Below are 72,089 nucleotides of genomic sequence, written 5' to 3'. Positions count from 1 at the left end.
TTAATAGATTAGCAAACGTATTTGATAGCCTCGCCAGTTCTCATCTCATGGTCCCACGGAGCACCATTTTCTTACACCTTACTCCTTTATCTGTACACGGGTATGTCTTTTTTCTTTATAAAAATTTTATATTGGTATTAATCATATTTTATATATATATATATATATATATTACATATATTAATTGTGTATGGTTGCATGTACTGATTTAAGTTTTTTTTATAACATTATGTGTATTATTGTATTAATAAATTGTTTGATTTTCAATTTTAGATTGTTTGATTTTAATTTGAGACCTTATTATTAGAATATCTATAAAGTTTATCTATGTTTCTAACTTTATTTTATATTTTTCAATTTGATTTTAAATTTAGGTTCATGAATGATGTATAAATTAAAAACTATCGACTCATTCTTCAAAAGAAAAGAAGTTGATCTTCCAGAAAATTCTTCTAAACTTCCAATGATTGAACCTAAGGAAAATCCTGATCTTAACTCTCCAATTTTGAAATCTGAAAGAATTCATTTTATATCGTCAACACTTAATTCTAAAGAGATTGATATATCTTCTCTACAACGAGATCTGGGATTACGTCCTCCTATATGGGATCATCCAGTCAATCAATGTGATGAAATAAGAAAAGCTTGTTTAAAAATGAGTCTATATCAATTATGTCTCTCAAAATATCCATTTTCTGGTTCTGAAAAGCATCCTTGTCGCTTTCAAACTTCATGGTTTATACAATTTGGATCTTGGTTAGAGTATTCTCCATCAAAGGATGGTGCATATTGTTTCCCTTATTATCTTTTTATAATGAAAGCATCTCAACGTTCTGGAATGAATGTATTTAGTGTCATAGGATTTAGAAAATTGAAGAAAATTAATAATGGAAAACATTGTGTCTTTTTTAATCATGTTGGGAAGGATCCTTGTTTTGTCATAATAATGCTGTGAAATCTTGTACGGATTTATTAAAACAATCACAGCATATTGATAAAGTAATGAATGCACAAAACTCTGAATAAATTTTCAACAATCGACTCCAAGTAAAAACATCTATTGATGTTGTTCGATGGCTTGCATTTCAAGGATATGCCTTTAGAGGTTATAATGAGACCATTGATTCAAAAAATCGAGATAATTTTTTGGAGATGCTTAAACTCTTGACTTCCTATAATGACAAGGCTGGAAAACTTGTTTTGGAAAATGTTCATAAATCTTCAAAGTATACTTCACCCCAAATTCAAAAAGATATTTTGGAAGTTCTTGCAAATAAAGTAAGAAATAAAATTCGTGAAGATGTTGGGGATTCTCGATTTTGTATTATTGTTGATGAGGCACGAGATAAGTCTAAGAGAGAGCAAATGGCTATAATCTTGAGATTTGTTGATGTTGATGGTTTTATACAAGAATAATTTTTTGATCTTGTACATGTTAAATATACATCGGCATTGATTCTAAAGAATGAAATATCTACAGTTCTTTCTCTTCATTGTCTTGATATTCAAAATATTTGTGGGCAAGGATATGATGGTGCTAGTAATATGCATGGTAATTGGAACGGATTGCAAGCATTATTTCTTAAAAATTACCCATATGCATAGTATGTTCATTATTTTGCTTACCGATTACAGTTAACATTAGTCGTTGCATCTAGAGAGGTGGTTTCTATTCATGAGTTTTTCTCAAATTTAAACTTTATTATCAATGTAGTGGGTGCTTCATGTAAACGTCATGATAAATTGCAAGTTGCTCAGGCAACACATATTGCACATATGATAGTCATTGATGAGCTTGAAAATGGAAAATGAGCTAACCAAATTGGTACTATTAAACAAGCCGGTGATTCTCATTGGAGTTCTCATTTTTATTCTATTTGAAATATATTGCGAATGTTTGAAACTACTTACTCGGTGCTTGAAACCATAATAAAAGAAGGATCCACTTACTCTCAACGCAGGGATGCAAATGCTGCTTATAAAATGATTACTTCATTCCAATTCATATTTATTTTACATTAAATGAAGGAAATCATGGGTATTACTGATGTTCTTTGTCAAGTTTTGCAACAAAAATCTCAAGATATTTTGAATGCCATGAATATGGTTTCTACTACAAAATGACTCATTCAAAAGTTGAGAGATGAAGGTTGGAAAAATCTGCTGGAGAATGTTGTCTCTTTTTCCAAGAAATTTGATATTGACATCCCATAATTGAGCTCTCGTTATGTACAAGGTCGTAGTCGTCATCAACACGATCACATTATGATAGAGCATTATTATCATTTTGAAATATTTAATGCTACTATAGATTTTCAAATGCAAGAGCTTGACAATAGTTTTGATGAAAGAACGACAAAACTTTTAACCCTTAACTCAGCTTTGGATCCAAAAGATGGGTATAAATCCTTTAATATTGATGATATATGTTGTCTTGCGGAAGAGTATTATCCTCTTGATTTTTCTGAGCATAAGAAAATCAATTTAAGGTTTCAATTGAAACATTTTGAAGTTGATGTGCTTAACAATCCAAAGTTTTAAAATTTGAGATACATTGTAGATTTATGTCGAAGATTGGTAGAGACAGAGAAATCAAAGATATACTATCTTATTGATAAATTGATTTGTCTAATTTTGACTCTTCTAGTGTCTACAACAACTAGTGAACGCGCATTTTCAACTATGAAGATTGTTAAAACAAGGCTTCGCAACAAGATTAAAGATAAATTCTTAGCAAATAATTTAGTTATCTATATTGAAAAAGAAATCGTTAAGAATTTTGATTTAGATTCAATACTTGATGATTTTGTTTGTTTAAAAGAATGCATGTTACAATTTTAGACACTATGTATTTGTATGAATGTCTTTATATTATTTCAATGATATATTGTTCATGATATATCAAATACTTTTTTAATACATAAGTTGTATTAAATATATTTTATTTTTATTGTAAATCTTCATATAAGATTATTATATATCGTAAAAAAAATTATATAAAAGTAGAACAAAACATATGTTATATGTAGGGAGGAGTATTGGCCGGTCCGGACCTGCAAAACCTACCGGACCGGCCATTTCGGACCAGACCGAGAGTAGGTCCAGTCAGTCTCCATCCAAGTGTTAGTGGACTGAGTAGTTTCGGTCCGGTCCGGGTACGGGATACTTTTACCCCGGACCGGACAAAATAAATAATATATATCTATATAAAATATATTTTATTATTTATATAATATTCATAATTGTATATAATTAATTATCATTTTTATCTAACCCAATAGTTTAATATTTATAATACTAATATTTATAATTTTATACTAATACTAATATTTATATATAAATATTAGTATTAGTATATACTAAGACTATATTACTAATAGTCTAAATTAATATTAATTTACTATTATATAGTTATACAGTATACTAATCATAAATTTATAATTACTAAATCATTATAAGTCTATAACTATATCTAATAGTATTAGTATTAGTTAACTTAATATCTAATGTGCTAGTATTAATATATTAGTAATAAGATTATAAGACTATAAGAGTATTACTTTTATTTAATAAATGAATATAATATTACATAGAGTATTAGTAAATGTGTTGGGTTTGAAGACAATGAAGAGATATAGTAAATTAGTAATACTAGTTATTAGTTATTTTCTATTAGTACTAGTGTTATTACATATTATTAGTTATTAGTTATAATATTAGTACTAGTGTATATCAATATATTAACATATTATAAGAGTTATGGTATAAATTATACTATATCATATATGTATAAATTTATAATAGTATTAGTATAGTTAACTTAATATGTAATACGTTGTCTCTCTTTGCTTTTAACAAAGGTAACTCGAGTCTTCTCTCGTTTTCCTCTCTAGGAAAAGAGGTGAAGTGGGGTCCACCAAGATTCTAACAGAATTTTGTGGTGGTGGGGTGTGAGGGAACACAACAGAATTTGCTCTCTGAGCTGCAGAATTGAGGCAGAGTGTGGTGGCCCACGGTGGTCAGCACGGCAAGGTTCCTGTGGGATTCTCTCCAAAGGAGACTGAACTGAAGAACAAAATAGCAAGGATGATGAACGAAATAGAGGATCGGTGGAAGAAGTTAAAACTGTCAGAGGAGGAAGCTCTGAATATCGATTTGGATGATGAAGGCCCGGAAGAAATCAAATTCAGAGAGGAGATGTGCTTGATAGGGAAGGTTTGGATTGAGAGGAAAATAAACAAGGGTGTGATTGAATCGGTTATGGCAAAAATCTGGAGGATTAGTAGAAGGGCAAGGTTCCATGTAGTTGGGCCAAACACTTTCGTGGTTGAGTTCGGTAGTATAACAGATAAGCAGAAAATATTGGAGGGCAGACCCTGGCTCTTTGATGATCATCTCTTTGTGCTACGGGATTATGATGGGTGTGTCCCTCCACATAAAATGCAGTTCAATACAGAGAGGTTTTGGATACAAATGTTTGAGTTGCCACTCAAATGTATGAACAAATACAAGGGTGAATTGGTAGGTGGTACAATTGGGAGAGTCATTGAGGTTGAGACAGGAGCTGATGGTTGTGGATGGGGTCTCTATCTGAGAGTACTAATAGAGATAGATATTCTGAAACCACTGGCTAGAGGGAGGACCATCAACCTGAAGGGAAGAAGCCACTGGATCCCTTTGAGGTATGAGAAACTTCCTCACTTCTGCTTTCACTGTGGTTGCATAATGCATGAGGAGGAGGGATGCAAGGGGGAGAAGGTTGGTGAGACTCAGTTTGGGGTATGGTTAAGAGCTGGGAATAGGTCTAAACACAATGAAGGATGGAGGAATAAGGAGCAAATAACGACTGCTTCCACAGAAGGAGTATGCAGTGAGGGAGGGAGTGATAACTCTGAAAAAGGGAATGGGATAGAAAAAGGGAGGGATAGAGGAGTAGAATCTGAAGTGGAGTGTGTCCCTGCCACTCAAGAGCTTGTATTATCCAATGTGATAGTAAGTGAGGAGAAGGGAGAGGTAGAAGGTGAAGGGAAATGCAGATTGAGAGAGCAAGTGGAGCATGGAGAAGCTGAAGGAAGTATAGGCATAGGGGTCAAGAAGGGGTTCCAAAAACAATGTGTAGAGGAGCCTGATGGGGTGGAGGAGAGTTATGCTACGGGTGAAGTGGTTACAAGAGGTAAAGGAAGGGGGGTTTGGAAAAGAAGAGCAAGAGAAATTGGGAAGAGAGGGGAGGTCTCCACAGCTTCTTTTTCACCCTCGAAAAGAATGCTAAGATCAGGGGTAGACAAGGAGGAGGATGAAAGAGTAGAGAAAAAATCTAAGGGGATGGTTGGTGGTGTAACTGAACTGCAGGTGGGAGTTTCAACTGAATTGGTGGAGGCTGTGGTGCAGCCCCACCTGTCCCCATGAAAACACTAAGTTGGAACTGTCGAGGGCTTGGGAACCCTCGGACAGTTCAGGACCTTTGCCATATGGTGGAGGACAAGAAGCCCAGTGTTGTGTTTTTGATAGAAACAAAGCTGAGGAAAACAAAAGCTGAGAGTTTAAGGAGAAGATTAAAATTTGAGGGATGCATGGTAGTTGAAGCAATAGGGTTGAAAGGGGGCTTGATAATGATGTGGGATCATACGATAGAAGTTGAGGTGGAGAATTTTTCAGTTTGGCATATAAGTGTATGGATTAAAGAATCAGAATGTGCAGAGAGATGGTTGTTAACAGGATTCTATGGACAACCTGATTCCAGTTTAAGAGAAGTAACATGGAGTCTTTTAAGCTCTTTAAAACCACAGAGTGATAGGGGCTGGTGTGTGATAGGTGACTTCAACGAAATCCTAGCTCATGATGAGAAGTTTGGAGGGAAACAAAGGCCAGAAAGACAGATGGTTAGATTTAGAGAGGTGCTAGAGGAGGGGGGTCTGTTTGATTTGGGCTGGAGAGGGGATAAATTCACCTGGAGCAATAAGCATGAGGATGAGACTTTCACCAAAGAAAGGCTAGATAGGGCTGTGGCCAATTCAAAATGGATGGACAACCATACAGAAGGATGGGTGGAGGTGTTGGTGGCCAGGTGTTCAGACCATAGGCCTATCTTGCTGAACAAGAGCTTGAAAGTAGGCTTGGGGGGTAGATACAAGAAGCTGTTCAGATTCGAAGCTAGTTGGGCACTTGATGGTAATTGTGAAGAAATTGTCAAAACAGTTTGGAAAGAAGGCAACAGAGATGGGATACCTACCATGGAGATCTTACACAAACTGGCTAAGACAGAAGGAGCCCTTACTCAATGGAGCAAGCTCATGGCCACTGATCAGAAAAAGATTCTAGCAGAAAAGACTGCCCAATTGAGAAGGCTACAAGAACAAGAGGACAGCCATAACACGGCAGCTATAAAAGACCTTCAAAAGGATTTAGGAGTCATGTTGGCAAAGGAGGATTTGAAGTGGAGGTAGAGGGCAAAGGTGAACTGGTATCAACTTGGAGATAAAAACACCAAGTTTTTTCACTGTAGTGCAAACCAGAGAAGGAGGGTTAACAGGATTCAAGAAATTACAGATGATCTCCATAGAAAACATACCAGGCAAGAAGAACTGGCTGGGACCTTCAAGGCTTACTTTGAGAGGATGTATGCTTCTTCAGAACCTGATAGTGAAGATATTGACCTCTGTTTGAGGAACCTGAACCCTTCTGTTACCAGCAATATGAATGACCAGTTATCTAAACCCTTTACTAGAAGTGAAGTTGAGGCTGCCATTTCACACATGGCACCTTATAAATCACCTGGGCCCGATGGCTTTGGAGCCTGTTTCTACCAGAAATACTGGCACCTAGTAGGAGAGGAGGTCAGTAACTCAGTGTTGGCTTGGCTGAATGGTAACTCTCTATCTTCTCTTGTTAATTATACTTACATTACCCTCATTCCCAAGAAAAGAGAACCCAAAATGGCTAGTGACTACAGACCTATTAGTCTGTGCAATGTAGCCTACAAAATAATGGCAAAGGTTTTAGCAAATCGATTAAAAAAAGTGCTAAATGACATCATCTCTCTTAATCAAAGTGCTTTCATACCTGAAAGATTAATCACTGATAACATTCTAGTAGCTTTTGAGGTGTTGCATACAATGAAAGTGAAGAAGAAGGGGAAAGAAGGGAATATGGCCATCAAGCTCGACATGTCAAAGGCTTATGACAGGATTGAATGGCCATATTTGAAAGCTGTCATGGTGAAAATGGGCTTCTGTGCTGGATGGATCGAGTTGATTATGAAATGTGTGTCTTTGGTTTCATATTCAGTGCTTGTTAATGGGAAGCCAGGAGAGAAGATTATGCCATCAAGAGGGTTGAGGCAAGGGGATCCCCTATCCCCTTACCTGTTTCTGTTATGTGCAGAAGGACTTAGCTCTATGCTGAACTTCTCAGACCAGATAGGGGAGACTAAAGGGGTAACTGTATCGAGGGGAGGGACTAGGATTAACCACCTTCTCTTTGCAGATGACTGCATTTTATTTGGAAGGGCCAAGTATGAGGAATGGGAGAAGATCAAGGGTATCCTTTGGTTGTATGAGAAAGCTTCAGGCCAGTTCATGAATCAAGACAAGACTGCAGTGCTGTTTAGTTCTAACTCTAAGGAGGAAGAGAAAAGAAAAATTATGCAGAGTGGTGGAGCTGTTATGAGGGGTTCCTATGAATCTTATTTGGGTTTACCTCCAGTTGTGGGAAGTTCCAAGTACAATGCTTTTAGATGTATCAAAGAGAAAGTGTGGAAGAAGATAAATAATTGGAAGAACTCTTTCCTTTCTGCAGCAGGAAAAGAAGTCCTGATCAAAGCAGTCCTCCAGGCAGTGCCCACGTATACCATGAGTGTTTTCCAACTCCCTAAGCAGCTTTGCAAGGAACTCAATGTTATGTTGGGTAAATTTTGGTGGGGTAACCACCAATCAGGAAAGGGTGTACATTGGTGTAGTTGGGAAAGAATGGGAAGGCAGAAGGGATTAGGGGGGCTGGGCTACAGGGACTTAGAGAGCTTCAATATGGCCTTATTGGCCAAACAGGGATGGAGACTTCTTCAAAATGAAAAAAGTATGGCTGCAAAGATCATGAAAGAAAAATATTTTAAAGGGAAGTCCCTATTGACAGCTAAGCTGGGGCATAGGCCTTCTTACATATGGAGGAGCATGTGGAATGCTATGAGGTTATTGAAAGAGGGCCTGAGATGGAAGGTGGGAAACGGGAAAAGATCAAGATATGGGGGTGCAGATGGCTTGCCTTACCTTCATCAGGCATGGTACAGTCACCAGTTAAAATACTAGATAGAGAAGCTTCTGTGTGTGCACTGATAACTGAGCAAGGGCAATGTAATGAGCCTTTAATAAAGTCCATTTTCAATGAAGTGGAAGCAGACCATATATGTAGTATGCCACTGAGCAGGATAAGGGTGGAGGATAGGATGATATGGGGACCCTCAAACAAAGGTGTGTTTTCAGTTAGAAGCACCTATCATTTGGACAAGGAAAGGAAGCAAGCCATTTGTGGTGGTTTTTCCATGCAAAATGAGAGGAGAAGGAGTTGGGACAGTTTGTGGAAGTTAAATGTGCCTGAGAAAATCAAGATCTTCTTTTGGAAAGCAGCTAATGAATTACTGGCTACAAAAAGAAATCTTTTTGCAAGGAAAATTACTAGTGATCCTTTATGCCATATATGTAAAAGGGAGGAGGAGACAATGATGCATGTTATTTGGCAATGCCCAGCTGCTTGTGATGTATGGTCAGAACATTTAAAGAAACTGCAGAAGATGAAGTCAAATGAAGTTGATTTACTGGTTCTATGGGGGAAGTTAGGGGACTCACTTGATGAAGATGAACTGGAAATCACAGCAGCAGTTATGAGGGGGTTATGGCTGAGGAGGAATGAAAGCCTTTTTGAGAATAACTTTAAAGCTCCTAGTCAAGTTTTAAGAACAGCAAAGAATGATATTCTCGAATTTCAGCAAGCACAACAGCTGATCAAAGCAAAGGACAGCAGGGTCAAGGAGGCTGGTGTTAGAACAAAAGGGTGGATAAAACCAGAACCAGGTTATGTCAAAGTCAATTGGGACGCAGCAGTCAGAAAGAAGGAAAAGAAGGTGGGCATAGGGGTGGTTATGAGGGATGAGGATGGAGACTTCTTAGTGGCTGTTGAAGAACAAAAGTCTCACATAGATTCACCTATGGTAGCTGAGGCATATGCTTTGTGGAGGGCTATGGAAACATGCAGAGAGCTTCGGTTGGTTAAGGTTGTTTTTGAGGGGGATGCTCAAGTGGTGGTTCAGGCAGTGAACTCGGCTACAGAAGAGCTATCATTCTATGGTAGTCTAGTAGAGGATATAAAAATTATACTAAAACAAAGGAATGGTTGGTTAGTACAGTATACAAACAGATCAAACAATGGAGCTGCCCATTTATTAGCTAAGGAAAGTCTATCTTTGCAGACTAGTTTGGTATGGATTGATAACATACCCGAGTGCATTAAGCAAATTGTTGATAGTGAGAGTTCATGTAATGATCAACTATGAATGAAAGTCAGTTTGTTCTTTTCAAAAAAAAAAAAAATATGTAATACGTTAGTATTAAATCACTATAACTACATATAGTATTAGTAATATAGTATTTAATATAACTACATAGAGTATTAATAGTAAGAATATTTTGATAATTAGAGTCTCTCGCAATCGTTTTTCCCGTCCTGGAGAGCGATTGAAGAGAAGTGTGAAGTCTTCTTTCTCCTGAGAGGAAGAAGTGTCTGGTCTCTTGCTTGCATTGGTGAGCAGAGTATTGAGTTGGTTGAGTAACAAGCAATGGAGGAAATGGAGGAGGTTTGGAGGCGACCGAAACTGAATGATGAAGAAGATTGTCCGATAGAGATACAGAAGAAATGGACTGGTGTGATGCGAGGGAAAGGAGATCGCAGTCTGATAGGGAAAATTGTTCTGGAAAGAAGGATCGGGAAGGATACAGCCAGAATTATGATGGAAAGAGTGTGGAAGGTAGTTAAGCCTCTAGAATTTCAAGAAATTGATAGAAACTGTTATGTTATCACTTTTGTTTCCCGTAGAGATAAATTGAGAGTGATGAATGGTTGTCCATGGCTGTTTGAGAATCACCTGTTTGTTTTAAAAGAATTTGATGGAGAAACTCAACCTAGCATGATAGATTTTGATCATGCATTCCTATGGATTCAGATGTTGAATTTACCACTGAGCTACATGAATAAGATGATGGGGGAAGTAATAGGGAGATCTATGGGGGAGGTTGTGGAGGTTGATGTACTGGAAGATGGATCAGGTTGGGGTAGATGTCTGAGGGTGAAGGTTGAATATGATTTGAGAAAACCTTTAGCCCGAGGAAGAACAATTGTAGTGGATGGGAAGACATGTTGGGTACCTTTTCAGTATGAAAAGTTGCCGAGGATGTGTTTTAAATGTGGTAGAATAGTCCATGAAAAGGAAGGTTGTAAGGAGAGTGCTGAAAGCTCTAGCCAGTATAGTGTTTGGCTTAGAGCTATAACTCAATTAAGAAAGACTACAGTACAGAAAGGGGAACAGAAAGAAAAAGAAAAAAGAGAGGAGAGGGAAGATCAAGGGAGTCAAAATTTGAATATTGTGAAGGAAGATGGGGTATTTCAAAAGGATGAGATTAGAGAAGAAATGGAGGAAATAGGAAGTAAAGCGAGAAAGGAAGAGATCAAACTAACTGAGACTCAGGTTGGGGAACCACAATCTCCAGACCTATTGCAAGATGTGAATAAGGGGAGGCCAAGTGGGACTGAAAAACAAAAGGAGTTCCAGGTTTCTATATCTGGAAATGAGCAGTTAATTGAGCATTTGTGTGTAGGTGAAGGGGATAATAGTAAGAGGGTCTCGAGATAGAAAATGAGAACTAGATCTAGGCCTGAGTCAGGTAAGACTCTAGTCACTCCTTGATAAAAAGAGGTTTTGAGGAGATTGAAGAGTTCAGTGAGATGATGGTGGATGGAAAGAGGTTCAAGGGTAATTCTGAGATGGTTTGTGATAAGAACAGACCAGGGGTGGTGGCTGCTGAGCAGTACCACCCAACATTATGAATATTATATGTTGGAACTGCCGAGGGCTTGGGAACTCTCGGACAGTTCAGGACCTTAGCCTATTGGTTAAGGATAAGTGGCCCACACTGGTGTTTGTTTGTGAAACTAAAACAAAAAGCTGTAAAATCTCAAATTTACAAAGGAAGTTAGGCATGGAAGGATGCCTTGTGGTGGATTCTGATGGCAGGAGAGGAGGTATGGTTTTGTTATGGAGGCATGAGAATACAGTAGAGGTGATTAATTACTCAAATTGGCATATAAACGTCATGGTTAAAGGGGAGAAGGAAGGAAAGGATTGGCAATTCACAGGTTTTTATGGGCACCCTGAAACAAGAAAAAGAGAGCTATCTTGGGAGTTGTTAAGGCAGTTAAGGCCTGAGAATGGAATTGCTTGGTGTGTAGGGGGAGATTTTAATGAAATATTGTGGCAAAATGAGAAGGTGGGAGGTAAGAGAAGACCAAATAGTCAGCTCAATTTATTTAGGAATGCATTGAAGGATTGTGGTTTGAGTGACATTGGCTGTAGAGGCAGTGCTTATACCTGGTCTATTAAACATGATGATAATTCTTTTACAAAGGAAAGGTTAGACAGGTTTGTAGCAAATGAGAAGTGGAGATCAGATTTTAAGGAGATAAAAGTAGAGGTGCTGATTGGAAGATGCTCTGATCATCAACCTATTTTACTTTCTATTACTCAAGGAGAGCTGAGAAAGAGAAGACAAAATTATCCTTTCAGGTTTGAGGCCTGTTGGATGAAACAAGATGATTGTGAACAAATTATAAAGAAGGGTTGGGAGAGAGGTTTGCTTATGGAAGAACCTGTGCAGAGAGTCCAAATTGGACTACAGTTCTGTAGTGAATCTTTATCATCCTGCTTCAAGAAGAAAGATAAGGGGAGAGTACAAGAGATAGACCAGATTTCAAAGAGGATAAAGATGCTGCAAATGAATATGTCCCAGGAAAATATGGTTGAGATGAAGATGCTGCAAGAAAAGGTTGGTTTGTTATTGGAAATGGAAGATATCAAATGGAGACAACGTGCAAAAAGAAATTGGTACACTTTGGGGGATAAAAACACTAGATTCTTTCATGAGTGTGCCAATCAAAGAAGGAAAAGAAACAAAATAGTATCAATACTAGATAATCAATCAGTTTTGAGAGAGGATGAGGAGGGTATTGCAGTGGCTTTTCGAGATCATTTTTCTGAGGTTTATTCAAGTGTCAAGCCATCAGAAGAAGCTATAAATGACTGCATTGCTGAGATAGAGCCAAGAGTGTCAAAAGTTATGAATCACTTCCTTGAGAAGACTTTTACAAAAGAAGAAGTGGTGATTGCATTGAAGATGATGGGACCTATGAAAGCCCCTGGGCCCGATGGCTTTGGGGCATGTTTCTACCAAGAGTTCTGGCATGTGGTTGGAAAAGAGGTGTTTGATGCTATGTTAAAATTCTTAAATAAAGGCAGTTTACAAAGGACTGTTAATCAGACTTTCATAGCACTGGTACCTAAAGTTAAAGATCCAAGGAGTGTTAACGAATTTAGGCCTATTAGTCTTTGCAATGTATTTTACAAGATCATTGCAAAGACTCTTGCAAATAGGCTTAAAAAGGTGATGGATGAGATCATTTCAAGAAGCCAAAGTGCCTTTATTCCTGGGAGGTTGATATCTGACAATATTATTGCAGCTTATGAAGTATTGCATACAATGAAGTGTAGACAGAAGGGTAGGGTGGGAAGTATGGCTGTGAAGCTGGACATTTCTAAAGCCTATGATAAGGTTGAATGGGGATACCTTAAAGCTGTAATGAAAAAACTTGGATTTGGTTCTAGATGGATAGGATTGATTATGAGCTGCATCTCATCAGTATCTTATGCTACTATTGTAAATGGAAGGCCAGGTGAATACTTTATACTTACTAGAGGATTAAGGTAAGGAGATCCATTGTCTCCTTACCTATTTCTTCTATGTGCTGAGGGATTAAGCACAATGCTTGAAAAGGCAAAATAGAAAGATGAACTTAAAGGGGTGACAGTGGCTAGAGGTGGGGTTAAGTTGACTCATTTGCTATTTGCAGATGATTGTCTAATATTTGGGAAGGCTACATGGAAGGAATAGAGGAAGATTAGTGGGATATTGGAGGTCTATGAGAAGGCATCTGGCCAAAGCCTTAACAAGCACAAGACAACAATACTATTCAGTCCTATAGCTGATTTGAATGTGAGGAATGCAATAATTAAAGATTGTGGGGCTCGTGTACAGAACAACTGTGAAAAATATTTAGGCCTGCCAATTATGGTTGGTAGGTCTAAATACCAATCTTTCAGTATGCTTAAGGATCATGTGTGGAAAAAACTCAGCAATTGGAAGAATCTTTTCCTCTCTCCATCGGGGAAAGAAGTGCTTTTAAAGGCTGTTATACAAGCTATTCCTACCTACTATATGAGTGTATTCAAATTGCCAAAGAGATTATGTAATGAGACAGCTTCACAAATGGCTAAATTCTGGTGGGGGTTTAAACAAAAAGATAACATAATACAATGGAGGAGTTGGGCCAAGATGGGAATGTCAAAATGGGATGGTGGGTTGGGATTTAGAGAGTTTGAAGCTTTTGATCAAGCTCTCCTTGCAAAGCAATGTTGGAGGGTGATGATGAATCCTTTGTCTATGGCTGCTGTAGTGTTAAAAGATAAATATTTAAAAAATGCTGATATATTGAATTCCTCTTTAGGATTTAAACCCTTTGTGATATAGAGAAGTTTGTGGAGTTCTCTCAATCTGTTGAAGGAAGGGCTGGTTTGGAGGGTTGGTGATGGGAAGAGTATAAGAATCTGGAAAGATAAGTGGATACCTATGGCTGTCACTTATAGAATTCAATCACCAATTAAAATGTTGAATGCTGAAGCAAAGGTGGAGGAGCTAATAAGAGCCTAGAGGAATGAATGGGATATTGAACTAGTGGAGCAGGTGTTTAATGAACATGAGGCCTCAACAATTTGTAAATTACCTATTAGCTTTTCTGGGCTCCCTGATAAACAGATTTGGGCATTTTTGAAGAATGGTATGTACACTGTGAAAAGTGCATATCATTTTGAAGTAAACAAAAAAAGAAGGGAGAAAGGGGAAGTATCAAGCAAGCCAAGTGAGGTATGGAAGGGGTTATGGAGAATGAAAATTCCAGGGGTAGTTAAAATCTTTGTTTGGAAGGCTATAAACAATTGCCTACCAACTAAGATGAATTTAAAAAGAAGAATTGTCTTGAAAGTAGCTACTTGTCCAGTTTGTAAAAATATGGATGAGTCTGTATGTCATGCTCTATGGAGTTGTAATGGGGCAAGTGATGTTTGGGCATGTGAAAGGAGTCCAGTGCAGAAATGGCAAAGCAGTGAAAAAGATTTCTTTAATTTATGGTCTGGCTGGTTCTCTAAATTGCCTCTAGATCAGTTAGAGGTCATGGTTGTGGTGTTGAGAGGAATTTGGTTAAGAAGAAATGGCTTGGTTTTTTAAAATAAGTTTGAAGCACCTAATGTAATTTTTAACAAAGCTGTTGGATGCTTGTCTGAGTACCAATTGGCACAGGTTAAGCAAGGTAAAGCTTAGGAAACTGGTGAAGTTCAGAGTAATAACTGTCATCATTGGAAATTACCAGTGGGTGATATGGTGAAGGTGAACTGGGATGCAGCTATGAAGTCTAGTAAAAACAGAGGTGGGATTAGGGTAGTTGCTAGAGACAGTTATGGAGAGGTATTAGTTTCTCTATGCAATCCAAGAAAACATGTTGCAGATCCTATCATAGCAGAAGTTTTTTCTTTATGGAGGGCCATGAAGTTATGTGAAGAGCTACATTTCAGGAATGTGGACCGGGGTATGGAGCTACATTTCATTTGTTCGAATGTCGACTCTAGTGTTGAACATTTACATTTTGTCTCAAACTCATCAACAACACGTAGGAATGCACTGACTTTTTCATTATCTGAGGATATTTTAGTTGCTTATTCCAAACATCTTTTAACCACAAGCTCATAATTCTGTGCGTCAGATCTGTCCCATTGGTCATCGTAACTACTTCTAAATAATGTTGAAGTCCTTTCTCCGATGATCCAAGACATATACATATGGCAGCACATTAATCTTCTTCAATTGACAAATTCTCTGAGTGCATGCCTACATAGAATCCCCTGCATCTCAAATAGTGCACGCGTGCATTTTACCTCCACCTCTTCTTTGTTATATTAAACTAAGAAATGGAATGTTTTGATGTGGTAATTAGTAGATATTTCATCTAACACATCGTATTGTAAAATATACTCTTGTGTGCTTATCAATTAACAATTACAACAGATTAGGCCCATCAACTCTTTTGGGACTTCTTTGAACTTAGCATTTATATATAAGTTTTGAAACTGCTTCTCAATGTTGAAGTGAGACACACGGGGAATAGTTTGGTTGTTAGAATTGAAATCAGTAGTTGTCTATACCTCAACCTTCTGTCTAAGAGCATTATCAAACTAGTCGACGAATTCCTTCAATGTCATTTCGGAATGGACATACTCGTCGAAAAATGTATTTATGCTTTCCGACCTTTGGGTCGTGCTCATAATAGCCCAAAATATACTTTTCAAGTAAGCTGTAACCCAAAAAGACATTTCCTCATATAAGGATTGAAGTCATTTATTGCCAACCAGATCATACTTGGCAAGTAGTTCACCCCTACTCTCCTCAAATTCTGTGGTGGTCTGTGAGTCATATAATGCAGTATGAATGTTAGTATTCAACTCCGCATTGAATTTGGCTTGAGCTCCTAACTTTTTTGAAAGTTTGTGCATTATATGCCATAAACAATATATATGACGAGTTTTGGGGACTACAATGGCAATAGCAATCTTTATTGCCTTATCTTGGTCAGTTATGATGGCACGGGGGCTTGACCATTCATACAATCCAACCACATTCAGAACAACCACACAAAAATATGTGTATCCTCGCTTGAAAGAAATCTCGCCCCTAATAATATGAATTGCCCATGATGGTTAATACCAACGAATGAAGCAAAAAGCATCCCGTACCTATTTGTTAGGTACGTTGTATCGAAGGTTACAACGTCTCCTAAATACTCATAAGCCACTTGACTCCGAGCATCAACCCAAAACACATTCTGTGACCTTCCCTCATCATCCACGTCTATGTTAGAAACGAAGACATCATTCTGATCTATCATTCTTTTGAAATACTGATTAAGTGCTTTACCACCTATTTTACACAACCTTAAATGTATAGCTTTGTCAATGAAATTCTGACAACCTTTCTATTAAAACTGAAGAATCTCAAAACCCCCCGCATCAATGACAAGAGAATAAAAATTCTTGTTCATTCATATACCAGCTCGATCATGCAGGTCGAGGATTCTTTGATTGTATTCATCTAGAAGCTTGTGAGATCGTAAGAGTCTTGTCTTCTTGGGGCTCATAGTTATGTGGTTGTGCACATTTACAATAGTGGTGAAAACCCACTTGTCATTCTTGCTCAACATCGCATTTACTCTCACCTTACAATCTATTCTAGTTGTTGGTCGTGGTTTCTAGATATTACTGTTCTTAGGTTGGTACTTTCCACCGCGGGCATAACCAACGGTCACATACACATGCCTCCCATCATCATCTCTCCTAGTCCTCTATGTCTGTACTCCAAAACACTCTTGCTTGGCATATTGCTTATAGTAGGATGTAAGCTCTTTCACACTATCAAATTCTATACTGGATCTTAGTGCTTCAACTCGTATTTCATCATCCTAGACAACATTGGTATTAAGGAAAGTGACACAAGACAAGAATAAGATTCAAATTCAACAACAAATCTAGAAGTGATTTGCAACAATCATCAAGTCGAGTATCATGGCCTGCAATTGATGTAGTTGTTTTATTTTTAGTAAGGCAAATCTCTAACCAATGTACATGATATTTCCTTAGCTGTACAAATTCCTTAGATATGAATAGGTTTGTAAACGTCTATATAAAAAGTTACTAAACAGATCAATACAATTGTGTTGACATTTCCATTGTGAGCTTCAGAATATTTACTTTTCTACATGGTATCAGAAGACGAAATCTCCAACGAGAATTTGATCCTAATGTCTTCCCCAACTCAGCCTACCTCTGAAATCCCCCTTGTTGTTTTTAATATCACAGCTCAAATCAATGAGAAACTCACACCTTCATCTTTTCCCCAATGGAGAACTCAGTTTGAGGCTCTCCTAATTGGCTATGATCTAATGGACTACGTTAATGGCGAATCTCATTGTCCTTCCTCCGACGGCACCTCACCATCTATAGTCAAGAAACACCACTGGGTTAGGCAAGATAAATTAATTCTTAGTGTCATCCTTGCCTCTACTTCCCCAACCATTACCCCTCTTATTGCCACAACAAAAACCTCCTATGATGCCTGGAAAAAATTATCCAACATGTATGCAAGTAAATCACGTACAAGGGCCATGCAACTCAAGGAAGAACTCATCTTGATTCAGCGTGGAAACCGCTCAATTCCAGAGTACCTTCATGCCGTTAAAGGCCTGGCTGATGAGATTGCACTCATCGACCACCCAATCCCCGACGACGACATCACTCTCTACGTCCTCAACGGGTTAGGGCCCGAATTCCATGAGATTGCTGCCCCTATTCGGGCAAGAGAAAAATCCCTTGCCTTTGAGGAGCTCCATGATCTCCTTGTTGGACATGAAAGTTATCTATGCAGGATGGAGGCTGCTACCTAGCAGCTTGTGGCCACTGTAAATTTCACAAGCCGACGCTCTGGCTTCTCTACACCTCAGCAACAGAAAGTCTCTCACAAGGGAAATGGGTCTCCCCGTTCACAAGGCCAGAATCAGTCTTCCAGCTCAAATGGCCCATCTCGTGACCCACGACGTTCCAACAATCAGGGCTGGTTCAACTCTAATCAAAGACGATATCAGCCCAAATGCCAGTATTGTGATCAAATGGGCCACACGACTAAGGCCTGCCCTCAATTAAATTCTTCTAAAATGACTGTTAATTGTGAAGGAACTTCTGATGGTCAAGAAAATAAATGGTTAATTGACTCTGCAGCCTCTGACAATATCACGAGAGATATAAAAAATTTATCAATTCACTCTGAGTATGATGGCACTGATGAAGTCGTTCTTGGTGATGGTACAGGTTTGGCGGTTATGCATATTGGTTCTTTAGCATTACCCACACCAAAAAAAATCTTTCATTTACATGATACTTTATGCTCTCCCAATATTCATAAAAATCTCATTTCCGTTCATCATTTCACCAAGCAAAATGATGTTTTTCTTGAATTTCACCCATTTTTTTTCCTTGTGAAGGCACAATCCACGGGAGCGATACTACTAAGAGGTGCGTGTGAGAATGGCATCTACATCTTTCCTAACTCAATGGTGGCTCCTTCTACTCCCAAAATGGTTGCTTATGTGCATGAACAGACTTCAATCGACAGGTGGCACAAGCGTCTTGGACACCCATCAATTAAAGTTGTTCAAAATCTTGTTAATCTTTTTTCCCTTCCTCTCACAACAAATAAATTACCATTGTCATGTACTTCTTGTTTAATCAATAAAGCCTATCAACAACCATTTGGCTCTACAAGTTTTCAAAGTCATTCTCCCCTTGAAATTATTTACAATGATGTTTGGGGTCCCGCGCACGTTACCGGTTTAAATGGTGAACGTTATTATCTTATTTTTGTGGATCATTACACCAAATATATATGGTTTTACCCAATGTCCACAAAATCTCTTATTTCTACAATCTTTCCACAGTTTAAATTACTTGTTGAAACAAGATTCAAGTATTCCATGAAAAGCTTGTACTCGGACAATGGTGGCAAATTTTTGAGTTTAAAAAAATATTTGTCCGATCATGGCATAAGCCACTACACCACCGCCCCTTATACCCCCAAACAAAATGGCTTTTCCGAAAGACGTCACCGTCATCTTGTCAAGATGGGTCTCACATTGCTTCACGATGCTTCTTTACCTCTTTCTTATTGGCCCCATGCCTTCCAAATAGCCACTTATCTCATCAATCGCCAACCAACCCCTCTTCTTAAAAACAAGTCTCCATTTGAGGTTCTTTTTGGTCAACGACCAAATTATCTCAAATTGAGAAATTTTGGTTGTTTATGCTACCCTCTCACAAGGCCATACAATACTCATAAATTACAACCAAAATCAATTCCTTGCATTTTTCTTGATTATTCCCAAACACAGAATGCCTATAAATGTCTGGATCCATTAACGGATCGGCTATATATCTCACGACATGTGACTTTTGATGAATTGCAGAGCCCATCCATTCCAAATACTACACACGGCCCACGCTCCACGCACATCTGCCGAAACCCACATACTTTCCTCTGCTCCTCACTTTTTCCCCCTAATTTCCTCTCCCCTGCTCTTTCCATTCCTGCGCCTCCATCTCGTCCCGATCGCTCCTCGCAGCCACCACCAAGCTCGAAACCTGCAGCTGCCATTCCTGCGCCACCTCCAGGTATATCCCCCTCTATCTCTCCTTCTTTTCTTTGTGAATCACATGACAATACCTGTGATATGAATCTAAACTTAGATGCTAGTATACATATGACTGTTCCGCATGATTCTCTTTCAAATCAACTTGCATCTAGTTTAATTCCCGATTCACAATCTCCTGTACACACTGAATCCACCTCTCACATTGTGAACAACAACATCTTTAAACCCAACATCTTTCAAAAAGTACCTGTGATTCTCTTTCAAATGACTACCAGATCTATGAACAACATCTTTAAACCCAAGCAATTACACATTGTGTCTAAGCACTCTCTTCCATTACCTCTAGAACCAACATGCGTGACTCAAGCTATATCTCACCCTGAATGGCGTGAAGCCATGTCTAGTGAATTGACTGCTCTCATGCGGCATAGTACTTGGGATTTAATTCCTCCATCCATCAATTGTCATCCAGTGGGTTGTAAGTGGGTGTTTAGAGTTAAAAAGGAAAGCAGATGGCTCAGTTGATAAATTCAAAGCCCAGCTTGTTGCCAAGGGCTATAATCAGCAATCTGGAGTTGATTATAACGAAACCTTTAGTCCAGTGGTTAAACCAGCCACCATAAGGACAGTGCTGAGCATTGCAGTCATGAATAGGTGGCCCTTGAAACAAATGGACGTAAACAATACTTTTTTACATGGAAATCTGACTGAAACTGTGTACATGATGCAACCTCCGGGTTTCAAAGATTTGTCTCGACTTGATTATGTGTGCCAGCTAAGGAAAGCAATTTATGATCTCAAACAAGCTCCAAGGGCCTGGTATTCAGCATTAAAAACTGCTCTTCTAGCACTCGGGTTCCAAAATTCTAAAGTTGATTCCTCTCTTTTTGTTTATCGCCATGATTCCATTATCTGCTATTTCCTTGTTTATGTTGATGATTTAGTCATTACGAGTAATGACAAGAAGTTTGTAGCTCATGTTGTTACCAAACTTGGTGACCAATTTTCTTTGAAAGATATGGGTTCCCTTCATTACTTCCTAGGAGTGGAAGTTATACCAACTACTGTAGGTGTATTTCTCTCCCAACATAAGTATGTTCATAACATCTTGGAGAACACACACATGGCTGGTGCAAAGGATGTCTCTACCCCGCTGTCAACCACTCAATCCATTCACTTGGTAGATGGCATGGCTGCTGTAAACAGCACAAAGTATAGGCGTGTTATTGGTAGCTTACAATACCTTTCTCTTACTCGGCCCGACATCTCTTTTGCTTTTAATAAGCTCTCTCAATTTATGCACAAGCCAACAGTCACTCATTGGACTGCTACTAAGAGACTTCTTCGATATCTCAAGAAGACAATCGTTCACGGTATTCATCTCAAGTCAGCTGCAGCACCATGCTTAACAACCTACACTGATGCAGACTGGGCTGGAAATATTGATGATCGAACATCCACATCAGCTTACATAACATTTCTGGGCTGCAATCCTATCTCATGGAGTTCAAAAAAACAACGAGTTGTTGCTCGGTCCACCACAGAAGCAGAATATCGAGCGCTAGCCAATGGTGCATCAGAAACAATGTGGTTACTTGCCCTTCTTCAAGAACTGGGTTTTTCATTAAAGGTGCCACCTTCTCTTCTATGTGAAAATCTTGGAGCGACTCATCTCAACTTCAATCCGGTCCAACATTCAAGAATGAAACATATTTAAATTGATCTTCATTTTGTACGTGATCAAGTTCAGAAAGGTGCACTTAAAGTGCATCATGTTCATACTCAAGATCAATTGGCTGATATACTAACTAAGCCACTATCCCGGGAACGCACAAAATTTCTAAGAGCCAAAATTGGTCTTGCCGATGAAAGCTCAATTTTGCGGGGGCATATTAAGGAAAGTGACACAAGACAAGAATAAGATTCAAATTCAACAACAAATCTGGAAGTGATTTGCAGTAATCATCAAGCCAAGTATCATGGCTTGCAATTGATGTAACCGATGTACATGATATTTCCATAGCTATACAAATTCCTTAGATAGGTTTGTAAACGTCTGTATAAAAAGTTACCAAACAAATCAATACAAGTGTGTTGACATTTCCATTGTGAGCTTCAGAATATTTACTTTTCTACAATTGGTACCTCCTAAATCTTAATTTATGTCGAAGACCATTTCTTTTTTTTTTTTTAAAGGATCATCTACATTTCATTAGAATAAATGCTGGATACGTTGAGGGTAATCCTCCAGAAGGATACAATCCTCTGAACAAATCAGAGCATACTTTGCTAGAGTATGGGCAATTACATTCAACTCTCTAGGAACATGATGAATTGACCACTCTTGGAACCTTGACAACAAGGACTTGACATCTCTAATTACCATACCAACAGCACTCCAGTTTTCTTCCACACCTTGGACAGCCTGAACCACATTGAGAGCATCACCTTCTAAGAAAATATGAGTTAAACCCAGTTCAGCACACAAGGTGGTGGCTCTCAGTGCTGCTGCTGCTTCCCCAAGCAAAGGATCAGGAGTTAGAGTAATGGAAGAACATAGAGAGGCCGTGACCAAACCTTCTGAGTCTCTTACAATCACCCCAATCCCAACTTTGGAACTACAGTTATCAATGGCTGCATCCCAATTGGCTTTGAAGAAAGCTGGTGGAGGAGCAAACCATTTGGATCCAGATACCACCTGGTGCTTAACCTACTTTACCCCACTTTCCACCCAAGAATCAATGGCTTCCATCTTAGCATGAACCTGCTTTGACACCTGAGAAGGGGATTGAAATTTATTCTCAAAGATCCAGGTGTTTCTCCTCTGCCACACTGCCTTAGCTGTTACTGCAATTTCTGTCAGTTCTATCTTGGACAGCTGGTTCCATAGTGGCACTAGGATTTCTTTGAAGGAACCATTCAGGATATCCAGCTTCTGAACCCTTCTTGAGCTTTTTGACCACACGTCTTGAGCTGCTGCACAAGTCCAGAGAGCATGTGAGACTGATTCAGGATAATTGAGACATATTGGGCATGAAGGAGACTTCAACACCTTTCTCTTAAACAGATTCAAATTCGTAGCTAGGGACTCCTTTACAGCCCTCCACAGAAAGCTTTTCGTGGCTTGAGGAGCTTGAAGGCCACATATCTTGTTCCAAAAACCTGAAGAGCACTGTTTTGCTGAGGGTTGGCCTTTGCTGTCTTCTCTGATGGAGCCTTGTAAGTGGTAAGCACTTCTCACTATGAACCTCCCATTTCTCGAGCATCTCCAGGTCAAAACATCTTGGTTCCTGCATGGGCTAAGGGTCATCTTGCAAATTGCGCTGGCCCTCTGTTTCTAAAAACATCAACTTGCCTACTCACATGGTAGACATATCGATTTCCATAAACAATATTTGGAGGTGTCATTAATGACTGCGAAGTTGATGTCTAAGGCCTATGTGGCATTCCATCATCATCTTCCCCCATCACACTAAGACTAAAAGTATCTTCCCCCATCACACTAAGACTAAGAGTGTCTTTTGAGACTTTATTGGAAAAGAACATGATGGCAAAAGAAGAAAAATGAAGATTAAACTCTCATACATAATGCAGAATCTGAAAATATAAGCACTTTCTACAGAAATGAAATACAAACGTAGAATGATCTACAACATGGGATCTAGATAGTATAACAAGAATACTTATGTTTCATTTGTGTAGGATCTGTTCCACTATCAATTACTGTAGCCAGTTTGGTTAGTGCAATTTTCTTAGTGGCTAAGATGAGCTTTACTGGCCCTTCAGTGGGTTTTGGTTTGTTTATTTCCTTTGCTCTAATTTGCTTTAGTCTGATAGATGTTTACAACATATAGTTAACCTTTTTACTGCTCATTTTACTCTCCATCATACATCAAATTTACAGATTTCTCTTCGTTGGTATGGTAGGTGGCATCATTAAGATGCTAGCTCTACCTTCTCAAGAGATGCTAAGAGAACAAGGTGGATGTAAATCTCGATGCACCTTTGTCGTAACGTTGTGTCATGTTTTCCTCATTTTCTCTCTACTTCCGACACAAGGAAAAGATGACAATCATACTGCCCATTTGTAGCTTATCTGTTGAGAAGCTACAGTTGTCTGCCGGGGATGGAAACTTCATGTGTGGAGGCAAGAGTTGTCCTTCAAAGCCAGATTAATTTGTATACATCAACACTTTCCTCCATTTTTTATACAATTGCCGAGGAGTTTTAAAACATTTAAAACACACGCATATATATAAATTTTTTTTTAAAATGATTCCACATGAGAATTTAGGCAAAATCTATTATTTTATGTTTAATGAAAATCTATACGCAAATTACTATAATTAAGTGATTTAGCAGCATCCACTCCTAAAATCCTACAATATCCAAGCAATCCACTCCACCAAAATATATTTCAACAAGACAATACTTCAAACCCTAGATGATCAAATACATTATATATTGGTGTTAATGTAACACAAAGCATTATGACTCGTTGACCTCATGTTTTAGGGACTTGCAAAGGAAATCCTAGGCATAATATGACTCATTGACCTATAGTATTTTATGTATTGCAAGTCTCTCTATTGAGTAATATATACGTTACATACTGCAAGTCTCTCTGTTGAGTAATATATACTAACTACAGTCAAATTCATGTTTTGATGCATAGGTGGGTTGTCAACATCAGTTCTTAAGTCAGGATAGAAAAGGGTTTGTTGACATGTGTGCATGCATATTGGCATTGGTTGTAGTTCAATACAAATGGCTTGTGTTAAATTGTTTTAGCTTCAGTTGTATTTCCAATACTAAATTCCAATGTCAATAGATATTATTTTGTAAAGCTTTATATTGTAACAGATGTTTCCAATTCAATTCGAAATGGAATCAGCCCACTATGTTTTCCATTATTTTTGTCACAACCTTTACTTGGGTCAAGTTAATTTTTCTGAGCACAAGTTTAAGATGAGTGCATTTTGGAATTCATATACATCTGACTGGAAGCACTAATAACTATAAACCCATGTCAACAAACTAGAAGAAAACCCAACCAAACTCCAAAACTAAAAATTAACTATAAACCAAAACAGAGCCATGAAGAAATAGAACTCAGAATCGAACTCCCAAATCTAAAATCAACCAAAACCTAGATAAAATAATTGGGAAAAAATCCAAAACCACCAACCAAAACAAAACTGTCTTTTAAATAGAATAACAAATGTACACACCCAAGGTCTGCATATCAATTGTCGTAAATCATGTTGGACACCAATGACTCCAAAATTATTGACCTCTTATGTTCTTAAACCAATGTTGGTAAACTATAAACCAAGGGGAACAAGAGAGCATAAATTTTCATAGGGCTAGGCGAAATGCACTTTGCCACCTGGTTCTTTCACATAAAGAACTCCATTTATTAGAGAGAGAGAGAGAGAAAGAGAGAGAGAGAGAGAGAGAGAGAGAGAGAGAGAGAGAGAGTAGAGCTGTTACAGAGAGAGAGGGGAAAGCCTTGCAAGTTCAAGCTTGAGAAAAGTTTGGGACAAAAACATTTCATTTTGTCGTGCGTAAGCAGTCCCTACTAGGGACAGTGCCAAGAATTTCTCAAAAAAGTAACCCTTTGATGAAAAGGGGAAAAGAGAAAGACATCATTACACCCTCTTCCCTGTATGCTCACAAAGAACACTGTTTTTCTCCATGTCCTAAGCCACAATACCCATCTCAGAAAACACTAAGCATCACATCTCAATGTACACATGAAGACCATAATAGTATGGACAAGAAAATGGTACAATATTTACCTACAAAGTTGAGCAACCCATTTGGTGAAACAGAGCTGTTGGGGCAGTTGTCTCTGGTTTGGTCCATTCAATCAGCTTGCGGGGAATGGCAACGCTAGGCAGACATAGGAGCATTGTAAGGTGGCACTGAACAAAGAGATGCCATCGTCAGGTCGCGCTGGGAAGAGGAACTCAACACGGGTTCGTGGCAAGGAATGAGGGTGGTTTTCGCGGGATTCAATTCAAGTTTGCTCCGTTCAACGAGCTCGCGAGGAGTGGTGAAACTGGGCAGACGGAGCGAGGCCACTTGGTGGGGCTAACGAGAAAGACGGTGTCGTTGGAGGCACTAGGTAGAGAAAGCTAACGTGGGTTACTGTCAAAGGAGGAAGGTGTATCGCAAGATGAATTCGAATGGGGATTAAAATAGGAAACCAAATTTCAAATTGAATTAAAAATCACGTTATTTTAAAAAAAAAAAAAAAAAAAAAACAAAAACAAAACAAAACAAAAACCAGAAGCAGCCACGCAGTGTTTACAATGTGTGCACTGCTACAGTGGCTGCTCTGTAGCTAAACTCATTATCAAAAGTGTCTGGTTACTTTATGAGTTTGAGTGAAACTTTCAATTTCCTTCAATTATAGCGGGATTTTTTTTTTTTACTAAAGTAGTGCTACAAGATTTCCCATTAATTTACTCTTGATTTAAAGTTTGGTACATTGATTTTCTGTCACTTCCTGTATTTTGGGTTACCGATGGCACTCAAGGTATGGATCTAGATTCTTATCGATATGATTGCAGCTATAAGTTGGGGTTTTCTGTATGTCCTGAATATTTCAAATTGTATGAGTCTGTTTCCCTTTTCCTTGCCTCCATTTATTATTCTTAAGGTTGAAAGTAAATAATATTTACCTTCAATATTTAAGAACATGATGTGTGTTTCTTTCGTATACTCTCTATGTACATGGGCTTCATCTATTTCATTCATATTAATAAAACTGTCTTTCTTTCTTCTAAAAAAATAAAGAACACGATGTGTAAAAGGGATTCCTGCTGCAACATGATGTGCAAAAGGAATTCTCCACTACAACGTTATGTTGAAAGTGGGGCATTTTTCATGTACTAACAATTGAAAGTGGGGTATTTTTCTTGCTATCAGCAAAGGTCTAAGTTGCATAGCTAATTAGATTATGTCTGATTGCTTCTGTTTTCTTTGCAAGGGTTCCAATGTCATTATGTATTATTAAAAGATATGTTCCCCCTTAAATTTGAGTTGATTCATTCCTAAATCGCAATGATATAAAAAGTGTTTATGGTAAAGCTCTAGACTCTTAGGTTAATGTGCTTTTTGGAAAGTTTGGTCTTTGGGGATTCTCAATTTCAAGAGTGATCTGTCAAGGCCTGATTTTATGTAACGTCTCAATAGAAGGCCAAAACCACATGGCTTATATTCTAAAAGGACTAGTCATTGATATGATTGGAGCCCCATTAGAACCCTATAAAGAGCAAGAACTTCTCCTCTCAAGCAATGTGGGATCTCATACATTACCTATCCTTATCTTATCATATAAGGTATCACATTTAATGATTTACCTTTGTTTCTAACTTTTTATAAATTAGTTATCACTATGTTTAAATGTAATAAATTGATTGGAATGCACTAGAATATCAACAACATACCTTGGTATATGGTATGAAAAATCATAACCAAAGTTTTGCTTGACCAATTAGAGGCCGACTATATGTTCGTCAACTTGTTTTTAAAGAAAGAGTTTCCTTTTGGCACCTCAATGAAAGGTTCTTGTTTGATTTCGAGCATTGGCAATGGCCTAACTAAATGTCAATGCAACTTCAAACTTTAGCTATATATGAGAAAAAGCCTCCACATTAAACTAGCCTAAGGTCTAAAACTCAACACTTCAGCTACAGTAATTCTTGGGTGCTCTCTATTGTTGGCTAGTCACTGTTCACCCTCTATCAGACTATTTTATTATTTTTATCAACCTCCCCCTCTCTCTTTCTCTCGTTCTTTGCATAGCCATTCATAATAATCTATTTTATCTTTTCTTGCCACTCTTTGCATAGCCATTCATAATAATGTACATAGGACGTAAACATGATTAATTTTATCTAAATACAACTGCAAGTGCCAAATGTGTGATTGAAGAGTACTACAAATTACAACATTGAAATAAATTCACATTTTATTTTTTTTAATAAAATTATTAATTAATATATGAAGTGTATTTGTAAAATATTAAAAAAATATCAAATACTATTAAAATATATAATATTATATTTTTATTTTATCTTTAAGATGGCTAGTCTAATGTGGACTCATCTAACTAAAAGTTGATACTCTGGCCAAAAGTGAGATTCTACCTAAACTTTAGACTTAGCAATAACCTGGCCATTGCCAATACTCTTAGTCGAATAAAATGCATTGTTGCCTTTGATGTGAGCAACCTTCAATCTTGAGTCTAATGGTTCTTATTACTTGTGGTGAATGCATTCCATGAGTCAGAAGAGAATGCAAATTTGAAGGTTTATAGTGGTAGGATTAGCAGGCTTACAACTAGATAACATCAAGCAACAAATATTTGTCCCTTGCCCCACTGGACACTTCAATATACAGATCAGGAACTGTAGTGCCAAATTTTTTTTTCAAGAGTTTGTACTTCCTATGTTATTCAAGATCAAAGAATGCCGCTGTTGAGCAGGCATCATACATTGGCAGAAATCTCATAATAGTTTGGCAATATCACTACTACCTTGCTTTTGCATTTGAAATTTCGTTGATGATGAAATTGAATTTAATTGAACAAAAATACGTCATATGAGACTCTGGTGGACTGCCTTCACAAGTAATATAGTGGACTGTGGACCAAAAAATAAATGATTTTCTCTCCCTGTTTTCAGTGTGCTAGCTCTGACCTTAATTCCTGCTCATCATTGTCTTCGTTGTCATCATAGTTGAAGGGTAGGGGAACAGACTTGAATGCACGGTACTTGCCAACATTGTTCAAATGCTCATTCTCCAACCTGACGTAAATCACAAGAGATTGAAAACATTTAAATTTCCGCAAATTCTCAACATGAATAGTCCCCTTGCTTATCCATAAAAAATTAAGCTTACATAAACATTTTAGAAATTTTACTCCAAAATGACCAACGATCTTGGTTACCTGAAGAAATTCCAAATCCCACGACGAATGATTTCTAGGCTGGCTACAATGGTGATTAAAGATTCTCTATGTAAGAAAGACACTTCCAAACCCAAAACAGTTTGCAACCAAGCAAACCTGAGGACGACATTCAACACCTGCATATATTACCATGAAATTACAAAAAGATGATTTAGTGTCAGATGTTGATGAAAAAAGACTCTCCAGTTGAAGTTGTTTACTCACAATGGCTCCAAAATATACACTTTTGTGAGGGATCAGAAGCTTGTCTCTCAGCCATCGGTTCTTAGATTGCCGTTGCAGGAGTCCCCAGTCAAAGACAAGGTCCCAATATGTACTGAAAATTGCTACAATGGCTGAGAAAATCCATGCTACCGTCTTCCAACCCAATCCCTCGTTGAGACTGTAAGCTGTTCTCATGCTAACAGCCACAATTGTCAGAAAATATTTCAGACCGTTGTATCCTTGCATAGCATCTTTCTCTTCATATAAGCGACGGAGGCACTGAAAAAGAGGAGGGAATAAGTCCTTGCAACAATAATCATTATGAGTTGTGGCAAAAGAAGAAATTGAGTGTTAAACTATCACTTGTTTTAAAAACTTAAGCATCAATTGCATGCCAAAAGGCACGCAGTCCCATCTATTTTAATCGAAAGTGGAGTAGATTAGTCGATGTTGGAATTCAAGACTATTGTTTGAATGCAATATAATAAATAGCTATTTGTCTCAACAGCTTAAATTATTCTGTAAAAGTGAGTTGGGAACCTGAAGGAGTCGAGACCAGTACGGAATCACTGCAACAATGAACCAGAAAGTTTTGAATACGTCACTGTCTTTGCAAGTGTTTTGTCTATGCTTGTAGTCTCCCCAACCGTAGTAGCATATGTAGAACTCCAAACTTCTCAAGGCTTGCACTTGGCTAGTAAACTGATCCGCCAAGATGAAATCTGGGAGCGTGACCTGTCATATAAAGAAATTCACAAATGCTTATTAATAATTACAAACACCCACCTCAGTTCCATTTCATTAATCTCTTGCATCGTGATCAGTTGTCAACCACGATACCTTGTACAAAGGAGCACAGATACAATGAAAGAGACATTTGAGGAAGAAGAAACGACTTGAACGGTACAGTATGTTGAATGGAAAGAATAATATGATAACTACAAGCTGCAGATCAAAAAGAGAGGATAAAGTTCAGTACTGTATATATATTCAGAATTAGATGGGAAAAAAGCAGGTAATGTACTTATACATATACGATCTTACAAGAACCAAGTTGAGAGGCAGAAGTTCTGTCAATGCTTTGTAATCTTTTGTTTTTGGGTCCATTTCCATGTCAAGGTTTGAGAGGACACTAGCTAGTGCTAGTACTGCAAGACCAAAGCTGAGGAGGAGAACTTGTCGGTAGCCCAACTCAGTTCCTTGCTTGGAGCCGAATATGAAGGAATAGTTGACTCGATACCGCTTCCAGAAGTATATGTTGGCAGCATACATTAACATGTGCAGAACTATGAAGCCAAACAAACTGCGAGCGAGGAAGGATTTTAACATTGGAAAACTAGAGAATGTTTTTAATTTCCTCTTTCTTGGCCAATTGAAAGTATATTCATCTGAATCTTTTATTTTTAAAAGCTAAAAGGTGCTCACAACGAATCCTATATATATATATATGCTGGTCTTGTGATTTAACTAGGGCATAAATTTTCACAGAGATAGTTCCCAGCTTGAGGGAAAAGAGTTTATCCAAGTTGATAGGCCAGCACAAAACTTGCCGAGTCAAATGACTGTTTTCCTAATCCATTTATATTCTCTCAACACATGTTTTCTCTCTCTTTCCTTCCCATTAATTTTTTATATGCTGTAAAAGTATTGATCCTTAGTTCTAATCCTAATTGTACATTTATCTTCTCATTCTCAATTAAATATTTTTTGGAATAATCAATATTATAGACGCTTAAATTCAACATGGAAGAAGGATCATACAGTTCTTAAAAAATTTGATGAGTGGAGATGTAATCCTAGAGAGAAATGAAAGTTACCTGTACAGGGGAAACATGTTCTCCATATAGTCGGTCGCCCCTTCCTTATTCATTATATCACGAGCGTGTATAATTAAAATAAGAGCTAATATCAGAGCTGCGGTGCAGCCAACAAAAAAACCTGAAAAGTTTTCCAATTAACAGATCCAAAGGAAAAGAAATGGACATTAGATTTATCCCCATAATTTCTTTGTTGTTAAGAAGTTTAAGGTGCAATTTGGATAGTGAGATAAGATGAGGTGAGATAATTTTAAATAAACGTTGAAAGTTGAATAAAATATTATTAGAATATTATTTTTTTAATATTATTATTGTCTTGGAATTTGAAAAAGTTGAATTATTTATTATATTCTGTGTGGAAATTTAAGAAAAATTTAATAATGAGATAAGATGAGATGGAATACTTTCACTACATCTTACCCATGGAAAATGTAGTCCTATGTCTTTCTCTCTTTGCCGTGGGTCTTAAGATGTTCATGCCTTTAGTGCGGTTAGAGTTGGAGAAATGCTTGATGAATGCAGCTTCAGTCCTTCCCATAAGCTTGGTAACCTACAATAACAAGTGGCTTATATATATCAGACTAGAAGGAAATAGCAGAATTGGACAAAGCAAGTAGCAATCTTCTCGAAAGTGAACATTCATTTAAGGTGGAATTATCCTTCTCTGCTTTCATGTACTTTGCCTAGGAATATAGAAATCTCACCTCATCGGAGCTTCCGAGGAAGGACTTATCCACCATCTTCATGTAGGATTTTGATGCATCCCTTGAAGTAATCTGCAATGTTAGGGTATAAATTGAAGGACCAAAATATCAATGTTTAACTCTTAGAGAACGAGAAAAGGCTTGCTATATAAATTTGACTTAACCATAGATCATAGATGCCCCTCCAATTTATGTCTCTCATATAGTTACACAGAAATAATCTAGTCCTCTCCCAAAAAGAGGTTTTTCTAAATAACCAAATACACAAAAAAAACAAAGGACCCTGGTTATTGAAAAAGTGAAGAGATATGATTAGGAAAGTAACAAAACTTTTTTTTATTAATTCCAATAATTTTTGGGTGTTACGGAATCACAAATCATTGCTATTGTATCTATTGCTGTTTATTTTACTAGTCGGCTTATACAAATAATTTCTCTATAGGATAAGAACGTATATAATACTTGAATAATGGTCCCGACTCCACTGTACTTTTTCCTAATCTCAGTTGTATATTTCATGTATGATAGATCAACTTATTACGGAGAGTTTGACTCGTACACAAGTGTATAAAATGTTAACATGCAAATGATTGAATTCATGTCTTTGTATTAGCTCAAACTTTTAAGATAGTTAATGATTAAGGTGTGGTTTGGATAATGAATTGGGAAAAGATAAGTTAAGATGGAAGTTGAATAAAATATTATTATTATTTTTTAGATTTGAAAAAAATTAAATTATTTATTATATTTTGTATGTGAATTTGAGAAAGTTATAATAATAAAATGAGATGATCTGAGATCGTTTATCAATCCAAACATTATTTTTCCATCTTCTAACAGCACTCTCAATGTGATAAACACCCTCACATTGAATTAGACATGTCAAATACGTTAGTAACAGTAACTTAGCCAAACACTATAATATTCATTTCTCACTCTTCTCACCAAATATTTAGGTATTTTTTGTAATTGAGAAATTTGGATCAATTTATTATTACTAAATATTAAATGTGATAAAAATAAATTAATTAGTTAATATTAATTAGATTATTAATTATTAATTTAATTAGAATGTAATTATTAACTATAAAATGTCATAAAAATAAATTTGATAAAAAAATTATTAAATTAATATTATTTTGTTATTATATAGAAAGTAAATGAATAATGGAGATAGGATTTGAATGGAATAGACGACAAATACAAACTCATGTAATATTAGTTAAAATTTGAACTTGTAATCCAATGAAAATGCTCTAAGCTTGCCAGTAACGTCTTGGCTAAAATATGCATGAGCGCCCAATTGGAAAAGAAGTTTACTCTTTTTGGTGAGGGAAAATACCTTATCATATTTCTTCATGATCTTTGAAAACGCCAGTGTATTCAAGAAGCTGTCTCATTCATGGAAAAGTATCTACTTCGTTAGTGGAAAGAAAAGAAAAAGAAGAAGACAAGAAAAATCCAACTAGATCTAATAAAAAACTAGCAATATATGTCTAATACCTGAAGCTTTTGAGAAGCCGAAGCTTCTGGTAAAATTGAATAAAAGCCCGCTTAAGTTGTTCTTCAACTTTCCTAAGATTTTCCCTGCTGAATTTCAGCTCCGTCTGCATGGGATAATGGAGTAAGCTCTTAATGGTGGAGCGAGGAGTCTCCAGGGTGTTGTTTATTTTCACACGATTAAGTACTTCCAAAGGAGCTGGTCTACTGGCCCTGATGTTGTTCGGCTTCTGTTCTTGAACCTTTTGATTGACAACATCAATGGTCTTGTCCTCATCTTTTCCCTGATCACCTGATTCATCTGATTTTCCATGGCTATTCGATTCCCCCTCTTCAATCACATCCATCGACATGATAAGTCTTCCTGCACATATGCCATTTGAAAGAAGTACTCAATCTTCTTTTGTAACTAAGCTCTTCTTTAACAGCCTGAAAGGGAATTGCTCCTCGATGGTGGCCACCGACTATAGGTTTTTTTATTATTATTATTTACTTAATAGTTAATAGTTAAAGTAAATATTTTTTATTGGATTTCTGATTTTTATTTTTATTTTTTGAAATATTTAATGAATTAACAAAAATTAAAAAAAAAAAAAAACAGAAAAAAGATGAATTAATGTTAGGTGAGTGTTTCGGTGAACTCCTGGGAGTAGCACCTTCCAATCTGAAATTATAATTGAAAAAACAGATCCCTCAATTAATAGCCACAATGCTATTTATTTTAGCTTAAATTTTACATATTTTAAAATTATTTTTTATTATTTATTATTTTATTTTATTTTATTCTTACTAAATTAAGGACAAATTTAGTACTTATATAAAATTAAAGAACTTTACTATTTATAAGCATTTACACCATACATCACATAATTTTTTATTTTTTTATTTTTAAAAATTTTATTTATTTTTATTCTTTTTAAAATAATTGAATTATTCTACTAATCATCTATAAATCACATATTTGAAAAGAAAAAAAAATAAAAAAAATAATAAAATTAGTAATATGTAATGTATGAGGCTTATGAATAAAATTTTTTAAAATTAAATTATCTCATCTCGTATAATTATTATAATTTTTTTAAAAATTTTTTATAAAATATGATAATTAATTTAATTTTTTTAATTTTAAAATAAAATTTATATTATAATAATATTTTATTTAAATTTTAATAAAAAGTTCTATGAATGAAACGAAATGTATAACCAAATGAATAAGTTAAATTATTTATTATAAATAAAATAAAATAAATAAATGTGATGAGCAGTAAGTATACATCATTTTCCATAATCATATATACAAAACTTACTACTGGCCCCTCTCGATGATGAAGCCGCCAATGTAGCTGCAGAAGTTACAACATCTGAAGCAAGACGAGTCATCTCAACTGATCTATCAAACCAGCCTTGAGGATTCTCTACTTTTATTCGAAAAGCAATGAAAGCATCCATTTGCTCATTCAACATATCCGCTTCCTTCGTCACCTCCTCCACCTTAGACCTGTAAAACTTCTCCACTTTATTGAATTCATCGTCGAGCCTCCTGAAGTAAACTAACTCGTACTCTCCCCCTTCGTCGGAGGACATTAGAAACGTAGTTTGATAGCTTTGCGAGCCATCCCGGTTCACTGAATTTACGAGAATGGCTTGGCTTTCAATATCATGATCATCATCGCTAGTAGTGGATGGGCTTGTGGGGTAGTGGTTGTATCTTTGTGTAAGGCCGCTAAAAGCTCTGTAAAGTGTGAGCTTTCGCTTTAGGCCGGCCGGGGTGGCCGGTGGCCGGTTTCTTTGTTTGAATCGTAGGATGTCTTTCAACAAGGTTTTGAGTTTACCATAATCCATGTATGCTTCTTGCCATTCGGGCACCATCTGTGCCAAGAATTCTTTTCCGAATTTCATGGTTTTTTGGGTTTTGCTGCAGACTGCACTACTGATACTGCAATCGAAGCAACAGTTGGCTGCTGGATAGTCTGATTTAATGCGCGGGAGCCAACACCTTTGATGATAAGTGCTATCTCAGAACTCTCTTGCATCTTCCTTCTTATAAATCTTCCATTTTAGAAACCCTTGCTTCTTTTCTTTCATTTTCTCTTGGCGGGGCAAAGTTAGAAATGGTCGGAACAAAAAGCAAAAAGTTAGAAATGGTCGGAACAAAAAGCAAGAGGCTTGATCGCGCCTTCACCAACCTCCTAAATCCCAGCAAAAAGTTTTCATAAAAAAAAAAAAAAACAAAGCAATTAATCAGAAGCTAGAACAACTTGATTAAGGAATTTCACTAAAGAGAGAAATATGAAACAGTGACCAGCTGAAACAGACAGAACCGAAATAGATATGCAACCAACGTTATTGTGATGGGTAATGACTAGTGAGAAGGAATTTCAGCAAAAGTTCATGGCCTAGCTCTCTGTTTCCGTTTACGAAATCACTATAACAGTAATATTGTAGAGCAAACTTTGTAATACAAAGAGAGCCATTTTTCAAACAGAACAGAGAGAAATGCAGACACAGAAAAAGTTCAAGCGATAATTTTCCTGAGGATTTTGCAGCTTTGCCGCAGGGAGGTACAGTGATATCAGCTTTGCAGCTCTGCCATTATTGGCTCCGCCATTTATTGTGACAGTACTCCTATTACCACTACTCTGACAATAGTGTAAATACTAAGGAAAATGCTAGATCGCTGGGAGCGGTACCGCTCCCAGTTTTTTTTTTTTTTTTTTTTTTTTTTTTTTTTTTTTTTTTTTTTTTTTTCTTTTTTCTTTCTTTCTTTCTTAGTGATTAAGTAAAAATTATTTAATATTATTATGAATTTTTTATATTTTTTAAATATTTAAAAACATTAAAAAAAATGATGTGAAAAAAAAAACAAAAAAATAAAAAAAAATTTTAGCCTAGCGGAACCCCAGCGGTGGCCCTAGCACTAAATAGTACCTCTCACTCTCTCCTGTGCCATAGAAATGATTGGCTTTAAATTATTTTTTTAACATTTTTAATAATTAAAAAAATTGAAAAATATATAATTTTATTAATAACTACTTTTTTAATATGAGATTTATTATGCATCAGCCACTATTTATTTTCATACCACACACTTATAACTTTTTATAAGATGTAGAAATGATTTTCATAGAATATATGGATATTTTTTATAGGATGTGTAGTGTGGAGTGGTGAATAGTAACTGCTCCCAATATTTTCTCATTCTCAATAACAAGCTTTGGGTGTTGAGATACTCTCAATATTTTTTAATATACTTCACTATTATTTATTATTTAATTATTACTTTTTACCTACTCTTTTATTACTATTCACAACATACTTCAATACTTCTCAACATCCAAACCCAACTTAAATCTTTTAATTTAACTACCGCTCCAAATTTCACTTCAAAAAACTCATAACACAAAAAATAAAATATAAGATTTGAAATAAAAATGTATAAAGAGACAATTGTATAACATTCTGATCTCATCTTATTTTATTTTATTTTTTATAAATTTTTTAAATTTTTATATAAAATATAAGAAACAATTTAATTCTTTTAAATATCAATTTAATTTTTTTAAAATTTTAAAATAATAATATTAAAAAAATATTCTAATAATATTTTATTTAACTTTTAACTTTCATTTAAAACGATCTCATCTCATTATCCAAACATCTAATACTACCTCTCTTCTCTCTCACCGAATCAAATCACTTCTCATTGTCCGTGTTAGTTTTCAACACTTAGGTCCAGTTTGAATAGTGAATAATTAATCTCATTTCATCATTATAATTTTTTTAAATTTACATATAAAATATAATAAAAAATTCAACTTTTCCAAATTTAAAATAATAATAATATTAAAAAATAATATTCTAAAAATATTTTATTCAACATTCAACTTTCATAAAAAGTTAAAACCATCTTATTTAATCATATTATCTAAATCGCAACTTAACGCATCACATCCTTTTATCCCCACTCACTCTTTGTTTCTCTTTTCTCTAATTTTCTCTCACTCTTGGCTTTGAAATTTTCTGGAGTAACAAGTATCAGAACTGCTACATTTCTTTCATCTCTCAAAGCTATGAAACTGCCTCTCAAAACTAAAAAAGACCACATAAACATGGTGAAACTCTACTAGAGTTAGGAGCTGAGAAGAAAAGTGAAAACAAGAAAATGTTAGAAGAAGACAAGTATGAGACGAAGAAAGGGAAGATTTATTGCAAAACGATAGAGTTTAAATTTTTTTAAATAGAGAGATGGGTACGCAAATATCTAGTTAATATTCGATATCCATAACCAAATCCCAGCGGTAAAACATTATTTTACCCGCTCACTTTCAATCTTGACAGTTATTCGTCCAAATTCACCTGATTATTTGGGTTTTGAACTGGACTAACAAAAAATTCGATCTGGATGAATAGTTTTAATATTTTTGTTTCATTATTTTCTTTATTTGGTCATGGCCAATTTTTTTAAGATTTGTCCCTAAATCTAACTACATCTGTGGGGTTTTCTCTGTTGGCTAAGAATCGTTTTTTGCCACTCCCTTGCCTTTTCTATATTTGAGAACTTTCAAACAAAAACTTTCTATTTCTCACCTTGCAGTCAAAACATAGTGCTTTGAAATACTCTAGTCTCTTTAGCCAGTTGAATGGTTTTAAGGTTCTTAAAGATCGTTATTAGAGACATGGCCGAAGTACATAACTTCCAAACAAAAAATGGACCGTGCTTGAATCGTTGCAAAAAATGAACCATCCACTTCCAAAAAAAGGACCGTTCTTAAAGATCATTCCAACATGGAGGACCGTTGCAAAAGGAGTAGTGCGCCTGGGCTGCTTTGGGCCATGCTTGAATCCCAAAGTGAGCTGGGGAGGATAAGTGCGTCTCTACACTTGGTTATGGGCCATGGGAGGGAGCAGAACGTGGAGTCCCACACTTGGTTTTTACAATACCCACGCAAGCTTGCTGCAGGACTATAGGGTTCTCGAGTACTTACAAACAAAAAGATAGTGAGCTGAGAAGAAAAGTGAAAACAAGAAAATGTTAGAAGAAGACAAGTATGAGACGAAGAGAGGGAAGATTTATTGCAAAACGACAGAGTTTAAATTTTTTTAAATAGAGAGATGGATATGCAAATATCTAGTTAATATTCGGTATCCATAACCAAATCCCAGCGGTAAAACATTATTTTACCCGCTCACTTTCAATCTTGACAGTTATTCGTCCAAATTCACCTGATTATTCGGGTTTTGAACCGGACTAACAAAAAATTCGATCTGGATGAATAGTTTTAATATTTTTGTTTCATTATTTTCTTTATTTGGTCATGGCCAATTTTTTTAAGATTTGTCCCTAAATCTAACTACATCTGTGGGGTTTTCTCGGTTGGCTAAGAATCGTTTTTTGCCACTCCCTTGCCTTTTCTATATTTGAGAACTTTCAAACAAAAACTTTCTATTTCCCACCTTGCAGTCAAAACATAGTGCTTTGAAATACTCTAGTCTCTTTAGCCAGTTGAATGGTTTTAAGGTTCTTAAAGATCGTTATTAGAAACATGGCCGAAGTACATAACTTCCAAACAAAAAATGGACCATGCTTGAATCATTGCAAAAAATGAACCATCCACTTCCAAAAAATGGACCGTTCTTAAAGATCATTCCAACATGGAGGACCGTTGCAAAAGGAGTAGTGCGCCTGGGCTGCTTTGGGCCGTGCTTGAATCCCAAAGTGAGCTAGGGAGGATAAGTGCGTCTCTACACTTGGTTATGGGCCATGGGAGGGAGCAGAACGTGGAGTCCCACACTTGGTTTTTACAACACCCACGCATGCTTGCTGCAAGACTATGGGGTTGTCGAGCACTTACAAACAAAAAGATAGTGGGCAGATGGTGTGGAGAGCCTGTTGGGCAGACAGATGGATTAAGTGCCAATGATAGCCTGTTGGGCAGACAGCGTGGAGAGCTTATTGGGAAAACAAATGGACTAAGTGACTATGATAGCCTATTGGAGCCATAGTATTTTTATTTTTTAATGTTTTTTAGTCTCAATGTTTTGTTCACCTATGTTTTTTAAAAATAAATAGAAATAGACTATTAGACTTTATTATCCATAGCAAGCTAGTCCCTCTCCGTAGGAGAGGCTTGTGAGTCCCTCTTCTCCTTTGGAGGATGGGGTTTGGATGGTATTTTTTCTCAGACAAGTCAAGATGGACATCTCTGTTACTACAGAGTCTCGCATCTCATAATGGTGTTGTAACTAAAGAGCTTTTGAAGTTAAGACAATGTCTGGTACAATAAGATTTATGTGTGGGGGAGCCAACAATAGATGAGCAGTTGAATTGTAATCAGGGCTTGTTACCTGTACTTATCAGTCACAACTGTAACTTCCTTCTTTCATGAATGAATTGAAGTTTATTTCCTATCAAAAACAAAAAATGGACCATATTTCCCAAAATAATCAGCATTGACCACTGCCCAGTAAGTCTTAACACATTATGGCCTAGATTAAGAAATGAAATGAGAAGGTTTTAGATGAAAGATAAAAGTTAAATAAAATATTATTAGAATATTATTTTTTAATATTATTATTGTTTTAGAATTTGAAAAAAATGAATTGTATATTATATTTTGTGTATAAATTTTAAAAAGTTACAATGATTAAATAAGATAAGTTGAGATGTTTTTCAATTTAGTCAATAAATCCACATATCTTTCCTATAGGAATCCTGGGGTCTTTGAAGATTTCATCAGTACTATTTCAAAACAGCCAAGTACGTCTCTTTTGGTCTGAAGAGATCAGTATGAAAAATATATAATTTTGTTCGGATAGATGGCAAAAGTTCTTTGATCTCCTTTTTTTTTTTTTGTTAACTTTGGTGCCCAATTTTGTTATTAAAAAACGAAAAAAGGAAAAATATAAGCAAAATATTTTAAAAATATAATTCATTAAATTAAGACTGTGTATCCGGATCCAAATCTAAGTATTTAGAAACATTTGAATTTGCATTCAATTTTAAAAACTAGATGGATATGTTCGATTTTATTTAAATCCGGATTAGGGGTGAGTCCAGTCTGGTCCGGTCCGAGGAAGTTTTGTGGACCGGACTGGACCTATTCGGTTCAGAGTTTTTCCACCCTAGACCGGACCGAGCTCCCTAAGGGTCGGGACAGTCCGGTCCGATCGGTCCACCCTTGACTTTTTTTTTTCTAATCACATAGCATTTTGTTTATTACTTATGTAATTATATTGTGATATATTTAATATATATACATATATTATACTATTATATATATATTAGTAATACGCTAATACTAGGGCTGTTTAACCGGGCCGAATTTTATCCGGCTCCGGGTTCCGGTTCCGGTAAAACCGGATTCCGGTTCCGGGTTTCGGCCCGGATTCAGAAATCCAGATTGCAAAACCCGGACCTATGCGGTCCGGGTACGGATTTAAAATCCGGGTACTGGATTAAAAACCCGGTACCCGGTTTCTTTATTTTTCTTTTCTCCCCCGACTAAATATCCCTCTCTCTCTCTCTCTCTCTCTCTCTCTCTCTCTCTCTCTCTCTCTCTCTCTCTCTCTCTCTCTCATATAAGGTTCTGAAACAAACCCTAGCCGCCGCTTATCTTTGCCTCATTCTCTCTCGCCTTCATCAGCCGCTGGGCAGCTAGAGCAGCAGGGGGCCAATTTCCCTAGAATAGTCGATGGAAGGTTACCCACTGGCAGATACCCACCTCTGTTTCGTGCATTTTGGTATGTGTAAATAGTTTTGCATTTAGGGTTTTTGCATTTAATTTCAATGGGTTTTGTTTACTTTTTGTTTGTCGTTCATTTTCTTGATGTTTATGCTTTCAAATATGCAAGCTTTTGATTGGTTTGTACATATTTTGGTTCTCGTGGATATTGGGCTTCTAGAATAGAGAAGTTGTTTTCTGAACTATTGGAACCTGTCGGATAGGGTTTTATGGGTGTTTTGTTTTGTTTTGGTTTTTCTTTTTCCAGATTTGCAAAGGATCCCAAATCAGTGGATACTGGTGGCTATCGGGGAGATCTAACAAAACCCCTTGATGTTTCAGATTTGCAAAGGGTTAGTACATATACTTCAATTGATGTTTCATTCATCTTTTTGGGCCTAGATTTCTTGAGAAACAAAACCCCTTGCAGGTTGACTAGCAACTGATTTTTCTGATAAATGTCCAAAGGTACGCCGTTGTTGCTGTTGTACAAAAACCTGTTGTAACCCTTGTTATCTAAGTTACTAGCATATTTCTAGCATTTCCATTCAGGAGCATTGTTCTATTCTTCAAATTTATTGTAAATGGATTTGTTGTGGAGACATCAGCTTCTTTTGAGATTGTTGGAATAGTTTTGAGAAATAGCATATGTCTCAGATCACATTATAGGCAGTGGTTTGTTCTCAAAACCAAAACAAAACTTCACTAGGAACTCAAAAGCCAGAACAATGGTGTGTTTATTCTTTGTTTTAGTTATTTTAATTTGGTGTTCTGATTGGATTTGTTGTGTTAGAACTTTGGTTGGTATGGATCCATGGGTCTTTGACTAGCCTTCTTTCTTTGTTCATTTTTTTTAAGTTTCTGATTAGGAAGTTTGGGTTGGATCTGGTTGCTTTGATGATTAGATTTTTGGATTTTCTTCCTTTAATTATCTGTGGGTATGTATGAAACATAAACAATTTTGTGTTTTCTTTTTTTTTTTGGGGGGGGGTCAGTTAGTGTTCTCCAAATGGCAAATGAAAGATTCAACATTAGGTGAGTTGATACTTTGACTATGAAGATTCAACTGGAGCAGTGAAGGAGATATGGCAGAGTATTGCAGAAACTCCACTGATTGGACTGAAGATGATCAATCTATGACAATGGCTTGTTGTTTTGTATTTTATAATGTAATTAAATACCAAATGATGTAATGAAGTGGGTGGAATTATGTATTGCATGCATTTTATATTATAAATATTGAATTACTATTTTTTAGATGCATTTAGTTAAAAAGATAATTAGTTTTATATAAAAAAATGTTTTTCAAAATTTATTCTTGAAAAAAATTGTAATAGAATATAGGCTTTTAGATAAACAATAAAAAAAGGAAAAAAAAAAAGAAAAAAGATTTTCAGCAATATGTTTTTTTGGAAAAAAAAGTAATAATATAGCCTCTGTTTAAAAAAAAAAAAAGGGTACAACCCGGAACCTAGAATTCCGGGTTGTTAAAATCCGGATCCATCCGGGTTTCGGCCCGGGTCAAAACCCGTGTATATCCGGTCCGGAACCCAATCCGGATTCCGGGCCAGTATACCCGGATACCCGGTCCGAAATCCGGATGAACAGCCTTAGCTAATACTATTAGTCTATTAGTATATAGTAAATTAATAATAGTTATTTAACTTATTTACTATAACTAATAATACACGAGTACTAATACTATAACTAATAACTATATGTATTAATAGTAATACTATATGTAATATACTAATTTTACTATATCTTTTCAAACCCCACACATTTATTAATACCCTATGCCATACTATTAAATAATAGTAATACTCTTATTACTAATACTTTATGTAGTTATATTAAATACTATATTACTAATACTCTATGTAGATATATAATATATTATGATTATATCATAACTCTTATAATATGTTAATATATTAATATATACTAGTACTATATATTATAGTTAATAGTTATACATTAAAGAATATAATAATACATTGATACTAAATATATATAGTTATAGACTTATAATGATCTAGTTATTATGAATTTATGATTAGTATAACTATATAATAGTATTAGTATTAGACTATTAGTAATTTAGTATAGCTATATTATATTAGTTATGTTGAGTCAGTCTATTTGTATAACTATTTTTTACATTATTAGTATTAATAATATTAGTATTAGTTATAGCTATATAGCCTATATTAGAATTGAGAATCTTAGACTATATAATAGACTAATAGTATAGCTATATATTAGTATTAGTTATACTGTTATAGTGATTTAGTATATTATAATTTCTATATTATAATATATACTATAACTCTTATAATATGTTAATAAATTAATATATACTAGTACTATATATTTTAGTTATACCTTAAATAATATAATAATACATTCATACTAAATATATAGTTATAGTGATTTAGTTATAACTATATTTTTTTTTTTGAAAGAAAAACTGACTTCATTAATCATTGATCATTACAAGAACTCTACTTATCAACAATTTGCTTAATGCAATCAGGTATGTTATCAATCCATACCAAACTAGTCTGTAAAGATAGACTTTCCCTAGCTAATAAATGGGCAACTTCATTATTGGATCTGTTTGTATACTGTACTGTCCATCCATTCCTTTGCTTAAGTAAAATTTTTAAATCCTCAATTAGACTACCATAGAAAGATAGTTCTTCTGTAACCGAGTTAACTGCATTTACCACTGCTTGAGCATCCCTTTCAAACTGCACCTTAACCAACCGAAGCTCTCTGCACACTTCCATGGCCCTCCTCAGAGCATATGCCTCTGCTACCACAGGCAAGTCTATGTGAAACTTTTGTTCTTCAACTGCCACCAAGAAGTCTCCATCTTCATCTCTCATAACTACCCCTATACCCACCTTCTTTTCCTTTTTTCTAACTGCTGCATCGCAGTTTATTTTGACATAGCCTGAGCTTGGTTTTATCCACCCTTTGGTTCTTTTACTAACCTCCTCAATTCTGCTGTGCTGAGCTTTGATCAACTGTTGAGTTTGCTGAAACTCAAGAATATCATTCTTTGCAACTCTTAAAACCTGACTTGGAGCTTTAAATTTATCCTCAAAAAAACTTTCATTCCTCCTCAGCCATAACCCCCTCATAACTGCTGCTGTGACTTCTAGTTCATTCTCATCAAGTGAGTCCCTTAATTTTCCCCACAGAACCAGTAAATCGGCTTCATTTGACTTCATTTTCTGCAACTTCTTTAAGTATTCTGACCATACATCGCATGCAGCTGGGCATTGCCAAATAACATGCATAATTGTCTCCTCCTCCCTTTTACATATATGACATAATGGGTTACTAGTGATCTTCCTTGCAAAAAGATTCCTTTTGGTAGCCAGTAATTCATTTGCTGCTTTCCAAAAGAAAAGTTTAATTTTCTCAGGAACATTTAACTTCCATAAACTATCCCAGCTCCTTCTCCTCTCATCTTGCATTGAAAAATCACCACTAATAGCCTGCTTTCTTTCCTTATCCAGATAGTAAGCGCTTTTAACAGAAAACAGACCTTTGTTTGAGGGTGCCCATATCATTCTATCCTCCACCCCCATCCTGCTCAGGGGCATACTGCATATATGGTCTGCTTCCACTTCATTGAAAATGTTCTTGATTAAAGGCTCATTCCAATTCCCTTGCTCAGTCAACAGTGCACACACAGAAGCTTCTCTATCTAGAATTTTAACTGGTGACTGCACCATGCCAGATGAAGGTAGAGCAAGCCATCTACACCCCCATATCTTGATCTTCTCCCCATTTCCCACCTTCCATCTCAGGCCCTCTTTTAGTAACTTCACAGTATTCCACATACTCCTCCATAAGTAAGAAGGTCTATGTCCCAACTTTGCTGTCAAAAGGGACTTTTCCTTGAAATATTTTTCTTTCATAATCTTTGCAGCCATACTTTTGTCATTTTGAAGTAATCTCCAACGCTGTTTGGCCAATAGAGCCAGATTAAAACTCTCTAAATCCCTATAACCCAGCCCCCCTAGTCCCTTATGTCTTCCCATTCTATCCCAGCTACACCATTGCATGCCTTTCCCTGTTTGGTGATTGCCCCACCAAAACTTGCCCAACATGACATTGAGTTCCTTGCATAGCTGCTTTGGGAGTTGGAAAACACTCATAGTATACGTGGGCACTGCCTGAAGGACTGCTTTGATCAGCACTTCTTTCCCTGCTGCAGATAGGAAGGAGTTCTTCCAATTGTTTATCTTCTTCCATACTTTTTCTTTGATGCACCTGAAGGCATTGTACTTGGAGCTACCCACAACTGGAGGTAAACCCAAATAAGATTCATAGGAGCCTCTCATTACAGCTCCACCACTTTGCATGATTTTCCTTTTCTCTTCCTCTTTAGAGTTAGAGCTGAATAACACTGCAGTCTTGTCTTGGTTCATGAATTGGCCTGAAGCTTTCTCATACTGCCAAAGGATACCCTTGATCTTCTCCCATTCCTCATACTTGGCCCTTCCAAATAAAATGCAGTCATCTGCAAAGAGTAAATGGTTAACTCTAGTCCCTCCCCTGGAAACAGTTACACCTTTAGTCTCCCCTATCTGGTCTGAGAAGTTTAGCAGGGAACTAAGTCCCTCTGCACATAATAAAAACAGGTAAGGGGATAGGGGATCCCCTTGCCTCAGCCCTCTTGATGGCATGATCTTCTCTCCTGGCTTCCCATTGACAAGAACTGAGTATGAAATTGAAGACACACATTTCATAACCAACTCGATCCAACCAGCATAGAAACTCATTCTCTCCATGACAGCTTTCAAATAAGGCCACTCAATCCTATCATATGCTTTTGACATGTCAAGCTTGATGGCCATATGCCCTTCTTTCCCCTTCTTCCTCACTTTCATAGTATGCAACACCTCAAAAGCTACTAGAATGTTATCAGTGATTAATCTTTCAGGTATAAAGGCACTTTGATTAAGGGAGATGATGTCATTTAGCACTCTTTTTAATCTGCTTGCCAAGACTTTTGCCATTATTTTGTAGGCTACATTACACAGACTAATAGGTCTGTAGTCACTAGCCATTTTGGGTTCTTTTTTCTTGGGAATAAGGGTAATGTAAGTATAATTAGCAAGATAGGATAGAGAATTACCATTCAACCAGGCCAAGACTGAGTTGCTGACTTCTTCTCCTACAAGGTGCCAGTATTTCTGGTAAAAACAGGCTCCAAAGCCATCGGGTCCAGGTGATTTGTAAGGTGCCATATGTTTAATAGCTGCCTCCACTTCAGTTCTAGTAAAGGCTTTGGATAACTGTTCATTCATTTTGCTTGTAACAGTAGGGTTCAGATTCCTTAAACAGACATCAATATCTTCCCTGCCAGGTTTTGAGGAAGCAAACATCCTCTCAAAATAAGCCTTGAAAGTCCCTGCCAGTTCTTCTTGCCTTGTGTGTTTTCTATGGAACTCATCAGTTATTTCTTGAATCCTGTTTACCCTCCTTCTCTGGTTTGCACAGCAGTGAAAAAACTTGGTATTTTTATCTCCAAGTTGATACCATTTCACCTTTGCCCTCTGCCTCCACTTCAAATCCTCCTTTGCCATCATGACTCCTAGTTCTTTTTGAAGGTCTTTTATAGCTGTTGTGTTGTGTTTGTCTTCTTGTTCTTGTAGCCTTCTCAATTGAGCAGTCTTTTCTGCTAGTAGCTTTTTCTGATCAGTAGCCATGAGCTTACTCCACCTCGAAGGGGCTCCTTCTGTCTTAGCCAGCTTGTGTAATATCTCCATGGTAGGAATCCCATCTTTGTTACCTTCTTCCCAAACTGTTTTGACAATTTCTTCACAATTACCATCAAATGCCCAACTAGCTTCGAATCTAAACAGTTTCTTGTGTCTACCTCCCAAGTCTGTCTTCAAGCTTTTGCTCAACAAGATGGGCCTATGATCTGAGCACCTGGCCACCAACACCTCCACCCATCCTTCTGTGTGATTGTCCATCCATTTTGAGTTGCCCACAGCTCTATCTAACCTCTCTTTAGTAAAAGTCTCATCTTCATGCTTGTTGCTCCAGGTGAATTTATCCCCTCTCCAACCCAAATCAAACAAACCCCCCTCCTCTAGCACCTCTCTAAATCTGACCATCTGTCTTTCTGGTCTTTGTTTTCCCCCATATTTCTCATCATGAGTTAGGATTTCATTGAAATCACCTAGCACACGCCAACCCTTATCACTCTGTGGTTTTAAGGACCTTAAAAGGCTCCATGTTGCTTCTCTTAAGCTGGAGTCAGGCTGGCCATAGAAACTTGTTAACAACCATCTCTCTGCACAATCTGATTCTTTGATCCATGCACTTATATGCCAGGCAGAAAAGTTTTCCACCTCTACTTCAACCAAATGGTCCCACATCATCATCAAACCCCCTTTCAACCCTACTGATTCCACTACCATGCATCCCTGGAATTTTAACCTTCTCCTTAGACTCTCAGCTTTTGTTTTTCTCAACTTTGTTTCCATCAAAAACACTACACTGGGCTTCTTATCCTCCACCATATGGCAGAGATCCTGAACTGTCTGAGAGTTCCCAAGCCTCGGCAGTTCCCACTTAGTGTTTTCATGGAGACAAGTGGGGCTGCATCACAGCCTCCACCAATTCAGTTGAACTACCAACCCGCAGTTCAGAAACACCACCTACCATCCACTTAGATTTTTTCTCTACTCTCTCATCCTCCTCCTTGTCTGCCCTTGATCTTAGCATCCTTTTTTAGGGTGAAAAGGATGCTGTAGAGCCCTCACCTCTCTTCCCAATCTCTCTTGCTCTTCTTTTCCAAACCCCCCTCCCCTTAGCTCTTGTAGCCACTTCTCCTGTGTCATTACTCACATCCACCCCACCAGGCTCCTCTACACCTTGTTTTTGGAACCCCTTTTTAACCCCTAAGCCCTTACAGCCTTCACTTTCTCCAAGCTCTACTTTCTCTCTCAACCTGCTTTCCCCCTCATCCACCACCTCTCCCTTTTTTTCACTTCCTTTCATGTTTGATAAAGCAATCTCCTGAGTGACAGGAACACACTCCACTTTAAATTCCACTCCCCTATCCTTTTCTTTTTCTGTCTCAAACCTTCTTTCAGAATTATCACTACCTCCTTCACTGCATACCCCTTCTAAAGAGGCATTCATTGTTTTATCCTTGTACCTCCACCCATCACTGTATTTTGACCTGTTCCCAGCTCTTAACCATACCCCAAACTGAGCCTCACCCTCATTCTCCCCCTTGCATCCTGCCTCCTCATGCACAATGCATCCACATTGAAAACAAAAGTGAGGTAGTTTCTCATACCTCAAGGGGATCCAGTGGCTCCTCCCTTTCAAGTTAATGGTCCTCCCTCTAGCTAGTGGTTTCTGAATATCTATCTCTATTAGTACCCTTAGATAGAGTCCTCATCCACACCCATCTGCTCCTGTCTCAACCTCAATAACTCTCCCAATCGTACCACCCACCATTTCCCCCTTGGATTTGTTCATACATTTGAGCGGCAACTCAAACATTTGTATCCAGAAACTCTCAGTATTAAAAAGCATCTTATGTGGAGGGACACACCCATCATAGTCCCTTAGCACAAAAAGGTGGTCATCGAAGAGCCAGGGTCTACCCTCCATGATTATGTGCTTGTCTGTAACACTGCCAAATTCAACCACGAAGGTGTTTGGCCCAACTACATGGAATCTAGCCCTTCTACTGATCCTCCAGATTTTTGCCATTACCGATTCAATTACACCCTTGTTTACTTTTCTCTCAACCCAAACCTTCCCTATCAAGCACATCTCTTCCTTGAATTTGATTTCTTCCGGGCTTTCATCATCCAACTCGATATTCAGAGCTTCCTCCTCCGACAACCTTAGTTTCTTCCACTGATCCTCTATTTCATTCATCTTATCACTGCCATTTTTGTTCTTTGGTTCACTCTCCATTGAAAAACTCCCACAAGGAACTCGCCGTGCTGACCATCGTAGGCCACCACACTCTGCCTCAAGTCTGCTGCACAGACAACAAAACAATTATGTTCCCTCACACCCCACCACCACAAATTCTGTTAGAATCTTGGTCGATCCCACTTCACCTCCTTTTCCTAGAGAGAAAAACGAGAGAAGACTCCATCGACCCCATATTTTGTGACCACCCCTCAAACCGCTAGAGAGTTATAACTATATTAGTATAAGTATTAGTATTACTTATAGTATTTAATATAACTATATAGTCTATATTAGTATAACTATAGTATATTATAATATTAGACTATTAGTATTATTTTTTTTAATACCATATTAGACTATTAGTATTAGTATAAATATTAGTATTAGTTAAAAATTATATAATTAATTTATAAAATCATTTATATAAATAATATATATAAATTATATATATATATATTTTATTCGGGTCTGTCCGGTTGGAAAATTCCTAAACCAAGACTGGACCGAATGAGTCCGGTCCTTCCAAAATTGGACCGAACAGGGCCGGATCCAATTCGATCCGATGCGGTCTAGTCCGTTCGGTTTGGCCGATCCCGACCGAATCTCACCCCTAATCCGGATGATAACCGGATCCAGCTGTATATACAGAAGGCCAAGAATGGCCTCTACATCGCTGTCAGGCTCTTGGAGCCCATCAAAGAATAATATATTCCTCATACATGATTTCTACTAAATATAAAAATATTAAAAATAAAATCAAAAGAAAAAAACTTTTTCCCACTAGATTAAAATCATTATAAAGTCAACCTTGCATGATTATATATTTTAACAAAAATTTTATGTGCAGTTATTTTTATATACTCTTTTATGCATTTCAGTGATATGATTAGTTGTATATTAAAAAAAATTAATCTAACCAATCATATCAGTGGAATGCGCAAGGAATGTATAAAAGTGATTGTATGTAGCATTACTCATATTTTAAATAAATTGAGGTGAAATGAGATATTTTAAATAATAACAAGATTTTTAAATTAAAAAGAGATAAAATTATTTATAAAAAAAATATATTTAAATAATAAAATAAGATAAAATAAAATAATTTTAAAATTTGGTTAAAAAAAAGGTAGGTGCTATTAATTATTAATAAATATTTTTAATTATTAAATAAAAAATATTATCAAGACATTAAAAATAAGTACAATATCAGGAGAAGGTAATGAATAGAATAAAATTTGAGATTTTATAAAGTTAGCCGTAGATACCTTTGACAGTTTCATTTTTACAAAAGTTTACAGATGGCAGGAGGTAGACGTGAAACAGTGAGCTGTCAGATGGGGATACAAGTCTGCCTTGATAAATTAATGTGTCGTGCACCACACAGATGAAAATTTAAATGCCCTTTGGTTGCATAAGAGTATCCATGTTGACTTCAATAAAATCATTTTTAAAATTTAATAAAAAAATATAAATTTTTCATAATTTTAAAATCTTTTTACCCATAATCTCACATTAGATTAACTATTAGATTTATCAAAATAATAATATAATATTTTTTTAATAATATTCTTTTTTTCATGTTTTGTAATTAAACCTATTCTATGTACATTAATAATTTAATTTGATATTTAAATTATTGATTTCCAACTAATTTTTTTCCTCAACCTAATTACCAACAAGCACATTTTGCCAATCCTTCTTCTACCTAACAATCAAATATATAATAATTTAAGGAACAACAAACACATATACAATTTGTTCATCTAAGATAAAATATTATGTTTGAAACCAACTATATAAACCACAATAGAACACATAGTAGCACATTTGAAGTTAAATAAATCACAATAGAACACATAAACCATACTACCACACAAACATAACATTCCAACTCTACAGCTTTGAAGCAGCATCCTTGTCCAAAAACCAAGTCAACTTCCCTTCAGGTGAAACCATTTGAACATGAAGCTTAACTGAATTTTGACTCTTTCCTAAAGCTGTTTGCACTGCTCCAGCTTCATCGGCACCAGTTATCACAAGGGCAATATATGTAGAAGAGTTGATCACTGGAAATGTAAAAGTAATTCTCTCTGGAGGCGGTTTTGGAGAGTCCTTAATGAAGGTGACCAATTTCTCATTTTCTTTGAGTAGAGGATGGCTTGGGAATAAAGAAGCCACATGTCCATCTGGACCCATACCCAGCAGCATGAGATCGAACTTTGGGAATCCACTAGCTTCATATAAAGCTATCACGTTTCTATTGACCAAGTTTTTTAGACAAGCCTCATAATTATCTGCTGCACCCTCAGTTGACAGCTTATCATTGATTGCATAGACATTACCAGGGAGAATTGGTACCTGTCAAGAAAATAACAGGGTTAAATTCACTAAAGACCATCACAAGAGGAATAACCATGGACGGCAAAAGGAAAATTGATAATAATAATTCAATTAAAGAATGAAACTACCTTCTACCTACACGTGACCCAGAATATGTTTTGATACAGATCAAGGATAAGCATCTGGAATTAGAATTTATAAATTATTCAGAAAATAGGCAAGACATTTCTTGCCATTCAACAACACCCAAATCTTATTTTTTTCCTGCACCTAAACTAATTATAATTCAACTCAACAAAGTCATAAACAAACTATGCTCTCCTAAATTTGTTTTGTAAGATAATTATGTCTTTCTAACCATCCAGACCCCATGTTCTCTTTTGACCTTACTATTGTCCTTGCAATCCCTTCTACCAAATGGTGTTGCCATTAGTCTTAGACCAACACTTTCACAAGCTCTAACACAATGAAACGATTTCCAAATAAACCGAGGATAATATTCAACATAAGACACTGAGATATCACAAACAGCAGCATAATATGCCAGCAAGTCTTAGTAAAAATGAAATCAGAACATATTCCACAATTGTACCTTATAAAGAAACCCATCATTGGCAAGCTTATAATTACTGTCTTCATGATCCTTTGGTATTACTCTTTCATCTAGCCAAAAGACATGCCATTTCGACCATTCGATTGAATCAATATATGGGGGTTCCAATAGCTTTCTGAAATCTCATTGTCAAGCAATTACCAAAACGATTCCTCATTTATCGAGTCTTAGCATATGAAACTTGCATAGGAAAGCAGGATTTGGTTAATTAAACCTCTAGTCTCAATTTTCCCAAAATGAACAGAGCTGAAACATCTCACTGATATAGTTTATTAGCTTCATTTAGACCTTCACTTTTATTGAAGTTTTAAACTTTGGTTACTTACTTAGGATACACAAATTATCAAAAATTTGTACTTAGGATACACAAATTATCAAGTTTTAAACTTTGGTTACTTACTTTGACACAAGAGATATAAAGCAATCGGTACTTATCAAAAATTTTAATGAAAGGATGATGTAAACAGAAACCGGTATTTGCTTAACAGAGTAGCAGCAATATTATATTTGTTGAATACAAAAAGTCCTATTAATAGTAAACCAAATGCAAACCAAAACAGACTGTGTGTATAACACAGAGGGAAGGATAGGTAACGAGAAAGCAAACACAATCTTTTGTAGTGAATTGTTGTCTCCACTCAAACACTCTAATTGACTATGCCATCTTATTTTTATTTGTTTGATTTATCAAATTTTTTTTTTATTTGTTTGTCTATTTATGGGAAAGGTGAGTTCTTTCTACTTTGTTAAATACTAAAGTAAACACTTTGGAAGAGGTGAATATCTTTTAGTAAAACGGAACAATACACTAATGTTTTTTTAATTCACCTTTATCACAAGGGACAGTTTGGAAACCTTTTTTTATGATAGGAAACTCATTGGGACAGGATTCTTCAAATCCATCTCAGAAGAATAAACTCTCAATATACTATCCTACCATCAAAATTTGGATTTTCCCTATGATATTTTGAACTCTTGTATCCCATATTCTCCAAACCATCATTGATTGGTCCTAGCTATGCTTTTTTAATTATATATATATATATATATATATATAAACTATGCTTTTAACACAATCCAACAAAACTGATTAATATAGATTTTTTTTAATTAAAGCGGCTGAAAATTTGATCTTTTAAGTCAAGGGTTTGGCCAACAAATTCAAAGAGGCCATATGATTAACAGTTCCCTTAAGCCAGATTGAGAAATTAGTACCTATTCAATTGATTACTCACTATTTCAGAATTAATGTTCAGACCGTTCAATTGATGCTGCTGTATCAAAAGCAGAGATAAAATACCTGAATTAGATCACCAAGATGTAGTATATGCAAAAATTGAAGCTACTACGAGTCATTTCGCTGAAATTTGTAAAAAGAAAATCGAAAGGTTAGAAAAAGTACTCGATTGAGCTCAGAGCTGAGAAACCTTGTGATTCAGAACAGAAATGCAAGAAAAATGCAAGAAAATACCCTCAAGCAGTGATTTCCTGGATTAGGCAATGATTTCCTCGACCCCTCAAGAGTGATTTACTCGAACGACATCACTAAGATTTCTTCATGCTCCTCAAGCGTGATTTAGATTGGGAAAGGTGAGTTTATGAGGTTGGGTTTAGCAAAAACTAAATCAAAAATGGAGAGAAAGGGAGAGAGGGAGTGTCGGGCTCTAGAGGGAAGAGAGAAAGATAGAAAAAGAGAAAAGGAAGAGAGAAAATGGAGAGGAAAAATTGAAAGAGAGAAATGAAACTTTTTTTCGGATTCACGGGCGAAAGAAACATCTGGGAGAGAAGAAAGACAGACGAAGAGAAAGAGTGAGAAAGAGAGAAACGGAATCACGAGTGAAAAAAGAAAGAGCAGTTGAAAGAAGTGATTTTGTAACAAAATAATGGGATAGACGGTAAACAGTGAGTCTTCAAAAATGAAGATGAAACTAAATTTACTGTAGCTCAAAGCTTGACTTTTAGCATTTGCCGAATCCAATGTCAGCGTTTTAACCTCCAAACCATTCAAATTTTGAAGTTTTCTTAATTTTACCGATACCAATGCTAGTGCTCTAAGATGTCTCACATCATTTTATTTTATTTTATTTTATTATTATAATTTTTATAAAAAATATAATAAATAATTTAATTTTTTTAAATCTCAAAACAAAATTAATATTAAAAAATATATTATTATAATATTTTATTTAATTTTAAAAAAATTACATCAACGAAAATTTCAACATTGGAATGTAGAGATTATAAATAAGCCGTATAGTTCATATGGGATCATTGTGTTTTATAATTTTATTACGTATCCCAACCGATCCGGGGTAGTACTACATTTACTTAAAGATATAGTCTGAATACTAAAGGTTTTATTTTATTTATTTTTTAAAAATTTTATAAAGTCACAAAAATCACTTCTTTAATCATTAAAAAAAAAAATTTGGGACACACTATTCAGAACCCAAAGCATTTCTCTTTTTTAAATTAAAAGTTCTGCTACATCTACCAACCATTCACCTGAAAATGTCCTGAATAGTATATTTCATTTTTTTTTTTTTTATGTATTTTTTTAATCATTATGAATATTTTTTAAAAAATAAAAAATTATAATATTATTTAAAAACACTTCTTTAATAAATAAATAAATAAATAAATAAAATATTCGAAATGCTAATTCGAGACAAATAATATTTCTGTTAAATTAAATACGGCTCCTAATTTCACAACAGTTCAAAAATCTCAAAACACCAAAAATAAAATATAAGATTTGAAATAAAAATGGATTAACACTTGCCTCTTTCGCTGAATCAAATCACTTCTCACCATACGTGTCAGTTTTCAACACTAAACGCATCACATCCTTGTATGATTTTATCCTCACTCTCGCTCTCTCTTTTCTTATTTTCTTTCGTTCTCGGCTCTGAAATTTTCTCGAGAAACAGGCTTCAGAACTGCTGCATTTCTTTCATCTCTCAAAGGTGTGTGAAACTGCACTCCCAAAACCGAAAGAATCCACGTAAACATGGTAAAACTCTACTCGAGTTGGGAGCTGAGAAGTAAAACGAAAACAAGAAAATAGTGGAAGAAGACGGATACTAGACGATCGAAGAGAGGGTAGATTTATTGCAAAACGACGTAGTTTAAATTTTATTATAAATAAAAAGACGAGTATGCAGATATCCGGTTAATATTATATCCCTAACCGAATTCCTGAACTCTTACAAGTAATTTGTAAAAAAATAGACCCGACTATAAGAAAAATATTTATTTTTCTAGTAACCACTAACTTTTCTTTATAAAGAGTTTAGGTGAGAGTTACCCACTTCAAATGTATACCCAACGTTCCCAAGTAGCTTATAGCATTCTTAATGAATTAGCTAAAAGATAAATTGAGCACATATTTAGTTATTAGATTTTAAAATATCATCACAATAGATTAGTTAAAATTCAAATAATTGTACTTTAACTACAATTAATACTAAAATCATTTTCAAATTTACTAATTACTTTAGATACACCAAATGCATATTTTATCGTTTATTTCTCTCTTTGCTTTCATGTAGAATGAAAGTAATATTTAGCATGTGAGATTTGGGGGCACGACTATAAGTAAATTAACTACTTTTAAGTAAATATTTATATTTTCCAGATAACTATTAATGCAACGTACCAAACCTTTTTATTTTTATTTTTTATGTTTATAATACAATTACTAATTAATATATAATTGATAAAATGATAAAAATATGATGAAATGAAATAAATTAATAATTTTAAAAATTTTAAATATTTTTTAGTTATTAATTACTCTCTACTATATAATAAATAAATAGATAATTTAATGTGAATATTTAATATAAATAATTAAAACTAAATTTATCTTATATTATTTTATTATCATATAAAAAATAATTATTCTAATATAAAAACTTATATAAATAAAATAGCTAAACATTAAATTTATCTCACATTCATAAAAAAAAATATATATATATATATATATATCATTTAATTTTAACAAATCCAGATGCTCTTCAAATGTTCACGTGAATTTTTGTTTTTTATACAATAATCAAATGGCTGCGAAAGATTCCAAAAGTCAATTCACGTGGGGCCTAATATTTCGTACCACAAATGATCCTACTTCTCGGAGGATTGTTTTTGGTTAGGTTTGCGTTTAACCCCGCGTCCAAACGCCTCCGATATATGCTGTTGATGATGATGTGATAGAAAACCGAAGCTGGTAGGAGGCTCGACGTCGGCCATTTGGCTAAAACATAAAATTACTGCCATGTCCCTGCGTTCACGGACAATTGTAAGAGTTCACAAAAAAGAGAATATTTTTATAAAAAAAATATTTTAATCATAAAAAATTATATAAAATTAAATTATAAATCGATATGACTTGATGTAATATATTAAATTATAAAATTATTTTTAATATAAAATAAATCTAACATATTACATAAGGTTATATTAATTTATAAATTTATTTTTATATAATTTTTTTTTAAATGTATAAGTTATTTTTAACCAAATTAAATATATGAAAATGACTGTGCATTGATATATGTTAAAAGATAGTATCCGACAAAAAGCGATACGGAGGTGACTTTTCTCAAAGACATATATCATTCAATGTTTTCTTATCACCAAGATTTCAAAAGTTCGGTTTGTAATAAAAAAAATTTATTTTAAATTTTAAATTTTCATTTCATTATTATAATTTTTTTAAATTTTTATATAAAATATAATAAATAATTTTTTTTAATTTTTTTAAATTTTAAAATAATTATAATATTAAAATATAATATTTTAATATTTTATCTTAAACTCAAAATTTTCATCTCACTTATCTTACTGTCATTAGAAGCAGTTTCTTACAAGCAATTTGTTCAATTTCTATTTTTAATAAAGACAACATACCATTTAACAGCATAAATAATTGAAAAAAATACTACATTTAATTCATTGGCCATAGTTGAAGGCATCCCATAAAATTATATAATATTTAAAAATAATAATTTTCCTTGAAATCATTTGCACTGTAATTGTCTTCTAAATCTGTCTTCTTAGTGTATAAACTATCAAAGTAAAACATGGATGAATTTCGTATTCATTTCCACATGGACAAAATTATTCATGCAGAGCAGAGATGTTTTGCGTTATGATTTGTGGTGATTGTAAAGCGCTGTCTGGACAGCTTTGGAGAGAACTAACAAATAAAATAATCATGTACCGATGTGGTATATACTAATGAAGAGGAAAGTCTTCGTTCTTGAGTGGAAGAGTTTAAAAAAAAAAAAAAGATTCAAGAATCGGTTTTCTTTGGTTGCTTGTCAAATAATAAGAAATGAGCGAATCGAGTAACATTGAAATAGATCAAGAAATTAGAAAGAGCTGAAATTCAACACCTAAAAGACAATATATCAAACACTTGAGCTGCGGATAGGGCCTCTATTTGATCCAACCTTCAATTAATTTTCGGGAGTGTTAAATCTCAATCATCAATCCAGTCAAGCAATCAATTATTAAAAAATTAAAAGTCTACGTTAAGAAGTGCACCATTTCTTTAAAAGTTTTCACTATATCAACAAGCAAATTCATAATGAAAAAATATAATTACATATATAATTATATATTAATTTATACATTAATATAATGTGATTGGTTAAAAAATAAATTTTATTAAAATATTATTAATTTAAATTTTAAATATAGATAAATCAGTATTGATATATAGATTAGTACGCGACTGTACTTGTATGTAACAAAATTCATTCACAATAATATTTGATAGAAGGAAACCTTGATAAATTCAAGCTTCTTGTGCCTTTACGTTAACAACAAACAAGAACAAGAGAGTCCTTCAATTCTCAAATCAAAATTTGATTTGCAACAAAGTAAAGGAAAATTTACACCAACAGAAATTTCATTAACCCAAATCCCAAATCAAGCCAAGACTGTCCACAACTCAAGCTACAAAAAGTAAAAACTCAAACTCATAGAAGGATTGCTAAGCGCAAAAACAAAACTGCGGTGAAGAAAATATTTTCTGCTCTCTCCTCCAAGGAACACCCCTCGTACCAGCGTCCTTTTTCTCTTTTATATGCCTCTCTTTCTTTTACTTTTTCATTTCAGCCCTCCGCTCCAGCTTGCGTGAGTCTGCTGCGTAGCTTGAGGCCAGCTCCTGCGCCATGTTGAGACCACGATCCAGGGACCCTACTGCGCGCTTGAGGCCACGATTTCCAGAGAACCGTTTTGATTCATGCGAATTTTACATGCCCTTCTCTCTCATGCCATGCCTAAGTGTGTGGTCCTCTCCTGCTCCTGTCGGCCAGTCCTAGTGGTAGCCTTAATTCTAAAATTACCCTAAAACAACTAGAATTCAGTGTTCAACACCATAACAAGTGTCCTTATTACAACCAGCTGTATTATAAACCTTTTTTTAAGTGTAAAATATCAGGATTTTTCAATCGGCTCTAGTAATATAATTTACTACGTAATTAAGTATTCAATTTATTTATAGTTAAATAATTTATTCACTTTAACAACTTATAATCATACAGTTTTGATATTTTATCACATTGCATACTATCTACTTGATATAATTTAATTGATAAAATAAATTTTAAAATCTTAATCTTATAAATGAAATTATGTCATATGGATAGTATATGGTATAGAAGTTTTCAATGGCACTACTTCTTTATGGAAAAATGTTATAAGGAAACCTTACACTATGCACCTACACCTAATTCCAACATGTGATTTTGTGTTACTTTCTTTATTTTCTACTTTACAATGAGTATGCACACATTCTTTATTTCTATATTTTCCAATAGTCCACATATGTCCATTCTAAGGTTGTGCAGTAAAGGTTGGAGATGGACAATCACTCAAATTCAACATATTATGAAAAATCATGAGTGCATGGATATATTTATTCAAGTACCCAAATTTGAGTTGATTCATGCTATATCGCAATGATATAAAAAGTGTAAGGGTTCTAATGTTGTTTTCTTTGTGGCAATGATATGTGTTTTTTGGAAAGTTTGGTCTTTGGGAATTCTTTGTTTCAAGAGTGATTTGTCAAGGCTTGCTTTTATGTAACGCCCTAATAGAAAGTCCAAATCATATAACTTATATTTTAAAATGACTAGTCATTGATATAATTGGAATCCTATTAGAATCTTATAAAGAGCAAGAATTTCTCATTTTCAAGCAATGTGAGATCCCATACATCACTTACCCTTATTTTTATCATATGCGGTATCACATTTAATAATTTACCTATGTTTTAAACTTTTTATAAATTAGTTATTGTTATGTTTAAATGTAATAAATTGATTGGAATGCAACTAGAATATCAACAACATACCTTTATATAAGGCATGAAAGATCGTAACCAAAGTTTTGCTTGACTAACTATTAGAGGTTAGCTATATGGTCGTTGACTTGTTTTCAAGAAAGAGTTTCCTTTTAGAACCTCAAAGAAAAGTTCTTGTTTGATCTCTTAGGTCTTATTTAGATTCAGATATGAATTGAGATAGTTTGTGAATATTAGTAAGATTGTTGAATTGAAATGAGAGGATATGATTTTTAAAAATTTTGTATATTTGGATTAGAAAGTAAGATGATATGGTTTTAACTTTTTGGAGATTTGATAGATGTGGGTTCTACCAACTGTAATTTTATTTTCTAAGTTAAGTTTTGCACTGTGTATGTATCATATGGACCCACTGTGCATGTAGCATAGTCACCACCCGCTACATGCATAGTGAAATCAAAAGTGCACGTAACACCGTGAGCCTCCAAGCATGAACTTGGTAACTATCGGTGCCTTATGTCATAGCGAGAATGGTCACCGACCCAAGAAGGTTGTGCTTGTCGTGGCCCTGAGCCAGTGTCCATGAACATAGAGTGCATCCATGAAGGGAAGGGCAAGTAGTGGGTGCAAATTGTCGTGCACCCAAAGGGGCCCTCCCCGTGGCATCCGTGGGCAAGCATGGCCACCACCAGCCAACACTAGGATGACCCGGGATTTCTGTTATCGACAAAGTGTTTGTCTATCGATCAAGGGACATTGTCACCACTAGCTTCACTTGGCCTGCTAAGGCTACCAGTGGCCACAATTGGACACTTCAGCATTTTCTATTACCGACGTGATAGTCCTTGGCAACTAGGGGTGTAAATTTTAACTGGTAAATTGGAAAATCGTCTTAGATCGGACCGATTGTACCAGTTTTAGACTGGTCTGGTCTGGAACCGGTTTTATAAAATAGAAAACCGACCGGAACTGTTCCGATTTCGGTTCCGGTCATTTTTAGACCGGACCGGCCCGAACCAGACCGGTACTATTTAATATATTTTTATTTATTTAATGTTATATATTATATATAATTTATATATATAATATATAATAATATAAATTATAATTATATATAAGATAATATTATTATAGTTTATAAAATAAAAGTTTAATTTTAAACATGAAAATTTAATTGATCATATGTTTTAAATATATAATATTATAAATATTTTTATTTATTAATAACATTTTATCATAGATTCATAAGAAGTAAGAATCAAAAAAGAAAGAAAATCACTCAAATATTATTACTAAATTTTAATGGCCTAATACACTTAAAATTCTTTATATTTTTTCTGATAAGTACATGAGACATTAGTAGATAAATATAAATTATATATATTAGCATATAATTTATATAAAGCTATATTAAAGCTATACGAATAGCATAATTTTTTTATATAGCAGATTTTTTTTTACATAGCAGTTTTTTTATTTAGCATGTTTTTATAGCAAAATTTTTTGACATAACAGTTTTTTTTTCATAAACATATTTATTTTATGATAAATATATATTTTATTAAAATCGGAAAACCGGACCGAACCTGTAAAATCGGAGTACCAGTTTAGGAGGGTAACCGGTGCGTAATCGCCTTTGAAAAATGTAAAACTGGTGCCTACCGGTTCGGTCCTAAATTTTGTCCAAAACTAGACTGAACCGTACTGGTTATACCCCTATTGGCAACAGAAAGTGCCGGTGGGACCTTCCCTATCGGTTGCACAACAGCAGACTCTGGATCTCACCATGAGCTTCTCACCCAAGGATGAAATACCTCACCACCTTCCTTCGACCACGAGCTTTTTACACACAAAGTGGTCGTGGACTTCTTAGCTGTGGAAGGCCCATGCCAAACCATCTCACCATCCTCCCTCATTCACAACATACTTACATGCAACCATGGCCATTTCCTCACCTCACCATAACAGGCAAACTTTTTGCCCAGTGGACTCCATCACCGCGAGATTCTCCCTTTGTCGTTAGTGAAGTGATTTTCAATTTGATGAAGTAAGACAAAATGTTTGGATTGGAGAGTATCACTCCATGCAAAGTGATATTGAAACCATCTTATCTCTAAATCCAAACCAATCCTTAGTCGAATAAAATGTAGTGTTACCTCTGATGTGAGCAACCTTCAATCTTGAGACTAATGGTTCTCTATTACTTTTGGTGAATGCATTTCATGAGAGTCTGAAATAATGTGTTTACCTTTAGCTGATTAATTCAGTTTCTGGTAGGGCTGTACAAGAACTGATCCCACCGACCGCCACCTCATGGAACCGGTCGGTCTCGGTGTTATTTATGTAAAACCGTAGTCGGTCGGTTTGGCGACAGTTCACCCCTCCTAAAAACCGCTAAACTGGCCGACTATTTATATTTATATATTTTTTAAAATATACTTATCTAAAACGGCGCGGTTTCTGGAATGGCGCTATTTAAAGCCTATGTATTAAAAACATAACTTAGGCCAAACGACGCCGTTTCATTCTAGGGTTAAACACCCCTTTTGCTTTCAGACTTTCACATCTCTTGACTCTCATTTTCCATTTTTCAAACCTTCTTCTTCCAGTTCCAGCCGCCTCACCTCACCCTCACCCTCATAGTTACTGAACCGGCCGACTCACTCTCACGGTCTCACTCTCTAGCAACGAGCGGCGCACCTCATCGTCAAATTTCGTTCCTCACGGAGTGCACTGCCGCACCTCACCGGCTCGTCGCTCGCCCCCCCCCCCCCGGGCAAGATTACCTTTTATTGTCTATTTTAATTTTAGTTTTTCTATTTTATATTTTGTAGTCCAGTTTAACAGAGTATTTTAATTTCTATTTATTATAACTACTAATTATAATTTGTGTTTATATAAAATTATAATTCTAACATTTTAATTTGCACTGGACAATGGACGATTTGACATTCTTTTTAATTTATTATCATATTATTTGACAATTTGTTGTCTAAATAATTAATTGTGTATTGTGCATGGACACTGGATAGGGATATTCAAGTTTTGAATCCACGTAGTAGCACTGTGAAGCCTAATCCGAGACTTATTGAATTTGAATTCACTGTGAGTATTCTGTATTCCTGTTAGATTAAAATCAAATGGTTTGGTTGTGAATTAAATTTTTAATATTGTGGAATGCGGCATTTGTTGAATTAATATAATATGGATTGTGGAATGTGGAATGTGATATTTGGAAATTTGCTATTTTGAATCTGTGAGCCAGTGAGGTTATTTATAAAAAAACAAATCTGTGAGCTAGTGAGGTTGATGACTGATGAGTGATCCAAAATATAGATTAGAGTCTTAGACTTGTGATGTTTGCCATGTTGCAAACTAGCTGCTGTGTAATTGACAAATTGTGTTGGTTTTTTTTTTTTTGTTTGTTTTAATTGTTGTGTAATGATGTGATGTATATGATTTTTCACATGGTAGATGGATTCTTCGTCAAGTCCAATTGGTCTACATTTGAACTCCCAAACAATTAATTTGAAAGAGACCCAAACACCAAGACCACCAAGTGGCCCTAATAGTAGTAATTGTCCACTTCCTAAGAAACAGAAGGGAAAAGATCCGTCAATTGTTTGGGACCATTTTACAAAAGTTGAGGGTTGTGAGGTAGATGATCCTAAAGCCAAGTGTAATTATTGTGACAAAATATATGCTTGCCACTCTAAGAGGAATGGAACTTCAACCATGCAAAACCATCTACCTTCACGTCCCAAAAATCCTCATAAACGTGGGCCATTGGATAAATATAAAAAAACATTGGCAGGTGAGGCAACTTCGAAGGGGATTGGAGAGAGTGAGAGTGTCTTAAGGAATCTTATTACCCACAAATATAGTGAAGAGGCTGTGAGGTTGGCACTTGTGGAGATGGTAATTATTGATGAATTACCATTTAGAATTGTTGAAGGGCAATGATTTAAGAAGATGGTTTGGTTGCTTGAACCTAGATTTAAGATGCCATGTCGAGTAACGGTTGCAAGAGATTGTATGAAATTATTTTCATCTGAAAAGGCTAAACTTAAGAAGTTGTTTAAGGATGGGGGAATGAGGATTTCATTAACTACCGATACGTAGATATCGGTACAAAATCTGAATTATATATGCCTAACTGCTCATTTCATTGATAGTGATTGGAAATTGTAAAAGAAAATCATTAATTTTTGTTTAATCCCTAATCACCGAGGGGATACTATTGGAAAATATATTGAATCGTGCCTTCTTCATTGGGGTATTGATAAGATATTTACTATTACTGTTGATAATGCTAGCTAAAATGATATTACAATCTCATATTTGAGGCATTTTTTGATGGGGAATGTGTTGTGGGAAAGTATATGCACTTGAGATGTTGTGCTCATATTTTGAACCTTGTCGTGAATGAGGATCTTAAGGAGTGTAATGACGCCATTACAATGGTTAAAAATGCGGTTAGATATGTATGCTTCTCCCCTGCAAAGTTAGAGAAGTTTAAGAGATGTACAGAAAAAGAGAAAATTGATTGTAAAAAAATGTTGTCCCTTGATGTGCAAATGTTGGAGGCGGCTAAAAAATTTGAGAAGGCTTTCAGGCGGATGGAGAGTGAAGACTACAAATTTCTCTTACTTTAAGGATGGAAACATTGGGCCTCCTAGAGTTGAGGAGTGGGAAACAGTGCGAGTATTTATAAAATTTTTGAAGATGTTTTATGATGCCACTTGTAAATTTTCTGGGTCTTTGTATGTCACGGCAAATACCAATTTTTTGGAGATTTGTATGCTTCAAAAAGAGTTGATTAGGCTGAGTGAAAGTGATAATAATTGTTTGATGAATATGACCGTGAGCACGAGAATTAAATATGATAAGTATCGTGGTTCATTGGATAAGATGAACTTGATGTTGTTGATTGTAGTTGTGCTTGATCCACGTAGTAAGTTGGGGCTTCTTACTTTCCACCTAAAAAAAATTCATGATGAGTGTCGGGCTGAAGAGTTGGTGTCGAATGTGAGACAGTTATTATCATATTTGTATGCAGAATATAATGATTCGTTCGGTTCTAGCTCGAATAACTCAACTGAACATGTTCACCCTCTGCCATCTACATCCACAAAAGTTGGTGAAGACAATCATGAGTTACAATTTTTTTATGAGTGGTTGCTAGCATCGAGTGCCTCTGGATCTACATCTGCCAAAACAGAGATTGACCGGTATTTTTCAGATGGTTGTGAGGCATTCACCCAATCTTTTGACTTATTGAACTGGTAGAAAGTTAATGAGCCTAATTATCATATTCTTGCGAGGATTGCACGAGACTTATTGGCCATGCCTGTTTCTACGATTGCATCAGAATCAACATTTAGTACGGGAGGTCGTATACTTGATCCTTTCCGGAGTTCATTGGTTCCGAGAACTGTTGAGGTACTTATTTGTACTCCGAATTGGTTGCGACATCTATCAACCCCAATTGATATTCGAGAGGCCATGAATAATGTTGAAAGCTTTGTGGTAGAATCTGGTAATGTTTTTCTCATTCAGTTTAGTATTTACATATTCATTTACTTTTATAATTTAATTTAAATTCTTTTTCATTATCCTAATTTATTAATATTGATTATTTGATGTTTTTCTATATAGAGTTAGGAGTATCGTGCATCACAACTATTGATGACTGAAGAGTCGAATACTACATTGGACATCTATTTGGAATCTTGAAGACTTGAAGAATGAAGATTTCTCTCTTATTTTAAGACAATTTGGAATTTATATTTGGAACAATTGTTGCTTATTGGCTTAAGACAATTTGGTTTTGTTTGTAATGTGTATTAAACATTTAGTGGAGTTTTTTTATTTATTTGCTTTTAGTTAAGTAGTAATTAGTATATAAGTAGTATTAGTAGTTAGTTATTAGTTACTAGTAGTATAAATGACATTAAAATAAAAATGAAATTGAATATTTAAATTTAATTTTAAAATTTCAGCAAATGTCCACAAATGTTGATGATCTTAACTAATGAATTGAGCCCAAAAAGAGGATGAATTGGGCTTTAAAAAGACCCAAAAGGAATTGCCCAAACCCGACCAACCGACCGTGAACCAGCCGGCAAGCGGTCCGGCCGGTTTTACCCCCCTTACACGGTCGGTTTCGGCCGATTTCTATGCCTTTGCAAGGTCGGCCGGTCAGTTGCGGTTTCCCTACTAAACAGAATGGTACAGCGGTTTTTCACCCTTAGTTTCTGGCATGTATGTCACACTTTGGGGTTATAGAAGTGAATGCAAATTTGAAGGTTTATAGCCGTAGGATTAGCAGGCTTACAACTGGATAACATCAAGCAACAAATATTTATCTCCTGCCTCACTGGACACTTCGATATACAGATCAGGAACTCTAAAGTGCCAGATTTTTGTTTCAAGAGCTAGTACTTCCTATGTTATTCAAGATCAAAGACTGTCGCTGTTGAGAAGGCATCATTGGCAGAAATCTCATAGCAGTTTGGCACTTTGCTCTTGCATTTAAATTTCGTTGATGATGAAATTGAATTTAATCGAACAAAAATACATCATTTGAGACTCTGGTGGACTGCCTTCACAAGGAATATAGTGGACTGTGGACCAAAAAAAAATTTATTCTCTCTTTGTTTTCAGTGTGCTAGCTCCGTCCTTGATTCCTAGTCATCCTTGTCTTCGTTGTCATCATAGTTGAAGGGTAGGGGAACAGACTTGAATGCACGGTACTTGCCAACATTGTTCAAATGCTCATTCTCCAACCTGATGTAAATCACAAGAAATTGAAAACATTTAAATTTCCGCAAATTCTCAACATGCAGATAGTCCCTTTCTTATCCATAAAAAATTAAGCTTATATAAACATGTTCAGAAATTTTTCTCCAAAATGACCGACAATTTTGGTTACCTGAAGAAATTCCAAATCCCACGACGAATGATTTCTAGGCTGGCTACAATGGTGATTAAAGATTCTCTATGTAAGAAAGACACTTGCAAACCCAAAACTGTTTGGAACCAAGCAAACCTGAGGACGACATTCAACACCTGCATATATGACCATGAATTTACAAAAAGATGGTTTATTGTCAAATGATGATGAAAACTCTCCAGTTGAAGTCGTTTACTCACCATGGCTCCAAAATATACACTTTTGTGAGGGACCAGAAGCTTGTCTCTCAGCCATCGGTTCTTAGATTGCCGTTGCAGGAGTCCCCAGTCGAAGACAAGGTCCCAATAGGTACTGAAAATTGCTGCAATGGATGAGAAAATCCATGCTAGCGTCTTCCAACCCAATCCCTTATTGAGACCGTAAGCTGTTCTCATGCTAACAGCCACAATTGTCAGAAAATACTTCAGTCCGTTGTATCCTTGCATAGCATCTTTCTCTTCATATAAACGACGGAGGCACTGAAAAAGAGGAGGGAATAAGTCCTTGCAACAATAATCATTATGAGTTGTGGCAAAAGAAGAAATTGAGCGTTAAAATATCACTTATTTTAAAAGCTTAAGCCTCACGTGCATACCAAAAGGCAGGCTGACCCATCTATTTTAATCGAAAGTGGAGTAGATTAATCGATGTTGGAATTCAAGACTATTTTGAATGCTCTAAAAGTGAGTTGGGAACCTGAAGGAGTCGAGACAAGTATGGAATCACTGCAACAATGAAGCAGAAAGTCTTGAATACGCCACTGTCTTTGCAAGTGTTTTGTCTGTGCTTATAGTCTCCCCAACCGTAGTAGCATATGTAGAACTCCAAACTTCTCAAGGCTTGCACTTGGCTAGTAAACTGATCTGCCAAGAAGAAATCTGGGAGCGTGACCTGTCATATAATGTCACACATGTCTATTAATTATTACAAACACCCACCTCAGTTCAATTTCATTAATCTCTTGCATCATGATCAGTTGTCAACCACAATACCTTGTACAAAGGAGCACAGATACAATGAAAGAGACGTGTGAGGAAGAAGAAACGACTTGAACGGTACAGTATGTTGAATGGAAAGAATAATATGATAACTACAAGCTGCAGATCAAAAAGAGAGGATAAAGTTCAGTACTGTATATATATTCAGAATTAGATGGGGGAAAAAGCAGGTAAAGTACTTATACATATATGATCTTACAAGAACCAAGTTGAGAGGCAGAAGTTCTGTGAATGCTTTATAATCTTTCGTTTTTGGGTCCATTTGCATGTCAAGGTTTGAGAGGACACTAGCTAGTGCTAGTGCTGCAAGACCAAAGCCGAGGAGGAGAACTTGTCGGTGGCCCAACTCGGTTCCTTGCTTGAAGCCGAATATGAAGGAATAGTTGACTCGGTACCGCCTCCAGAAGTATATGTTGGCAGCATACATTAACATGTGCAGAACTATGAAGCCAAACAAACTGCGAGCGAGGAAGGAAGTTTAACATTGGGAAACTAGAGAATGTTTTTAATTTCCTCTTTTTTGATAAATAAATATTTTTAATTTCTTCTTTTCTTGGATTGAAAGCATATTCATCTGAATCTTTTCTTTTTAAAAGCTTAAAGGTGCTCACAACGAATCCTAGACAGAAATGAAAGTTACCTGTACAGGGGAAACATGTTCTCCATATACTCTGTTGCCCCTTCCTGTTTCATGATATTACGAGCGCGTATAATTAAAATAAGAGCTAATATCAGAGCTGCCGTACAGCCAGCAAAAAAACCTGAAAAGTTTTCCAATGAACAGATCCATAGGGAAAGAAATGGACATTAGACTTATCCCGATAATTGTTTCTAAATTAAGAAGTTTAAATATTCATTCTAGATCAAAGATCTTACCCATGGAAAATGTAGTCCTATGTCTTTCTCTCTTTGCCGTGGGTCTTAAGTTGTTCATGCCTTTAGTGCGGTTAGAGTTGGAGAAATGCTTGATGAATGCGGCTTCAGTCCTCTCCATAAGTTTGGTAACCTACAATGGCAAGTGGCTTATATATATCAGAATAGAAGGAAATAGCAGGACTGGGCAAAGCAAGTAGCAATTTCTCGTAAGTGAAGGCTTACTGCGTTTGGATGCTGAGATGATCTTAGATGATCTGAGTCTATCTGTGAATAGTATTGTTTCGTGGATTTCATTGAGATTATTTGAATTTATAAAATAGATTGAGATATGTGTTTAAATGTATAAGATATGTTGAAATATATTTAACTTTCTTTGAGAAGTTGAAAAAGTAATGAATCTTATCAATAATTAATTTGAGATAGGTTGAGATAAGTTTTACGCTTAAACATAGCCTTGGATCTGATTCATTCAAGGTGGAATGATCCTTCTACGCTTTCATGTAATCTGACTAGGAATATAGAAATCTCACCTCATCAGAGCTTCCGAGGAAGGAGCTATCCACCATCTTCATGTAGGATTTTGATGCATCCCTTGAAGTAATCTGCAGTGTCAAGGTATAAATACAAGGACCAAAATATCAATGTTTAACTCTTGGAAAAAGAGAAAAGGCTGGTTATACACTAAAAATCTAGTCCTCTCCCAAAAAGAGGTTTTTCTAAATACCCAAATACAACACTTGGGCTAAAGGTCAAGTTGGAAATTTTTGTCAGTTCTCCCCCCTCTTGGAACCTTGATATCATATACACATTAAAAACAAACGACCCTGGTTGTTGAAAACGTGAAGAGAGACGATTAGGAAAGTAACTATTTTTTTTTTAATTAATTCCAAGAATTTTGGGTGTCACGGATCAATCACAATTTCTTTATACTTCTTGGCGTAAAATAACAAACAAATACGCCTTCCTAGAACATAAACACATATTATATGTTGTACTCGTTGATTAAGAATTGAATCTATAGCTATTGTTATTTTACCAGTTGGCTTGTCCAAATCATACTTGAATAATGGTCCCGACTCCCAACTCCACTGTACTTTTTCCCAATTTCAGTTAGATATTTCATTTATGATATTTCCTCTTCGATGCTTGCCAGTAACGTCTTGGCTAAAATATGCATGAGACATGATGATAATGCCCAATTGGAAAAGAAGTTCACTCTTTTCGGTGAAGGAAAATACCTTATCATATTTCTTCATGATCTTTGAAAACGCGAGTGTATTCAAGAAACTGTCTCATTCATGGAAAAGTATAAACTTCATTAGTGGAAAGAAAAGAAAACGAAGAAGACAAGAAAAATCCAACTAGATCTAATAAAAAACTAGCAATATATGTCTAATACCTGAAGCTTTTGAGAAGCCGAAGCTTCTGGTAAAATTCAATAACAGCCCGCTTCAGTTTTTCTTCAACTTTCCTAAGATTTTTCCTGCTGAAATTTAGCTCCGTCTGCATAGGATAATGGAGGAAGCTCTTAATGGTGGAGCGAGGAGTCTCCAGGGTGTTGTTTATTTTCACACGATTAAGTACTTCCAGAGGAGCTGGTCTACTGGCCCTGATGTTGTTCGGCCCCCGTTCTTGAACCTTTTGATTGACAACATCAATGGTCTCCTCCTCATCTTTTTCCTGATCACTTGATTCATCTGATTGTCCATGGCTATTCGATACCCCCTCTTCAATCACATCCATCGACATGACAAGTCTTCCTGCATATACGTGTAATTGGAAAGAAAGTACTCAATCTTGACAAGTCTTCAAGCATTTTTTTTAACATAATCTGAAATTATAATTGAGAAAGCTCGATTAACAGCTTCGTAATATATACAAAACTTACCACTTGCTCTGGCCCCTCTCGGTGTTGAAGCCGATAATGCAGCTGCAGAAGCTGCAACATCTGAAGCAAGACGAGTCATCTCAACTGATCTATCAAACCATCCTTGAGGATTCTCCACTTTTATTCGAAAAGCAATGAAAGCATCCATTTGCTTATTCAACATATCCGCTTCCTTCATCACCTCCTGCACCTTAGACCTGTAAAACTTACCCACTTTATTGAATTCATCGTCGAGCCTCCTGAAGTAAACCAACTCGTACTCTCCCCCTTCGTCGGAGGACATTAGAAACGTAGTGTGATAGCTTTGTAAGCCATCCCGGTTCACTGAATTTACAAGAATGGCTTGGCTTTCAATGTCATGATCATCATCGCGAGTAGTGGATGGGCTTGTGGGGTAGTGGTTGTATCTTTGTGTAAGGCCGCTAAAAGCTCTGTAAAGTGTGAGCTTTCGCTTTAGGCTGGCCGGGGTGGTTGGTGGCCGGTTTCTTTGCTTGAAGCGTAGGATGTCTTTCAACAAGGTTTTGAGTTTACCATAATCCATGTATGCTTCTTGCCATTCGGGCACCATCTGTGCCGCGAATTCCTTTCCGAATTTCATTGTTTTTTGGGTTTTGTTTCAGATTGCAGTACTACTACTGCAAACGAAGCAACAGTTGCTGCTGGATGGTCTGCTTTAATGCGCGTGAGACAACACGTTTGATGATAAGTACCCCCAGATACGGATTTATACATACGGGTTCAGAACGACCCTTTCAGCAGGGAAATTTTTATGTGTAGTCATTTTCGTGGATTTTTTTGTACACTCTAATGATATGATTAGTTGTGTATTAAAAAAAATTAATCCAACCAATTATATCAGTAGAGTGCACAGAGAGTACATAAATATAACTATATACAACATTACTCTTCAGCAGAGTCTTGTTTCTCGAAATTTCATGCAGGGAAACTTGATCGAGGGAGCAAATACGTGTTTGGCTACTGGCTAGGACCACTTTTCCATGGGAGAGAGAGAGGGAGAACATTAAAGTTTCACTTTATAGATATTAATATAACGGAGCAGTCACAATTGACAAAGGGGAACGCTTCGAGAAGTCGCTGACATATTTTTCATTTGACCATAGATATGAAAGGTGGATTACTTCTAAGCAGTAAATATCTTTCCTATTGCAACCCTCGGGTCTTTGAAGACGTCATCAGTATTATTTCATAAAAGTCAAGTACTTGTAAAAGAGTTTTATTATATATAAATATAATTGTGCACTAATCTATATATCAATATTGATTTATTTATATTTAAAATTTAAATTAATATTATTTTCAATAAAATCTATTTTTTGACCAATTACATCATATTAGTCTACAAATTAAAATATAATTGTACTTGCAACTATATTTTTCCGTTTGAAAAATACAACAACTACATCGGTAGTGAAAGAAATCAGCTTTGTAGTTTTGGATCCAGATATTGGAACATCAGCACACCGCCCCTGCTCATTCGTCCGATAGTGTTGATAAAATGCATGCAACAGGCTCACGTGTTTGCATAGGAGTTGAGAGAAAATGTGAAGAAGGATGATAAGCGAATCTGTTATGGACATTTTGTATTTTTTGGTTGTACTAGAATTGTACAGTTTATTATTTACAATTGTATATTCCTCTGTCTTTAGTTAGTTAGTTAGTTAGTTTGTTACATAGACGCATTACATATATTGAATGCCTCTCCCTCTGTAAATTCAATTTTTTTGGATGAATGAATTCTTCTTTGCATTCTCCCCAAGATTGTTGTCTTCTGACATCCTCTTGAATTTCTTTTTCTTACATAGTATCAAGAGCAAAGGTTTTCATCTAAGATTTCTCAATGGAGGTGACGAATATAGAATGCCAAAACGAATTTCGATAAGTCTTCCCCCACATCCATCTTTCTTGATTTCAACAATGTCATCAACCCATTCCGCTTAGACAATGGAGATAATCCCTCCATTCCTCTGGTACCAAACTTACTTACCATAGACAACTACACAGTCTGGTCTAGAGCCATGTGCTGCTCGTTACAAGCCAAAAATAAACTTGGCTTCATCAATGGTACAATACCCAAACCCAAGGATCCGAGTGGTCCACTTTTTGATGCCTAGGAACACTGCAAAGAATTTTTAGTTTCATGGCTACAAAGTTCCATTAGCCAAACACTCAAGTCCAGCATTACTTTGGTTGATGAAGCCTCTATCATCTGGGAAGAGCTAAAGGACCAATTTATGCAGCAAAATGGCCCACACATTTTTCAATTAAAGAAAGCCTTAGCTGGCCTACAACAAGAACAAGACTCTGTAAGTATTTACTTTGAAAAATTGAAATCTCAGTGAGATGAACTGGGTATTTATGACCCCATTCCTAGCTCTAATTGTGGGAAACTTAAGGTGTTATTTGATAGATATCAACTGGGACTGTGTGATTTAGTTCCTAATGGGTTTGAATGAATCAATCTTTAACACCAGATACCAAATCCTGATGCTTGACCCTTTACCACCCATAAACAAAGTTTTCTCCATGGTTCAGCAGCAAGAGGCACAACATCGTATGCTCTCCG

General features: G+C 35.7%; 4 protein-coding genes across 5 annotated transcripts; 1 reads left to right on the top strand and 3 right to left on the bottom strand.

Annotated features, from left to right (window-relative positions):
• Positions 1–9,823: 9,823 nt before the first annotated feature.
• On the top strand, positions 9,824–10,894 carry LOC122316186. The gene has a single exon (XM_043132722.1). It carries the CDS (start codon positions 9,824–9,826, stop codon positions 10,892–10,894), a length of 1,071 nt encoding a protein of 356 aa, XP_042988656.1.
• A 17,028-nt stretch (positions 10,895–27,922) lies between these two features.
• LOC122314903 (phosphate transporter PHO1 homolog 3-like) lies at positions 27,923–35,417 on the bottom strand. 2 transcript variants are annotated; one of them, XM_043130550.1, is made up of 13 exons: positions 35,165–35,417; positions 34,130–35,011; positions 32,826–33,186; positions 32,665–32,713; positions 31,323–31,394; positions 31,039–31,168; positions 30,619–30,739; positions 29,846–30,104; positions 29,642–29,746; positions 29,342–29,536; positions 28,802–29,080; positions 28,577–28,713; positions 27,923–28,433 (listed from the first exon to the last, which is right to left on the bottom strand). In XM_043130550.1, exons 2-13 carry the CDS (start codon positions 34,719–34,721, stop codon positions 28,307–28,309), a joined length of 2,427 nt encoding a protein of 808 aa, XP_042986484.1. In that variant the 5' UTR covers positions 34,722–35,011; positions 35,165–35,417; the 3' UTR covers positions 27,923–28,306. The 2 variants fall into 2 exon arrangements, with proteins under 2 accessions (XP_042986484.1, XP_042986483.1); XM_043130549.1 differs by having other exon boundaries at positions 34,130–35,417.
• A 14,957-nt stretch (positions 35,418–50,374) lies between these two features.
• LOC122316185 (probable 6-phosphogluconolactonase 4, chloroplastic) lies at positions 50,375–57,657 on the bottom strand. The gene is made up of 3 exons (XM_043132720.1): positions 57,587–57,657; positions 51,450–51,585; positions 50,375–50,875 (listed from the first exon to the last, which is right to left on the bottom strand). Exons 1-3 carry the CDS (start codon positions 57,655–57,657, stop codon positions 50,411–50,413), a joined length of 672 nt encoding a protein of 223 aa, XP_042988654.1. The 3' UTR covers positions 50,375–50,410.
• A 7,298-nt stretch (positions 57,658–64,955) lies between these two features.
• Positions 64,956–70,258, bottom strand: LOC122317132 (phosphate transporter PHO1 homolog 3-like). Its single transcript, XM_043134066.1, has 12 exons — positions 69,506–70,258; positions 69,017–69,377; positions 68,856–68,904; positions 68,148–68,219; positions 67,618–67,747; positions 67,382–67,502; positions 66,941–67,199; positions 66,736–66,840; positions 66,440–66,634; positions 65,944–66,222; positions 65,723–65,859; positions 64,956–65,577 (listed from the first exon to the last, which is right to left on the bottom strand). The coding sequence occupies exons 1-12, from the start codon at positions 70,101–70,103 to the stop codon at positions 65,478–65,480; spliced, it is 2,406 nt and encodes an 801-aa protein (XP_042990000.1). The 5' UTR covers positions 70,104–70,258; the 3' UTR covers positions 64,956–65,477.
• Positions 70,259–72,089: the final 1,831 nt, after the last annotated feature.

Source organism: Carya illinoinensis, chromosome 7, assembly GCF_018687715.1.
Source record: "Carya illinoinensis cultivar Pawnee chromosome 7, C.illinoinensisPawnee_v1, whole genome shotgun sequence".
NCBI lineage: Eukaryota > Viridiplantae > Streptophyta > Magnoliopsida > Fagales > Juglandaceae > Carya > Carya illinoinensis.
This window is presented reverse-complemented; position numbering and strand designations above follow the sequence as displayed.

What these genes read in the sequence shown, in the direction of transcription:
- LOC122314903 (XM_043130549.1), bottom strand. Translation starts at nt 34,721, where the DNA reads ATGAAATTCGGAAAAGAATTCTTGGCACAGATGGTGCCCGAATGGCAA. An exon ending in ATCATCGAGAGGGGCCAGTA is followed by an intron (nt 33,187 to 34,129) that starts GTAAGTTTTGTA and finishes GCATATGTGCAG; the next exon opens with GAAGACTTATCATGTCGATG. An exon ending in CGGCTTCTCAAAAGCTTCAG is followed by an intron (nt 32,714 to 32,825) that starts GTATTAGACATA and finishes TGAATGAGACAG; the next exon opens with CTTCTTGAATACACTGGCGT.
- LOC122316186 (XM_043132722.1), top strand. Translation starts at nt 9,824, where the DNA reads ATGGAGGAAATGGAGGAGGTTTGGAGGCGACCGAAACTGAATGATGAA.
- LOC122317132 (XM_043134066.1), bottom strand. Translation starts at nt 70,103, where the DNA reads ATGAAATTCGGAAAGGAATTCGCGGCACAGATGGTGCCCGAATGGCAA. An exon ending in GAGAGGGGCCAGAGCAAGTG is followed by an intron (nt 69,378 to 69,505) that starts GTAAGTTTTGTA and finishes ACGTATATGCAG; the next exon opens with GAAGACTTGTCATGTCGATG. An exon ending in TGCCTCTCAACTTGGTTCTT is followed by an intron (nt 66,841 to 66,940) that starts GTAAGATCATAT and finishes TTTGATCTGCAG; the next exon opens with CTTGTAGTTATCATATTATT.
- LOC122316185 (XM_043132720.1), bottom strand. Translation starts at nt 57,657, where the DNA reads ATGGCGCAGGAGCTGGCCTCAAGCTACGCAGCAGACTCACGCAAGCTG. An exon ending in CGGAGGGCTGAAATGAAAAA is followed by an intron (nt 51,586 to 57,586) that starts GTAAAAGAAAGA and finishes ATGAGATTTCAG; the next exon opens with AAAGCTATTGGAACCCCCAT. An exon ending in ATGATGGGTTTCTTTATAAG is followed by an intron (nt 50,876 to 51,449) that starts GTACAATTGTGG and finishes TTTTCTTGACAG; the next exon opens with GTACCAATTCTCCCTGGTAA.